General features: G+C 34.0%; 3 protein-coding genes and 1 pseudogene across 4 annotated transcripts; 2 read left to right on the top strand and 2 right to left on the bottom strand.

Annotated features, from left to right (window-relative positions):
* The first annotated feature begins 9,554 nt into the window (after nt 1-9,554).
* Nucleotides 9,555-11,172, top strand: LOC110696344. Its single transcript, XM_021873635.1, has 4 exons — nt 9,555-9,692; nt 9,780-10,390; nt 10,855-11,023; nt 11,113-11,172. Exons 1-4 carry the CDS (start codon nt 9,555-9,557, stop codon nt 11,170-11,172), a joined length of 978 nt encoding a protein of 325 aa, XP_021729327.1.
* A 9,560-nt stretch (nt 11,173-20,732) lies between these two features.
* On the top strand, nt 20,733-26,576 carry LOC110696287 (basic leucine zipper 9-like). 2 transcript variants are annotated; one of them, XM_021873571.1, is made up of 6 exons: nt 20,733-21,169; nt 24,609-24,735; nt 24,901-25,045; nt 25,335-25,410; nt 25,771-25,896; nt 26,068-26,576. In XM_021873571.1, exons 1-6 carry the CDS (start codon nt 20,885-20,887, stop codon nt 26,374-26,376), a joined length of 1,068 nt encoding a protein of 355 aa, XP_021729263.1. In that variant the 5' UTR covers nt 20,733-20,884; the 3' UTR covers nt 26,377-26,576. The 2 variants fall into 2 exon arrangements, with proteins under 2 accessions (XP_021729263.1, XP_021729264.1); XM_021873572.1 differs by having other exon boundaries at nt 20,737-21,169; nt 24,612-24,735.
* Nucleotides 26,577-28,604: 2,028 nt separating this feature from the next.
* Nucleotides 28,605-29,601, bottom strand: LOC110696326 (calmodulin-like protein 2). The gene has a single exon (XM_021873621.1). The coding sequence runs from the start codon at nt 29,483-29,485 to the stop codon at nt 28,937-28,939; it is 549 nt and encodes a 182-aa protein (XP_021729313.1). The 5' UTR covers nt 29,486-29,601; the 3' UTR covers nt 28,605-28,936.
* A 6,156-nt stretch (nt 29,602-35,757) lies between these two features.
* Nucleotides 35,758-49,644, bottom strand: LOC110696288 (annotated as a pseudogene).
* Nucleotides 49,645-59,222: the final 9,578 nt, after the last annotated feature.

The following is a 59,222-nucleotide window of genomic DNA, read 5'->3' on the forward strand; positions in this document are numbered from 1 at the left end:
TGACATTTTTGGTCCATCTCATAAAGCACAATGTAATCTAGTATTCTTTTTGATAAGCTTTTTAATGATAAAGCCAAATAATAAGCTAAATATATTGCAATATGAGTAGACTCTTAGTGCTAAGCTTTCATGCTTTCAAGCCATTATATTTTGACTAACGTGACATGCTATGATGTCACATGACTTTTATTACTATTATTACCATTGTTGTTGTTGTTGTTCACCTATACATTGTATGTAATAATACTTGTAGATTACTAGATTGTATTCGTACAAATACATTAAATAATTATATTTTTTCGTCTCACATTAGAAATTCTCCTTGTGAGGAGAACTTTCTCTTTATTTCTTCTTATCTTGTTTAAAATAAAAATAGAAAAAAATACATTTTTCGTATATATATACTAAGACTTCATACACAATACACATACGCTAAAAAGGTTAATATATACAATCTAAATAGCTACTTTGAGGTCTAAGATTTCGTCTATACACATACACGATGCAAGAACCGACATAATGAACCTAAAATCTCCATTTCCATACACTTCAACACTTGTCATAATGGCATATGTAAGGTTTTGTATAGTATTGCACCTTAAGTTGAATAAAAGCTAAGCTAGCCAATTAAAATTAGGCAAAGTTCATTACAATAACACTAATTATATAGCTTGGGTGCACTAAGCACCACCACCTTTGACTAGTAGTTAAAACGAGAAGAGTAACTTTTGCAATGGTTTGTCAAACAAAATTGAGTCTATTTAACTTGAGTAGGGTTTGGATAAAGAACGGTTAAGGTTAGTCAAACAAGCTCGATTGAGTCACTTTAACTTGGTCTATCTAGGTCTCACAATTACAACATATATATACTCTGATCTCTTGGTATTTTTTAAGTGCATCACTTTTAAAAAATGATCATTTTTATTTAAGTGTCACATTACGATATTTAAAAAAAAACTCACTCATTTTATATTTTATCTCGCTCTCTTTCTTTTGACTCGCCATTATTTCATACCTATGGTCCCCCATTTAAATTTCTCCTACTTACTTTTCAAATTTTGTACTCCTAACCAACCCGTTTATATATTATATCATCCTTTTGCCTAAAACTATGTGCACATCTCAGTAGGACACTTAAAATAATAGAGGAAGTACCTCTTTAAGTGACTCGACACCCTTCATTGTGAGTAACCTCAGCCTTTTCTCATAGGATGAAACTATAGTGGACATACAATGAAATTTAAACTTTTTTTTGTGGGGAGCATGCTCAGATTAAAAAAAAAATTCCAAAACAATGGAATGATCATCCATTACACTACTTAGCTAATATTGGGATTACACCAAGATAATCCTTTAGAAACAAACACTAACCAACAAGCCAAGGCCAACTCCCAAATCAAACAAATTCCAAAAATTGCCCAAAGAACTTGAAGAACTACTCTGAAGGTATACATATACTTACACAAGTATACATTTTTTCACAACAAGAACACTTTTACCTTATTAATTTTTATGGTACCATAGTATCAATGACATGCTTGCATTGCAACTGTATCATACTGTTTAGTTTAGTCCAGTTATGAAATTCTTCAGTTCGCGAGTACACTAATTTGTTTACTTATTTATCTCTTCTTTTTTTGGAGCGCACTTTGTATGTTTAGAGGCACATCTCAATCAAAAGTTTAATCTAATGGTTAAAGTTTAAGATCGGTTATATATCTACTCTATCACGCTTCCTCACATGAGAGGAGCCCTTTGGAATTGAAATGTGGAAGCAGCATGAGCCTCCTCATACCCAACACGAATTATTCCACTTGAAAAGAGAGGTGGATGAAATTTATTTGAACATGTGACCTTCTTATCACATTGTCTCTTAATACCATATTAGAAAATCATCTCAATTAAAAGTTTAATCTTATGGTTAAAGCCCAGGATTGGTTATATACTTTAAGATTGTACTTACACTTAATTATCAAAGTAAATTAGAGATTATAGCATAAACATACATGTACCGATCGAGTTTACCAAATGAGTGGGAACTAAGGGACTGTTCTGATTTGCTGAATTGAGTTTAACTGAACTTAACTTATTGAAGCTGAACTAAACTGAACTTATTGGAGCTGAACTGTATTGAACTGAATTGAAAATAAGCTGAAGAGAACAAGTCCTAAGGTGATTTTTAATTTCAAGGATAATTCAATAGCTTAATTAGTGGATTATTATCTTTTATTTGAGTTAAATAAGGATGGGATGATAATAATGGTGTTTCCACTATCTAATTTAACACATACTTGAATTATTAGTTGAAAATAATTTGCTGCCTGAATAATACATGATTACCTCTTTGATAAGGATGGATGAAATAGCAACTTGTTCATCAAAACACAAGAAAACACCTACACATTTGTTGCGTGGTATAAGATTTTTTATACAACAGCTACACAATGTTATGATATCTCTTTTATAGTCTAGAAATCTAGAACCGTTGGAAAATTACAAACGGTGTAGGAGAAGTATTCAAAGTAGGCTTAAAAGAATTTGCAATTCTTTATTTATTATTCAATTGCTCTATGAAAATTAATAAATAAATAAAATAAAATATCAAATTACATAACTATAATATGGTGTTTAAGTGTTGTATTAGTAAGTTTTGGCCTACTGGGCCATCATTAATTTAAAGAAAAAGATAGCAACATTCTAACTTAGTCCAGCCCACTAAAGATTATTATAATACCTTCTAGAAGAGTCCAACCTCCAAACAATATGGACCATACTATATCTGCCACGAAATTTATTTTGAAGTTGTAGAGTGAAAACAACTTCTTCAACTAACAACGCAAGTCAATCGGATAGCCCACGCAACTTCAATTTCACAAAATATACCTAAAAACTTGTAATCCTAATGATTCTTGTCAACATTATTGCCCTGCTTCTCTAATTCTCTACACCAGAATTGTATGGCAGTGGAGGAATAGCCTCTTAGCCTTATGAAGTGATTATCTCTCTCTTGTTCAATTAATGTGGGACACTTACATGTGTTATTTGATAGGATATATTTTAACATTACTTAATATCATTTGAAATTATAATGTAACAACCAATAGCTTAAATGGTTAGAGCTTCTCTCTCAATTTCAGGAGATTCAGGAGTCGATTCATCATTCACATTTGTAGTATTGTCTAAGAAAAAAAGCAACTGATATTCAGTGAATATATAACAAATTGAAGAATCCAAATAAACCTCCCACGATAATTTTATTCTTATACTAGACATAATTCTAGAGACATGCATGGTCAAAGTTTTAAAAACATTTGGCCACATAAATTGCGAGTATCACTTGAAGCATGTCTGATTTACTGAAAACAATTGAACTTCACTGAACTGAATTAAACTGAACTGAATAGAGATGAAATGGATTGTGTATGAGAGAAAAAATATTAGAAACTGAAGTAAACTGAACAAAAATTAAGTTGAACAGAACAAGCCCTTGGTACCATGTATAATTTATTAAAGATCATGTTTATAAGTTTTGATCCTATGGTTGTCGATTGTGGATGGGTGAATGATGCAAGATTATTTGTTATTAAAATTCTACTTCGTAAATTCCATTGTATTTAGTACATGCTTCCTATAAGGTAAAATTGGAAAATAAAAAAAATAAAAAACCTCTAGCAAGGTTTGAACTTTGAACACTGGATCCCTTGAATAGAAACTCAAAGCCCTCACTAGTAGTCACCACTACACAGTCTCATTTGATAAGATGTAATATACCACTTAATTATGGTTTTAAGCTAAGAGTTTTTTTTTTTGAAGTGCGGGAACAGCTGTCCCCCCTTATTCCCTGCTGGCTCCGCCACTACTCCCTTCTCCTCTGCCGCAACCACACCCACTGGCCATTGACCCACCTGTCAACCACCCTTTTCTTGAAACCCATCCCGGAATAACCCCTCACCACCTATTTATACCCATCCCTACCACCACCGCCTCACCACGTTAACAAAAACACTCACCTAAAATCCACCCACCCACCATCCGTTCTCCACTGTTGCATCCTACACCTGAAAATCGGGCAGGGAAACAGAGGTGGGGAAAATGGAGGGGTGGGGGTGGCTGGGAAAGGTTAATTTTTTTTATTTTTTTTTATTTAAGTATATGAAAAGATTAAAAAATAATCACTTTTGGTTCATGGAGGTGATCTCACTTAAGAGAATAAGGGTCTGTTCTCATTGACTGAACTCAGCTGAAGTGAAGTGAACTAAACTGAATTGAACTGATCTGAACTGAACTGAATTGAGCTGAGCTGAACTGAACTGAAATGAAATGAATATTTTATAAGAGAAGGAAATTAGGAGCTGAATTGAACTGAATTGAGCTGAACTGAACTGAGCTGAACTGAACTGAACTGAGCTGAACTGAACTGAACTGAATTTCAACGTAAGAGAATAGGCCCTAAGGCTTTGATTGACTAAAAAATAATAACCTGTTAAACGAGTTTTAGGTAAAAAAAAAAAAGTACTACCTCCGTTAATTATTAGTTGTAACTTTGAGGTATTATTTGTGAGATATAAAATATCCCAAAATTGCAACTAATATTTAACGAATGTAGTATAATGTTTGTTTGAGAAATAGGAGTAAAAGGTTGGTTCGTTCTTAAATTACGCAAAGATTACATGTTGAATAGGTCACGCAAATGTGGAATTATTGTTTAAAACTTTTCATTAATATAGTTTACCTCATAATAAAATACTCCCTCCATCCCCTTTTGTTTGTAACTTTTGAAGGAAAATCACGGGAATCAAGGTGGAAAATGTGAAGTAATGAAAGTATATATGGAAAATGAAATTCTCAACCAATAAAGTAATAAAAGTGCTTAAGAAAGAGACATTTTCAATTTAAAAAGTAATTAAAGTACATGAAAAAGACAAATTGAGATTCAAGAGTGTAAAACATTAAATTAGTCAAAATGGCAATTGTTAGGGTAAAATAGAAAGAGGACTTAATAAGGACAAAAAAAATAAGAGTATAAAAGTCTTTTTATGTATCTTAATAATTATGAAAATATGAAATATGACAAACATTTAGTCGCACTCAAAATGGCAAAAGCGGCAAACAAAAGGGGACGAAGGGAGTAAAACTTTGTACTTGGTATTAATTTTTTTAAAGTAGGATTAGATGTGGCTACAATTTTATGTGATACTTCCAATACATTTGGGAAGAGCCTTATCCCATATAATTTCTCCATTTTTTGAAAGTTAGACTTGCTTTACATTTTGATCTATTTAAAAAATTTATTTAACGAAACTTTGGCACAATGTATGTAGGGAGAAACATTTAAAAAAATCGGGTCTACAATAAAATATTGTACATCTGTTTCAAAGTTACCTTAAAATGCTCAAAATTTACCCTATAATGAATGAAAGTTACCCAACTATAATAAAAATTATTTAAGTTGTAAGGATAAAAGTTACCCTAAATTCAACAAAAAAATCTTGATGTACAGAAAAAATACTGTATATCAAATGTATACCAAAGTTTTTATTATCTAATAAATTTATTTAATAGGCTATAAGCCTATAATAATATTTCAATTACTCTTTTCTTGGTAGCTAAGTTCTTGATTTGAGAGTTGACATGTGGGCAATGCTCTACAAATTGAATTGTGCATTAATGACTAAGTGCTTGTTCTCTTCAGCTTATTTTCAGTTCAGTAAAGTTATTAATTTCCTTCTCTCATAAAATATTCAGTTCAGTTCAATTCAGCTCCAATAAGTTCAGTTCAGCTTAGCTCAGTTCAGTCTATCAGAACATGCCTTAAACCACTAATGGTCTACTCACTTCACCTTTTAAAAAAATAGTAAAAATAATTTCAATTTAGTAAAATTAATTTAGTTTAGCAAAAATAATTTCAATACAATAAAAATTATTCCAATTTAGTAAAAATTATTAGTCTTAAAGAAGATATATAATAGATAATCAATTAAAAAAATCAATTCGGTAAAAATATTTTCATTTTAGTAAAAATAATTTCAAATTTAATAAACTTCCTCCGTTCTAGTAAAATTGCTTGTTTTTCCCCCGACAGGTTGGGACAAAAAGTGGGATTGTTTTGGAATAATGGAAAAGTGAGATTGTTAGGGGAAGATAGAGCAAAGATGGGATTATTACTTTTCATTTTTACATTTTATATGATTAAACTTGAAATTTTGTTAAATATATTATTATTTTGACCAAAAAAAAGAACAAGGAGTGCGTTATACAGAGCATACCACCTTAATTTCATAATGTTCATAATATATTATATATGTACAGATAAAGTATGGTGTTAAAATATTGGGGGAAATAGTTCTCTGTATTTTTCCATTGTATTTTCCCATCTTTCATATTCGATCATCACATTACAATATATATAGACAATAGCTAGGAATATCTAACCCTAATATTCCTAATTATCTTAACTTCCTAAATCTATCATAATATATGACATATATCTTTTCACAATAATATCTCATATGATATTATTCTCATAATATCATATCACAATATATTCCTATCTCAATACCCTCCCTCAAGTCGGAGGTGTATATTTCGATACGTTCGACTTGGACAATAAAATAAAATTTGCATCATATCATCAAGCCGCAATATGTAATCATCCGCCTTCGAATAATCACAAAAACAATCCTCTTGAACTTGAACATGATCATACCACGTTTTTCGATCATCTTCATTAAAATCATCAAATTTCACTGATAAAGATGGTTACAAAAAATCAATTCCTCATAAAAAAAATAAAAAATTTAATTGTGAACTCTCACAATTAATTCTCACACTATTATTATACATTAATTATAAAAATAACGTATACTTATAAAAAAAAATTATGAACTCTCACAATCTCACTATATTGGACGCAATAATGAATAATGCGTGCAATTAATCACTCATCTTACACGAATTCTCACGTTTAAGATTATTTTATTCTCTCACTTGATGAGAACGCCATTCTTTTCGAACCCATCAATCAATACAACAAGAACGTATTTCTTTTCGAACCCGTCATATTTTTTTCTTCTCCTCTCACACAATCTCCCGTGTTTAAGGTTTTTCCTCTTTTTCACACGAATTCTCGTGATTAAGGGTTTTTTCATTCTCTCCTCTTACACGAACTCTCGTGTTTAAGGTTCTCTCATTCTCCCACATGAACTCTCGTGTTTTCATCCCAGGATCTCCCTAGGCTCTTGATACCATGTTAAAATATTGGGGGAAAAAGTTCTCTGTATTTTTTCAATGTATTTTCCCATCTTTCATATTCGATCACATTACAATATATATAGACAATAGCTAGGAATATCTAACCCTAATATTCCTAATTATCTTAACTTCCTAAATCTATTATAATATATGACATATATCTTTTCACAATAATATCTCATATGATATTATTCTCATAATATCATATCACAATATATTCCTATCTCAATATATGGTTTTATCGGTTTAAATGATCTTAGCATATGCACTCTCTCTCACATTATCTTTCATCTTATATACTCCTATCAATATTTGCACTTCTTCGCCTTACACCCACACCCCTTTTCACAACTCCTCTCCCCTTTGTATTAATTCTTGTGCAAACAATAGATGTTATGAAAATTTGTAAATTACCACCCAAAAAGGGGAACTGTTTTGAAATTACCACCCGTTAAAAATTTTATTTTAAATTACCACCCTTTAAATTAAAGAAATATTCATATTACCACCTTTTTAAAAAAATTCGTTGGAATTTCCGTTTGAGGGCCCCACTCAACGGCTAGTAACGGCTACTTTGACTCTTTTTACTGTCTCCCTCCCCGATTTTTTTGTGTTTATAAAGTTTCAAACTTCAATTCACAATTTGTTCCCCAATTTCAACTAAATTTTCTCAAATTTTTCCTGTTAGTGTTTGAAGAATTTATCCTCACAAGTGCACACACTCAATTCACAACCAAGGTATGAATCCACTTGTTCTTAATTTAGTGGTTTTTGCCAAAAATTCTTGGGGTAAATGGTTATATTTAGGAATTAGGATTCTTGGGGCAATTGAATTGGGCGTTTTTATAATTAGGGTTCTTGGGGCAATTGAATTGGGCGTTTTTTACAATTAGGGTTATTGGGGTAATCGAATTGAGTGTTTTTTACAATTAGGGTTCTGGGGGCAATTGAATCAGGCGTTTCTCTTAAATTTGAGTTGATTCGAGTTGATGGTGTCCAATTTTGTTGATTAATTGTTTATTATGTGTTGTTTTTTCATGTTCGAGGTCAAACATGTTGGTAGTGTTGTTCTTGCCAATGAATGTTTTGAATGGTTGATAGTTGGATCAAGTTGTAAGCTAGTTCCTTTTTTATTTTTGGATTATGTCTTGCAAAAATGGAGGAGAATAAATTGGTTAGGTCGAGGGGAAGGAAGAAAGAGGGAAAAGACTGATTATTGGAGTTCTTTTCTGAGTTTAATACGTCAGTGAGAGGGGGTTAGGTCGAGGGAAGAAAGAAAAAAATAGAAGGGAAGTTAATTAGGTGGGGGCCTCAAACGGAAATTCCATCGGATTTTCTAAAAAGGTGATAATCTGAATATTTTTTAAATTTAAGGGGTGGTAATTTAAAATAAATTTTTTAGCGGGTTGTAATTTCAAAACAGGTCCCCTTTTTGGGTGGTAATTTACAATTTTTCCCAGATGTTATGAACATCATAAAACAAATTAAGATATCATTTTTTTTATTCAAAAAAATAATAGTTTATACGAAATGTTTTATGTTCTTGAAAATATTATTGTTTCATTATTCCGAATTTCATCACGCTGTTAGGCCTCCTTTACTTCACTTTATTTTTGCTGAACTGAAATTATTTTTAAACAAAATTTTATTTGCCGAACTTAAATTATTTTTACTGAATTAAAATTATTTTTGCTGAACTAAAATTATTTTTTTACTGATTTTCTATTATAATTCTTCTTTAAGATAACTGAATTTTACTGAATTGAACTTATTTTTACTAAATTGAAATTATTCATACTGAACTGAAATTTATTTTACTGAACTGAACTTATTTTTACTGTACTAAATTTATTTTTACTTAATATTAATTTTTTTAAGGTGAAGTGAAACAGGGCCTTACAAGTCAAATTTAGATTTCCTTGTGAAACCAATAAGTTATAATATTGATCTTAAGTCCTTGATAGGACCCTTTTTTTTTTGTTCTTCGCTCATCCTTTCTTCATTGGGAAGGTTAATTTTATCTTGACATAAGAATATTTTCCTTACATTGTAATAACATTATAAAAAAACCAAAAACAGAGCCTCCTCAAACTACCCCTGCCGCCGGCGGCCAGAGCACCAGTGCTCAACCAAGGTCGTCGGCGAGCATTTCTTGACGACCTCAGCGACTATTTAGGTGTGGTTCCTCCTAGCTAACCCAAACATGCATTCTAATTTTTTTGAAGAAAATTTAGGGTTAGGGTTTCGGATTTCGATTTTGGGGGAACTTTTTCGATCTTCTACCTTTCCAGATCGAAGGACCAATGATTGGCTGTAATACCACTGTTGTTCGGGGTGGTGTAGGTGCAGCTAAAGGCGCATGTAATGGGGTTCTGCGGCTCTGCCAAGGTGTTCTTTATAATGGTCTCTCTGATATATCTTGTTTGGTTATGGAGAAGCTTGTTTTCTCTGTGTTTATCAGTTTGAACTTTAGTTTCTAGTTGTTTGGTATTTAAAGCTTGTTTTAGTTTTAAGTTTTTATGGATAAGTTTGAAGAACTTAGGGGGATTTTTTGTATTGCTCATGTTGAAGAAGATGATATATCTTCACATAAACTAGAGCTTTTAGTTGGAAAGTTGGAGAATCCTTATGGTATTCTGGATTTTGTTAGGGGTTTAAAAGATGAAGGTAATGCCTTCTATAAACAGTGCAATATGGGATTAGCGCTTACTAAATACTCTCTTGCACTCAAGCTATTATCTTTTGTCACGGTGGGTAATGATGAAGATAAATCATTTTTTTTTAGCCTAGCTGTGTCTCTTAATCTGAACTTGGGTGCTTGTTATGTCAAAGAGGAAAACTTTGACAAGGTGGGTCAGTTGTATTCTGCAGTTTTGTGTTATGATACTTCTAATGTGAAAGCTTATTTTAGAAGGGCGATGGCAGCTTTAGGGCTCAATAAACCCGAATTAGCTTTCATGGATCTTGCACAAGCAATTAGGATTGATCCCACCAACAGAGAGTTTCAACAAAAACTCAATGAGGTGATATCTTTATTGGGTTGGTCTTCGGATTTTGTTAATGAGGCACTTGCAGTTACAAGAGAGGATAAAATGTTTAGAGATTATGCTAAAATTGGGAAAGAAGAAGAAAAGAGGAAGTTAGGGAAAAAAGGGGAAAAGAAAGGAAAGAGATGGTAGTGGAGATGGTTGTGTTCGTAGGTGTATTGGTGTAAAAGATGTCACCAAAAAGAAAAAGGATGTTGGTGGAAAATCTTAGAATTCGGAGGAGGGTAAAGTTAACCCTATCGATCAAGATCGAAGGCCCTACATTATTGATAACAATTCTGATCTGAAGTCAACTTCAGAAACAAAAAACTCAAATCTTACAGGGTCAAGTTATCGGTTTTGTAACCGAAAACGTATTGATTCCTATTTGCATCTCACTCCAACAATGTATGGAGCGATTTCTAAAGGACGGACACTACACTACTATTGCTCTTCTAAGAAGGATTTTATTAGCATCCGAGTACTCGACCTCCAAAGAAGATGGATTGTGTTGAAACTCAAGAAGTTTATACACCAATAGAGATTAGTCACTCCCCCCTGTGAAAGGGCATGATAGGTGTCAAGCAACCCCAAATTTGGCACAAGATGATTCGACCATAGGTATGGTTGATCAAGTATCATCGTGTGAAAGTACGTCAGTTTCCCTTCCAGTTGCTCCAGTCTACTCCCCGTTGAAGTCTGTTGCAAGCCTCAACAACCCCTCTTCTCAGAATTTGAAGTTATTGGTTTCTATTTGTCGTTCCAGAGCTAGAAGGAAAAGTCAATCTCTAAGAAGTTTAACTTCTTCTATCTTTACTAACCCTTTGTTTTTCAGGAAGAGTGGCTCAAAAAGGAAAGCGTCTTATCCCATCGAACTCCTATGGCTTCCGAATAGAAAGTTGTTATATGGTTCTACCCCTAATGTTCTAGTGTGTACTTTAGTTTATGATTAATTTAGGGTTTTGCTGTTGTAAAAAAAAATAAAATAAAAAATAAAATAAAATAACATTATAAATATGTAAGTATGTAACCTTTTATATTTTTCTATACTATTTTACCCTTTATATGCCCCACTTAAAGATCCCATTATAATAACTTCACTCGGCCATCTATTATAATCGTTTATATAAACCCTAAATGACCCCATCCATTGTATTTCAATCTCAGTCACCTAATCTAACTCCATTCATTCATTTTTCTCTATCACTTGCTACATTGAAGAACACACTAAGGGAATATTCTGATTTACTGATTTTTTCTGAACTGAAATGATTAAAGCTGAACTGAATTGAATTGTTTATGAGAGAACGAAGGAAATTAGGAACTGAGCTGAGCTGAACTGAACTGATTGGAGCTGAACTGAACTGAATGAAATTAAGGTGAAGAGAACATGCCCTGATAGATGTTGGTTTGAGAAGGTTAACAGTTGAGTCTATCAACATGATTTTAACATTAGAAATAGGGAATGATATAGATGATGCCACTCCCTTTATGTCTAAAAGATGTTCTTGTTTGCAATCTTGCTACAACCTTTTTTGTTTTTAAAAGTAATATTGTTTTTTTCCTATTATTCACATAATATTTTTTACTTAATACACAAAGGCCTTGTTTGACAATTTGTTGTTGGTTGTCGGATGGTTTGATTGACTGGTTTGACTGGCTGTTTGTATTGACTTTTTTGTTGGTTGTTTGAATTTTTATTAGTCTAAAAACATGTTTGGTAAAATTAGCTATTGGATGTTATTAGTAACTTAAGTAGCCAAAAGATACTCCAAGTAGCTTTTTTATTTTGGCTGAAATGCCAGATTTTCAGCTGGCTGAAAAAGCCATTTACCAAACAAGCCCAAAATAAAAAATTATATGTTATTGTATAACATGTTGAATTAGTCAAAATACATACTTTTTATTTCATAATTAATATTAACTTTTTCTATAATATATTAATATAATGTTGGATTAGTCACAACAAAATAGTTACAAATAATCTTACAATCCTAAAAAAGTTCATAAATCATAAAACCTTTGAATAACCTTTTTCTTAGCGGCTAAGCTCATCATTTGCAATTTTGCATGTGGTTTTAGGTTTTGACATTTCAATCAAGAATCAACATGCCTTTTGATTAATTATTAGTCAAAAGGATCATGCAAGCTCTGAAGCTCATATTAAGTTTGCATTATACTGTAGTATTAAAGTATCAATTGAAAAAGTATAAAGTTTGACGAATGTTAACTAATCATCATTACAGAAAAAAATAATGGTTTATTTAACAATGAGAAAGAAAAGTTATAAGCTAGCTAACATTATAGAATAATTATACTATCAACTAAGGGATCGGGAAGAATCAAAGAATACGTTCAATGACACGAGCTTTTTGGCTCAAATACACCATTGCTTTTAACAAATACCTCTAAAGTTCGAAAAACTATTGGAAAGTGTAAGGTCGCAGTGGGATATTTCTACAGCGGTCGTTTGAAATATGACTATATATCTTATTATTTTAATGATAAACAATATGAGCAAGTCATTTTTTCACACTATAAATTAGACACAATTAGTATATAATTTCTACAATGCAAATATAATTTTAAAAAATTTTAATTTACCATAACATAAATATTTTCCAAGAAACTATATATTAACTGTAAAAATTACATAAATAAAACTAAAAATTTGATAAATTAAAAAAATGTTGATAATAATATTTTATAGCAAAAATAGAGTAATATAATTAATTACTTGGATAAAAATAAGTTAAGTATGAACTATATAATCATTAAAATACTATAATAGTCATATTTCAAACGACCAGTATAGAATTTTCAGGCCGCAGTGTGTCACTAGGAGCAAGTTAAAGATGATATTGTATGTTTTCCCTCTGTGTTTAAATAAATGAAATGTTTTGACTTTTTACATTATTCATTTAATCCACTTTGATTATCCCTCACTCTCATGTTTGTGATATATATACATACGAAGAAATATAGTCATATGGGTACTTGTTGGAATCGTCTAAATAAATAGTTTATTAATATTTAATTATTATAATATTTAATTATTAATAAAAATATATTTTCAGTCAAAGTTTTGCATTGACATACGCGTACAACAAAAACGTTTCATTTATTATAAAGGAAAAATTGCTCCCATTAATCTGAACTTTGCCTCGTCCGCCGAAAATAATCCCAACTTTCGTTTATTATCTATTGCACCGAACTTTGGGGGGGTATTAATTTTCGTTGCACCCAACAGGTCATCTAACCTGATGTAGCAAGTTACCTAGATACGTGTCAGCGTATGATTGGCTTAATTTTTTTTATAAATAAAAAAAAAACAAAAAACAAAAAAATAAAAAAAAAACCCACAAACCACCCAAGCCCAGCGGCTGCCACCACACCCCCACCCCCACCACGCCGGAAAATCACCCCCACCCTCGAAAAACCCCTCCCCTGCTGCCGGAAACTGCCGCCCAGCCTTCCCCCTACCTCGAAACCCACCCTTTCCCTTCCCCCACCCCCGAAAACCATTCCCCCACCCCCAAAAACCCCTCCCTCACTCCCGAAAACCGCCGCACAACCCTCCCCCTTCCCTCAAAACTCCCCCTTTCCCTTTCCCCACCCCCGAAAACCCCTCCCCCACCCCTATTTCCTCCGTCACTCCCCTCTCCCCGCCGTTTTCCGACCCGAATCCCCTTCCCCTTCCCCTTCGTTTTCGCTGTTTCCCCCTCCCCGTCGTTTCCGCCCCCTTCCCCTTCGTTTCCGAACCAAAATCCGGCCTCCCTTCCTATATCCTCCCCCACTGCCATTAACGGTGGCTGCCGTTAAGGGTGGCTGGGTTTTTTTTTTTTTTTTTAAATTTTGTTTTTTAAAAAAAAAATTTATTTGACCATTCATGTAGTGACACGTGTCCAAAAAAATGTAACACACAAATGTTGACCGGATTAACCGGTTGCAGGTAAATTGGGTGCAACGAAAAAATATTGACCGGATTAACCGGTTGCAGGTAAATTGGGTGCAACGGAAATTAATACCCCTCAAAGTTCGGTGCAATAGATAATAAACGAAAGTTGGGATTATTTTCGGCGGATGAGGCAAAGTTCAGATTAACGGGAGCAATTTTTCCTATTATAAACACATAGGAGTAGGTATATAAATAAGATCATACACGATCATGCAAAGTGGTATGAAACTTGCATTATACAAAGTATTAAAGAACCAACTTTTAAATATATGAATATAAATTTTTAGAAAAATAGGAGACCAACTTTGATTTAGAAAAATTGGCTCCAAGCTTGAAGTGATTAAAGTTTTCTCCCTATTTAAAGAAGTATCAGGTGGCTTCTTTTTCCAAACTAAAAAAGCAGAGAAAAAAGCATTAGAACTCAAAAAGAAAAGGAAATGAAAGAAAGCAAAAAGGAAGAGGTCCTTTTTTTTTTCTTCTTCTTTTTTTTTCTTCTCTTTTCTTCTCTTTCGGTCATATTTGTCCTCTTCCTGCTTTATTTTTTCCTTTGGTTTATTTTATGATTAATTGTGGAGATAAAATAAACATAATTTTTTTTGTTACTATTTACTCCCTTCGTCCCCTATTAATAGTCACTTATGCTATTTTTCGGCACCTAAAAAGTTAGTTACATTTGCTTTTTTCAAGTACTATTAATAATATTTTCTTACCAAAATTTTCTAACATTTGCAAAAATATTTGTGCAAATTTAACTTTCCAATATAAATTTTACTTTCCCATGTACTTTAATTACTTTCTCTCTCTACTTTTTTACATACCCAATGTAAATTTACTTTTTCTATGTAATTTCTTTAATTCTCCTTAATTCCAGTTATTTTTCTTTAAAAATGACTATCAACCGGGGACGCAGGGAGTATATACTTTAATTAGTTTTTTTTTTTTTTTCTAACATATTCGTTTCCTGTAAAATTGTGTTAAATATTTATAAAGTTTCATAATACAATTTTTTCGTATACAACTTTACTACTCCATGTGTTCACTTTAAATTGTTATGTTATGAATTTTACGGTCTCCAATGCAAATCTTTAATCACAAATATTCAATAAAATGTGTAAAAATTCTAAGCAAAAAATTATATATTTTGAAAATATATTTCAAGTCAAATCTAACAATATCTCATAATGTGATATGATATTGGATATAACAATGAATTTTTATACTTTGTAGTTGACTAGTCGTAAAATTTTAATAACGCGTCTTGAGTGCGGCTGACTACACCATGAGACCATTGGTAAAATAACAAATTAATTTCTATAATATTGATCGAATTGATTAACCCATATAATATTGATTGAGTGACCCCTACGCTATAACACTGACAAAGTAAATCATGTAACACTAACGAAAATCCCCTAGAATAGTCGGCCACACTGTGTAGCCAAACATATATAAATAAAAGTCAAAATGTAAAGAATACTTTCTCCGTGTTTAATTAAATGAAACGCTTGACTATTACGAAATTTTAGAAAGGTTAGTTGAATTTATTAAAATACACTATAAGAGCTTTCCCAATGGTGATAAAATTCATTACATGAAGAAATATTTTGGGGAAAATTTTATCCCAATGGTAATATACACACATCTTTATATACATGAGGGAGTAATGGTTGTGGTGGGGTGGTGGTGTGCCTAGTTCCAATTTGGCTACCTTTTTACCATTTACCCTTTCAACCCCATAATAAGTATGGAGTGCATTATTTCACATTGTCTTTTACTATCACCTTTTATCTTACCAATTAAAGTTTGGTTTAGTGGTAAGACTTGTATCTCCTGACCTTAAAAATGTGGAATCAAAATCTATTAGAGACACTTTGGGGTAGAGATTCCCTTACCCTTCATCCCACTCTCAAGTGCCTAACCCGCTTATCCGAGTCGAGAGGACATGTGCAAGATTCCAGTCCAGTTGGGTCTTTTCGTTCCTTACCAACCATTTTTTTTATTAAAAAACTTTTGTCTTACTCAGCTCAAATCAACCTTTACTTCAATCTATATTTCACATTATTAACGTAATTTATTTTACGTCCACTCAAAATTATATCATCCTACTTTAACATTGAATTCTTGACTAAGGCTCGGGAATATGTTTTATACTCTATCATTCATAATCTAAACTCACTTATTTCATATTGAATTCGTGTCAAATTATCGTATGGTGTCAGCTTTTAACATCTCTATGTGCAACTGTAGTATGACGCGTATATATAAAGGACAACCTAAAAAAAATTCGAGGCAAAGTTAGAACTTAAAAAGGAATGGAAGAAATAAAAAATAATATTATAATGAGTTGATTCTTTTAGGAGTAAAACAATGACATTTGAGGAGACCATGGAAGTGCTACCTATGTGGTCGGTGGTACGTCTAAATCAAACATCTTTTGTTGATAGTGCTCCATCATGTGGAACAACCCCTACTCTTCTTTTTATTTACTTTATTGCCTTTTTCCTTTTAAGCCAATTATTTATTTTCTTTAATCTTTGTTTACTTAATTCTTCAGAGAGAATTCATTATGAATGGCCTATAATGGCTTAATCAAAATTTAATAATTTATAATGTTACTATATAAATTAATATGAATGGCTTAAGATTTTAATGTTAGTTGTTTTCGTTATTATTTTTTGTAAAGTGGATAAGCGGAGAATGTTTCAATAAGTTATATTGAGATTAGGAACTTTTAATACATAACTAATGAGTAGCCCGGGCGTTGCCCCGAGTTGCTACTTTTGTAATTGTATAATAGGAGTAATTTTTTTTTTTTATGGATTTTGTATTTTAATTTGGCAATAGTCTTTGTGTAGGCGATTTTTTTTTTTTTTGGTAATAAGGAATAAAGAGTCAAGTTGTCAAGGAAATTTAGTTACCGCCTTAAATCATTAATACGGACATTGCCTTTATGCCTACCTGTTTTTTTTTCTTTGAATGAATGTGTGTGTGTTTTTTTTAAATAATTAAATTATTTCTTTTTCATATTTTTAACATGCTTGATATTTGGCTTAGATGGTTGAAAGGTCAATTTTGTTATAAGTGATTCGCGGTTCGAATCTCCTTATCTTCAAATTTTTTATATGATGTCTCATGATGAGATGTTGGGTAGGTGACATGGCGTTACAAAGGTGTTGTGAAGTGACATGGCATCATGAAATGTTTGTGAAGTGACATGGCGTAATGTGGAGGAGTCTACGTAGCACAGTGACATTTTTATGAGCGCCTTTTAATATATTAGTATAGATTTTATTTTAATTTTTGTGAATTGTTTCAATGCATGAGACTATAAGAGTATGTTTGAGTGACTAATGTACATGTGAATGGACAAGTACAGAGTAATTTAATTTAAGACAATACACATTTCACCTCAAAGATAAAGGTCTACGTTCCCTTCTTAATTTAAGACAAAAACTTACATTTAAAGATAGAAATGTATACAGATATATCAATATATGTATGTACAGGTATGCAAATTCATCATTCATAAAAAAAATATAGTGGGTGAGTCTATTTTAGGGCCCGTTCACATTTACTGAACTGAACTGAATCGATTAGAGCTGAACTGGACTGAGCTGAAATGAATATTTTATGAGAGAGGGAAATTAGGAGCTAAACTGAACTTATTAGAGCTTAACTGAACTGAACTGAACTTAAATAAAGTAAATGTGAACAAACCCTTACCGTAACTCGATGTATTCCACCCAACCAATACATAAAATTTTAAAAATTGATAAATTATTCAATACATATATTGCGTATGAAATTTTGCGTATGAAATTTTCAAAAACTTGTACCTAAATTCAAAAGTCGAGGCATTAAAAAAACTTATATAAAATGTCTAATAATTTATGTCCTTCTTAATCTGAGTTTTGATTCACATAATATTTTCTTTAATATTGGTGATAAGAGGTCTAATATTCGCGAAAATGATGTTAACTTCTTATTTAATGCCTTGATTTTTGCTTCATACTGATAATTTAGCTTCCACAATGAGCCCTACGCAATTCGTGAAAATACTTGTTTAGCAATTCCAAACATATTAATTGACAATAATTCATCAATTTTACATGTATATGTATCTTTAACGTGAACTTTATTCTATTGTTTATTTGGCGATCAATTGTATGACCTTTTTTCCCAATTATTGATAATGTACAATAATCAAACATAATTTTGAACTCCTATTAAAAATAAAAACATAACTAATTTTTGTTTGACATCGTTTTTTGTTTTTTTGTTGCCAGCTTTCAAGAAAAATGAACCCTGTTTTTTTTTAATAAGAAGATGTGTTTCTACTTTTCTGTTGTCAACTTTACAAAATGTCATGATTTTAATAAGTTTAACTAATTTTTAATTCATTTTACGGAGTCTGACATATATAATACTATGAAAAACAAAAAACCAAAAAATAGAAAACAAAAAATTACAGCAATGCCTAACGAACCTTAAATTTTTTTATTTAAATAACACTAGTTATGTAGTATAGACACACTTAGGGGACGTTTGGTTCACGCAAGGTAAAAGGAATGGAATGAACAATGGGAATGAAAGAGAATGGAATGAAAAACCATTCCATTTGCTACGTTGTTTGGTTACAAAAAACAAAGAGAATCCAACCACCCTTCTAAACACCACACCACCACCCCAACACAACCATTACAAACACAACAAATTCCATTTATTCACTTTTCGAGCCACCCCATAGCCCAGCCACCCCCTTCGTCGCCCCTCTCTCTCTCTCTCCTCCACCGCCTTCCGCCGCTCCGAAATCCTAAGCTTCCTTCAATCTGAAACCCTTACCTAACCTTCTTGAAATTCTTCTTCCGATTATCGAGGAGAGGTGGGGGAGGGTCGGCGAAGGGCGTGGTGGGGTTGCTCGGCGATGGGCGTGGCTGGAAAAGTGAGAAAGAGAGGGTGGTTGTGTGGTGGGGGAATATTTTCGGGGGTGATGGGGGTTTATCGGGGAGGGGCGGAGGTAGTCTTAGGTGGGCCAGGGATTTGCGGCGGTGGGCGGAAGGGTGGTGGAGGTAAGTTAGAAGGTGGTGGCTGGTGGTGAAGTGGTGGGTAGGAAAAGGGAATGCAAAAGGCTAGGGGGGTGGGGAATCAATTTGGAATAAAAATCAGTAAACTCAAAAATAAAAATGGGGAAAGGAATTGATAAAAATAGACAAACAAACAAGAACAAAGGGAATGATAGATGTTCATTCCTTTCCCTTTGATAATTAACCCCAACTAAACGGCCCCTTAATGGTTTTTTTTGTTAAAATTCTTACTCAAAAAAATATTGGTCATACTATGCTGATCTAATCGTGTTGAAGATTTATGTAATGCCCATTATACAAGTGCACAATTAGATTATAATTGATTTTAATTTGCCCCTTTCTAATTATGAATGGGGTCGACAACTCGACATCACTTTGAGGTTGAGGTCGCTAAAAATCCCCATCAAAAAACACTAGCTACTTGATTAATTGTTTCAAGTTTTATAATTATCTTAGTGTGTCAATTGGTAAATGAATATTATTTATGTCATTTTTTGGCTTTAATTTTGTAATTGATTGAGCACTCTTTGGATAATTTGTTTTATATTTAATCACCATTATAGAAGGAAAAGGAAAAATAACGTAAGGAAAGTTTGTTAGCCAATCATATACCATTTCTAATAATGTAATATTGTACGTAATGCACTAATGTTTAATAGTTTATTCCTGAATGCGTGAGCATTAAGAAATCTTTATTATATGTGATGACCTAATTAAGCATCTACAAGCTAATTAAGCAATTCATTGGTTTCTATGGATTAAATTAAAACTTCATTAACATTTGGTTTCTATGGATTAAATTAGCACGACATGCGCCGAATACGGAATAAGCTAATTAGTGTTAAATGTTTTCGACACATGTATAATTACATGCATGGGTCAATATGACACGACGAAATATTAGTTAACTACATCGAGTGTGTGTTGAGGTTTCACAAATCGTATAATAAGATACAATACGACACAACAAAACACAACACAACACGATTGTCAGCTCTAAATAAAATACAACATCTTAAATATGTTAGTTTAATTTGCTCGCATATAATAACTATATTTCCTTTTTTTTTTTTCCATATATCTTAATTTTATAAGATTTTTATATCAAAATGTAGAGAGTTCAACACACATAATGAGGAACTCCAATAACATAAAGTAATAAAACTACGAGGTGTTGCCTTTTAAAATCTTAAATTGATTGATAATTTGTACTGTACTCGTATTAGGCAATCTCTACTTTGTATGTAGTCCTAAAACAAAGATTAAAAGAGGCTGCTCCATGCCAGGATCATGTGAGCCCCACAAACTTCATTCTAAACTCCTTTTTTTTCCAAACTTACGTGTTAACTTTGTTTTCTACTACTAATACTCTATACCTTTTATTTTATTTATTTTTCCTTTTTTTTTTTTTCTCGCAATCACCCTGCGAGTTCGGGCCTATATCAATACTTCTACCACCTTACCTCTTTCCCCTTTTCCCTCTCTCTCTACTCAAACCCCCTTACAAAAAATTCTCTATCTTCTCTCTCTAACTCATTCTTCTTCCTTAAGTTAATAATAACATCATGAACCACAAAAATCAAACCCTATTCACTGGTAATAATAATCCCATGAAGCGCAGCCCATCTGAGGCTGCGCTTCATGCCCTAGTCAACAATGATCCAACAAACATCGATATCGATCATCATCACCACCATAACAACCATCCCATGTTCTATGATCATCATCATCATGCCGCGGCTGAATTTGTTGATCCAACGGCCGCAGTTGTTCCTCCTCCTCATCATCCTCATCATCATCATAATCTTGGTGATGATTTTGGATTTAAGACTAATAATATTAACCATCAGGTTTATTTTCTTTCTCTCTCTAAAATCCCTAACTATATATATTTTTTTAATTGTATGTTGGTTTTATCTAACGTTTATTTGTTGGAAAAATATGAGATATTTATATTGTAAAAAAAAGGGTGTAGGGAATATGTGGTAGGTTGGCGGAGTACTCAATCATTTGCTACTCTACTACTACTTCTAGTCCCGAGTGCTGTGTACTGTACTTTCTGCTGCACTTCTTACTTGCACGTGCGTTTCACGTGTTTCTTTATTTTTATTGTCTTTTGTTGCCTTTGTGTTGTGTTCCACCTATTAATATTATTTTAATTACCGGCTTTTTTATTTTTTTTCCTTTTCTTTTTTTTTTCTTTTTACATGATTATTTTATTGTAATTTTGAGTAAAATATGTAGGAAATTACAACGGTAAAATTGTAAGATATTTTCTATCATGTAAATTATAAGGTACTTGATCAATTATTGAACGTTAAATCTTGGATAGTCTTGTACGAGTATCATACAAGTATCTATTATGATATTATGTCACATGTAGCATGTCATATGTTTTATTTTGTTATTAAATTTTAGATTCATTTATAAAAAAAATTAATTATAAACTTATTAATTTATGGATTTCATGAAATTAACCTGTAAAGCTATAATTTGTGATTAAAATTCTAATTGACGTTTGTCAAGAAAGTTTTATGAAAGAAGACCAAACAAATCTACTTAAATTTTGTAGTGAAATACGTTGACACAATAAAAGTAGTTATAAATATATAGCGCTCAAAGTTTTAACTTTGATTTTGTATCCATTTGAAAGGAGAAAATATAATACTTATATTTAAAAGAAAAATCAATTACTTCATATTATTTTATCCATGATATGGCTGTATGATTTAGTACGATCGAAACTATTTGAACAACGTGCAACTAACAATAATTTGCAGGAATCACTTTGATGAACGTGTAAATCTTGGAAATTTGTATATAATAACTCAAAAATCTTCTCAGTATTAAAGTTTAAACTAGAAAACCCTGATCATCAATCTAACTTATTTAACATTAACATTTATGTATGGAAATTATTAAAATCGAGTATTAATCTGCTCTTTGCATCCATAAAAATAAAATAAATAAATACGTAGTATATATTCGGGTCTTAATAAAAAATAAAAATAAAAACCTAAATCCTGATCACTTGCTCAAAAAATAAAGTAGGTTACATTGTACCAAAACATATTTACTGAGCTTGACTTTAAAAAAGTTGATGCAGATTGGTTTGTGAGCAATAAATATAGTAGAGGACCGTGAAAGTGATGAAACACAACTGATATTTTACAAGGGTAATGCTGTATGTACTTTTTTTTAAAAGTATTTTGTAGGGAATTTATCGATAATTTACAAGTAAATCGGTGTTATAAATGTTTATTTATTGTTTTTTTTTTTATTTACTTTTAGCTTTTTATATGCAACCCTTAGGGTTACATATATCTTTTTCCATTTTATAATTTTAATTAAGGAGGTAAATCATGGATTAGTTGCTATGTTTTTTGGGCTGATGATAGCCCCAAATCAAGTGCTTAAATCAAAGTTGTCCAAAGTTAATTAATGACTAGGAAGATAATATAGCATGATCCATGATAGATACATAAAGAAATTATTTTGACGTCCTATTTATTTTATTTTTCTATTAATATGTACTCTAATAATGAAAGGAGTACTTCAATTGTAGTTTTGTTTTTCGTATCTCACAGAAGGGAGTGTCAAAATCAGTTTTAATTTCAACACATAAGGGGTTTTAATTTGTTGTATTATGTACTCGTCATGAATACAATATATATATTGTTCCTCATCGTACTTGTATAATTAATTTGTATATCCATTTTTTCGATCAGAGTGAATAATGTTCTGATTTTTTCATAAATTGCTGAGATTTGCACATCTTACAGATTATGAAAGTATTTCATGTTCCTATATGATATCCTTTCATTATTGGTCACATTCATAATCATATATGTATCCCTCACTATTCATATTTTTGCATCTCCATCAATTCCATCACTCCGGTTAAGAAATTTTTTAGTAGATTTTTTTTGGTATTAAGAAAGGTATCCCTCTGTATCTAATTACAAAGTTTTAATTAAACTTATTAGATTTTAAAAAAAGTATTACTATTTGATAGGATTTTTTTCAAAGATTGATAGAGTGATACGTATAAAAAAAAAAATTTATCGGACATATGTTTTTTTTTTCCTCAACTCGAAATTAATAAAGAACAATCTTTATTTCTTCTACCTTTCAAAAAGTCTTTATTTTCCGGCTAAGAAGCATGCAAATATACTGAAACTTTCAAAGTGAGCTTCGAGCTCATATTAGTCATAGACTCATAGCCGAGAGTTTCATAAAGAACGGGGAAATCAAATCAAAACTACTCCCTTCGTCCTTTTAATAACACTAATAAATCTTTAATTGAGTGAGCCTTTAAAGTTGTTCTTAAAAATTGGAAAATGACTTCACATAATTTGTTCTTTATTTATTCAACTTTTGGATGTAAATTATAGTAAGCTTAGCTATGAAGAAATTGACAAATAATTAAAGGGAAAAAAAAGGGAGATTCTTTAGGTGAAAATGACGTAAAGACTAAAGAGTACTTTAAAGTAGGGTTTCTAAAAAGATACTCCTAGATTACTAATTATGATGAGTTGTGATTCGAATTCCAAATTATTTTAATCGGGCCCCACCCGATAAAATAAAGGTTCATGCTAATAATTTACGTAGAGAATACTTCCAACTTCTATTTAAAGAGACTTTCTATTGGATTATTATAAGTATGTAATTAGTGGTAAGAGCTTTTTGGTTCTTTTCTATCTCTTTCTTTCCTCTTTCCTTCTATTAAAAAAAAAAAATTAATAATTGGAATTTCATATTCTAGGAGATTTTTTGATCTACCAGGTATAATTCTATTTCAAATTGAATTTAATTTTTAAGATCAAACTATTATCAAATACATATACCATAATATGTTCATTTGAAATTAGTTGGTAGATTGTACGGATTTTTCATATAATTTATAATATTGTAATACGGTATAGATGTACCTTTACTTGTTATAGGTTTGTTGTTTAATCTCTTCTAATTATCACTTATATTTTATAAATACCGATATTTTAAAAATGAGTCAACTTTTTTCAAACATCTTGAAGTAGTACATAATGCCATAAATGCTAGGGTATTATGCATAGCTGATTAGTTACAATATTTTGACATGAACTAGTCCATGTTATTGCCCTTATTGGTAATATATCGTTACATTATTTTTTCATGGACATGTTATAATATTGTGCATCTTTTCTTATGCCTAATATATAGTTACAATTTTATTTATTTTTTTATGAAAACTTGTTTACATTATTTTGACATGTACAGATGTACTTATATTAATATGAACAAATGAAGCAGGACATTATCAATAGCTTTGCAACTGGAGGAGGATTTGATCAACAAACAATTTCATGGTATCAGAATTTCACCCCGCAACAACCCTGTCTCTCTGCGACGATTGATTCGCAATCATCCATCTGTGGTATGATCATATTTATGAGAATGAATTGAAGAGTGTAGTATAATACTTGTATATAACATGTTACAATATTGTTGCATGTGATGGTGTAACAATAATAATGTGTACTGAATATAATGTAAAATGGTTGAACATTACTAATTAATATTCCATTCAATGTGCGTGCAGCTGGAAGTCCAACCTCAATTCTTATTAAGCCGAAAACAGGAGATAATCAAGGAAGTGGTTCATCAGAAGAAGATGAAGAAGAGACAGAGGCCGGTCAATGTGAACAGAGTGGCGATGATGGTATTGATGTAAAACGCCAACGAAGGTATATAAGTATTATTTTTGCATTAGTACATATGTTTGTTAAGAACAATTGATAAGAGTATAAAACATATTACTGGGCCTATTTGTAGTGGATCGGAATTTCAATGTATGATCTCTAGGGTCATGAGGTATGAATGCTGTGAAATATGTACAGCAACCAACCTTAGTACTATAATTTGATTATATGCAAGTAGAATGACCACATAAAATGTGCAATAACATAATACATTAAATGTTTTCACGATGAAAAAAATAGCAGATTAGCTAATATTGTGTGTGATATATTTTAGGATGGTTTCGAATAGGGAGTCTGCTCGTCGTTCCAGAAGAAGAAAACAAGCACATCAGCAGGAGTTGGAAGTTCAGGTGACATATGCATTACCATTCTAGTAAAATTTTACTGAGTATTACGAACTGAACGAATACAGAGTTTTTCAGTTGAAATCTGTCATTAGTAGCTAATTGAAATTGTCCAACTGAACTTACTGATGTGTGATGTCGGTCCAAGGTTTTTAGTTAATTGACTGAGTTAATTCTGTTTTGGCATTAATTATCTTTATTTCATCTAGTATTAATGTTAATCAATCTTTAGTTCTGCTTAATAGACTGACCTTGTGACTGTCTACTGTAATTTGCACTGATCTTTGAATAAAAATCTAGCTATTATCTCTGTGTGTTTAATGTGAATATGAGTTCGGAATTTAACAATTGTTCTGTTTTATACAGGTTGAGCAACTTGGTGTAGAGAACACTACACTCTTCAAGCAGCTGAACGAGGCAGCTCAGCAGCTCAGAGAAGCCACCACAAACAACCGCGTGCTCAAGTCAGATGTGGAAGCTCTGAGAGCCAAGGTAAAGAGACATATTATTAAGCTCCTTATTAGCTTGAAATACTAACTACTACCCCCGTTAACTTTTAGTTGCAACTTTGGGGAGATGTAAAATATTCCAAAGTTCCAACTAAATTAGTACAAATTAGTACTGCAAATTATTATGAATGACAACATATGATCGAAAATTCAGGTGAAATTAGCAGAGGACAGGGTTACTCGAGGCACTCTGAATCAGCTTCTTCAGAGTACTAATTTGGGATCAAATTCACTTCAAATGTCAGGCAGCACCCAAAACATGTCTTGTGTGACGAATGTCACCCCAACAATCATGGTGCAAGGACAAGACTCGTCGTTTGATGGGGCGTTTTCGTGGCAGAATTCCAATGATCATTTGTTGCCTGGAAGTGCTAGTAGTGGCCTAATGAGTGACAGTACAGTTAGCTGTGGCGGTACTAGCTGTGTGACAGGAATTTCGAGTGTATTATGTAAGTACTCCTAGATGGTTTTTGTGTTCTAGGAAGGTGATAGAAAGAGGGAAGTATCAAGGGTTGAATAATAACAATAATAAGTCTTGTAAGTTATTAAAGCTAGAGTTCGTTGTATGTGTATGTTACTGCTGCTGTTGTTGTAAGCTACCTATTCTATGTAATTTTGTGTACGAGAGTCAATATATTAATGGTTCACTTGGCTGGTTTAATATATCTGAATTAGTCAAAATAAAAATGGGAAAAAAAATAAGGGGATCAAAACTTCTAGGCTAATTTATAATCACCTAAAAATGTGCTGAGTATACAGTATACAGTATCTGCATTTGAAAATCTGAGAATTGATACTTTCATTATTCATGATAAGTTGGATACTTATAACTTGTCAGTTGTATGATAGATTTACACTAGATTACTACATAATAGTATGATCATTGAAGATGTATGAAAGCCAACAGGCATATGTATCAAGAATTTGCACAATTCAAGCAAGTGAGAAATGTATGTCACATCTATCCGGCCCCAATGGCTTGAACCCCCTATGTTATGTGAGTATGTGACAAAATGCTTGTTCCTGAGACACATTTTCTATAGCTCTTGAAAAGAGTGGAACAATTGACAAAGAATTATGAACATACAAATCGTGTTATGCGTGCATATTTGTAGTTTTGACCTCTCACAGATTACATGCCAATCCAGTCTAAGTTTGCATGCTAAACTCGTTAGGAGTATAAAGATAGGAGAACTGGATGGATAAGGAAATCCTCATCCCAAAGAGTCTCTAATGGGATTCTTTCTTTCCCATAATTTAAATCATAAGGTCAAACCCTTATCCCGAGGTCAAACCTTGCTTGATACAAATTATAGTAACTAAACCTCGAGAGTATATGTTGATAATTCTTGGCCTATTATTTGAAACAGCATAAACATCTAGGACCTGTTCAGTTCAGCTCCAATCAGTTCAGTTCAGCTCAGTTTCTAATTTCCTATTCTCATAAACAATTCATTTCAGCTCTATTAAATTCCGTTATTTCATTTGTTTTCAGTAATTCGGAACAGACCCTTAGTGTTTCGGGTTATTCGTGATCAATCCTCACATAAATATATAGGTTAGTTCGTTTTAATCCAGAATCAACAATTCTTGTCTATTTTGATCTATGCATATACAAAAGGTAGGTGTTTAATTCGTTCGTTGCCAAATACAAGTAATAATTTGATATTGCCAACTCAATATTAGCTAGTAATTAAGAAACTACTCCGTATAACATGTTGTGGTCTTAAATTCCAGTTAATAAATAATTAGTAGTACGGAAGTAGCGTAACATATTACGATATTCCGAAACATGAATCATACATCTGTTGTGCACGAGGAGGAAGAAGGAGAGGACGAGGCTGAAACATGTCACGAAGTCATGAGTTCAACAGCTAAAATGGGATGCCTTCTGGCTGTTAATTAATCTATCATTTGTCAGAACTCATTGCTACAAAGAGTACAAACTACAACGGATCTTTTTATTTCTTATTCTTATTACTTTCTTTTAGATGCATCACTTTTGAATTCATGGACTCTTAAGTAGTTTTTTTTAGTACATACAGATATAATATGAGATAGATAGAGAGAATTCATTAACTAAAATAAAAAGTGATGCATTTAAAAAAAAATGAAAGACATATTACTATATTTATACTTCGTATTATTGTAAAATGCTTATTAGTTATTACCGAGTAACATTCACTTGTTGGATCATCAAACAATGACTGACGACTCACTTGTAGTCTTAAGATTCTTTCCTCAAATTGGAGAATTGGGGTTTGAATCATTAAGTAAAGGTGCTGGGTAAGAACTGTTTCTAAGTGATTTTTTATTCTTTATTAAGATTTGGGCTGAGTCATTTTCAGAAATTATGGTAAGGGTTATCTCAAATAATTTCCTTTATGTGGCTAAGGTATATCATGATGCTAACGGGATAGCATAACACAAGTGAATTTGGTGTACTTAGAATATTAAGGGTATGTCAAAACCGAAATAAAATGAAAGTGTTGAGAACTTTGTAAAATAAAAGTAAATGAAAAATGTTAAGAACTTTATGAAATAATAGTACATGTTAATAATAATATTAATATGTATAAATTCATACATTTTCTTTTGCTGAATTAATTAAGCCTAAAAAAATTAATTAATTAAGTTTTATTTCAAAAAAAAATAAATTAATTAAGTCTAAAAAGGTTGATGAAGAAGGACAAAAGCTAAGTTTTAATTCATTGCACATCATCCGACCCCTACCTCCGACTATGAAAGTTGGGGTCGTTGAGTATTGAATTCCAAATCTTACAATTAAAAATTGTAAACTCAACCAATAAACAAAGTTATTTTAAATTTGACTAGAATTCATGAGATTTTTTTTTGAAGGAATACATTTCTTCATGTATACCCATTTTTCCAAGTATGTTGTAAATTAACCAAAAAATATATAAAATAAAAGTATGTCAAATAATAAATTGGCTAATTTTGTTGTATATCTTACATAAATTAAGATGAAATAATATTCCATTATAACATTTTTAAAATGAAAATCATCCCATCATCAATTCAAATTCATGGAAATCAACTTTTCCATCAAGATTAAGATCAACCACCTTAATCATCTTCTCAATTTCATTCATATCCCATCCATTATCCAACCCTAAACATGCTAAAACCCTCTTAATCTCTTTTGCATCAATAAAACCATCTTTATCCTCATCAAACACCAAGAAAGCTTGTCTAAGGAGTTGTTGCTTTTCTCTCTTCTCTTCCTCCTCTAGCTCCATTAGGAGCACTTCATTCGCCTCGAGTTGTTCTTCTAGTACATCAAAACTCGATTCTTCTTCTTCCTTGACTAACCCTAGTTGCTTTACCACATTACAAGCCTTCTCTTTGGCTATTCTTCCATCTTTGTCCATGCCAAACACGGTTATTAACGCTTTTGCCCTTGTGTCGTTGGCTTGTGCTACATTCTTCTTGCATGGGGTTGCAAGGGTAGGACTGGAAATCGAATTTCGAGCATTCGAGTGAGGAACTACTCCTAGGGATGGTACTACATTGCTTACAAGCATTTGGTATACCTTACGAATTCCTAACATATTGAAAATAATAGAAAGAAAAGAATAAAATTTGTAAAAAAATAAAAAGAACAAGAATTAAAGAAGGTTTTAGGTTAGAAGAATAGTAGATTTTGTCTTGGTTTTTAGTTTTGGATGTTCACTACATTTATATAGTGGAAATTTTGGTAACACGTACACCATTGGTGTGTTTCCTAACAATTTCTTCCCACTATATGCCCAATTATTGAGGAAAGGTACAATTAGTATTATTAATTATCATTATCTTAATTTTAATTATGTTTACCAAAATATTCTAAGAGCATTAATTTGCCTTGTCGAATGGGATATGAACTGGATTTTAATTAGTGTATATAAAATATGGTTTATTATTGTGTGACTGCAAGAAAAATGGTATATACATCTAGCTTGATACTATAATTAATTAACAAAGAATGTGAAGATGGGTCATGTGATAGTGGAATAATGGATGTATATCTTCACTAATGAAATGGAATATTGGTAATTTAGAGATTAAATTAATCAACTAATTAATAATCAAGGGCATTTGTAAATTGGTGGTACATCATAAGATAATAGAAATGTTGGTATAACAGTTAGTGTGACTTGTAATCGAGTAACTCCTTGCATTGAAATGGTAAGAAAAATTGTATATTAGTTAATTAGTTGATTTGTTTGATTCGTCTCATCAATTATCGTACGTATAAAAAAAACTCAATTGTATTACACCAAATTGAAATATAATTTTTTCATGAAAAAAGTGAATCAATTACGGGGTTGTTAATACTATTCCATACTGTTAGAGGATTAACTCAACCAAAAGCTTAAGCTGATGGTTGAGGCCCAGGAATATGTTTTATACTTTAATTCCACTTTGAAGGAGGGGCAGATGAGATTCGAACCCGTGACCTTTGTGTCACGCCGGCTCTGATACCATGTTAGAGAGCCAACTCAACCAAAAGTTTAAGCTGATAGTTAAGGCCCAAGAATATGTTTTATACTCTATCACATACGTACCTCCATAGTACATAGCTTAGGCATATAGTTCGTACATCGCTATTAATTTGCATCATATGCTCCACTTTGTATGAATTGTACAGAGTATTACCTAACAATTTATTAGTTAAAACTCTTCCTTCCTACCTTACCCCACACTTTTGTACTTGTGCACTTTAGTGCCTATTCTAAAACTACGGTAATTAACGTCACTTCTTTTGTATTGTCTATCTTAGACTAAATCCTTTATTTTAGGGCCTTTTCTCATTAACTGAAATGAGCTGAACTGAACTAAACTTATTAGAGTTGAACTGAATTGAAATGAATATTTTATGAGAAAATGAAATTAAAAGCTGAACTGAACTGAAATGAATATTTTATGAGGAAATAAAATTAAAAGCTGAACTGAACTTATTAGAGCTGAACTGAATTGGACAGAACTGAACTGAAAATAATATGATGAGAACATGCCCTTATACTCCTTAACTGAATTTGGATCATACAATACAACTTAGCTCGAAGTGAACATGGTTAATAATTTGTATAGAATATTATATCAAGAAGAACTAATTAACACTAAATATGACTCAAATCGATCCAATACCTAACAAATCTACTCATCATCAAATATGATTCACTCTAAATTGATCAAAACCAAATTAATCTGGATCAAATGCCCCGTTCGCCACCTTTACCCTTCCGACAAGACCAATACATTGAGCAAAACATGTTAAACTATACCCTAATCCATGAGACTCGAACCAACACACGGACATTGAATATATTGAAAAGATCATTTGTTAACTTTCATTCCTTTTTTTTTTTGGGTTGTTTGTATGAAAGTCATAAATCATCTTCATTCAATATATTGTCACTGAAATTGAAACAAAAATTATCCCTAGTCCGACAATAACGTTGAATTGATGCACACAAATTAAAGGCAAATATACGTTGAACAGAAACATATAAATCTACATTGTATGATTTCTTGTCACCTACGTATTTAATTAATTTCACATAGAAAGTGGAGATCCGACTACATGTTGCCTTTACTAAATAAGTGCAAAAACAACTAAGCAAACTCAGAAAATCCACAAAATAAATAAATAAATAATTTTAATTTTCTGATGGACCTTCATTTTCAGTGTCAGTGTGTTTAGTGACAACCCATTTTATATTCCATGCACCTCAAGGTCCAACCTATTACCTTCCATGAAGGAGGTATTAAAACGACTATGATATTCATCCTTGTTATTGAATATAAGGATTTTTATGTATTTTAATTTTATATTGATATTCCGTATTAGGCTCTGATCTCTTCACCTTAAAAAAATAATATTAAGGAAAAATAATTTCAATTTAGTAAAATAATTTCAGTTCAATAAATTATTTTCAGTTCAGTAAAAATAAGTTCAGTTCAGGAAAATTCAGTTTTCTTAAAGAAGAATTATAATAGAAAATCAGTAAAAATAATTTCGATTCAGCAAAAATAATTTCAGTTCAGTAAAATTAATTTAAGTTCAGTAAAAAATAATTTAAGTTCAGCAAATATAATTTTGTTTCAATAAAAATAATTTCAGTTCAGCAAAAATAAGGTGAAGTGAACGGGACCTTACTTCACCTAATTTTTACTGAACTAAAATTATTTTTACTGGACTTAAATTATTTTTACCGATTCTCTACTGTATTTCTTTTTTAACGTTACTAATATTTACTGAAATGAACTTATTTTTACTGAATATTATTTTTATAAGGTGAAGTGAACAGGGCCTATAGATTTTTAAAAAATATGTATATAAAACACAGTGTGTATCGAGCGTTGTTATTAACTAATGTTTAATAATTCTTATATATAGTTAATCAAATTGGCGAAAATAATAGTCGAAAACGTTTTATAAGTCCTTAGGGATATATATGAATATATCTATAGGGAGCTTGATTTTTCATAATTACGTAAATTAAAATCTATTTTTAAATGTGTTTAATGCTTATACATAGCTGTTCCTGCAAGGATTCGACAACCCGATCCAAAAGTCCAAAGCACGAGTACGCAACCCGTTAAGCTCCTATCGGCCAGAAGAAAACCTACACAAAGAGAAAGGATTAGCTAACCCTGGGGTATTCCAGGGATAACCGCTCCGATGACAAAGTCAGTTTGTGATGAAGAAAGAGAATTTAGAGAGAGAAAGAGAGAAAGAGAGAGAGAGAGTGTCATTCATTCCCTTCATTAATGGCTCCTAACCTACTATTTATAATAAATACCAAGACAGGTGGCTACAAAGCATGCAAAGCCTTTCTTGCCAAGTGTCAACCTGTTGTTGCCACGTGCCGAATACCGACAGGCCGATATGCCTGCTTTATCAAACATATCTGCCCATTTATCAGCTCTTCTAGGTTCAGGTCCATATTGGTAAAAGATGTCTGCCCATTTTACATATCTTCCCATACAATAGCATTTAGGCTACATGTAGCAAATCCGTATCTTTTAGTATATAAAGATCATGGATAGTAGTTTGGTTTAAATTACTAGAATATATGTTATTAAAAATAAAGATCTAAAAAACCATGGCACCATCTCTTGGCATGTACTAATAAAAAGGCCACCATACCAAATGCGCAAGATACAAGCTAGCTGCCAAGACGCGTTTTCTACCTAAACTTGTTTCCTCTACCCTTTTTCCTTTTTGTACGTTACAGCTCATTAATCATTGATTTATTATAATTAATATTTTACTACGGAGTAATTATTATTTATTGTCGGATTATATTAATGAATTATGAGATGCCTAATGTAAGGTTAGTATCGTCCTTTGGGAATTCATGAAGAGTGGACTTGGAACTTGTCATTCCTACAACAATATTTGGTAAATAAGTATGTAGAGGTGGCCTTCTTAATTATATAAATTTTGGAAAAATAAGTTATGAGCGTGGAAAATTACATTGACCATGATTTTCACTCATTTTACCCTTTTCACTAAACATGATTAAAAAAAAAAGTTAAGGTTATAGGAGGTTTCAACGTAAAATATAGTTTGCTAAATTTTGAGGCGGAATAATCCTAAAATTACAATCAAATCACCCCTATATTATTAGGTTTTATGGCTCTCTCTAAACTCAATAAAATATGAACTAGTCTCTATTTATTAAGTTGAATTCAAATTAGGGTTAGTTTATTTAAGTCTTGTCAAAGTAAAAAGTAGACTCCATGATCAAAATTCAAAAGTCTTTGAATATGAACTTGCTAATGGCTACACGAAACAATAGAATAATTAATTACAAAGTATGCGGTAAACTTTATACCAACTAGATCAAATTTTTAATCATGAAGTAGTATATATATATATATATATATATATATATATATATATATATATATATAATATATATATATATATATAATATATATATATATATTATATATATATATATATATATATATATATATATATATATATATATATTTATATATATATATATATATATAGGAAGGCTCATGTAATATAAGAACCAATCTCAGCCGTTTATTAGTTTTGATCTAACCATCTAAAATTATCCTTTAATAATGGCATTTCTATAATTTTGAGAAATTCGTATTTGGAACATAGAAAAAAAAAAGTTGAACATAGAAAAAAATTTAGATTATAGTTAAAATTTTAAAACATAAGCAGAAAAAATTTAGAACATAAGCAGAAAAATTTAGAACGTAAACAAATAAAAAAAAAGTTAGAACATAAGAAAAATAATTTAGAACATAAGTTGAAAAGGTAATTTATAGCAAGGTAAAAAATTAATAACATAAGATCGAAAAAGTAATTTAGAACATAGGAAAAAATTTAGAACATAAGCTGAAAAAATAATTTAGAATATAAGTAGAAAAAATTTAGAATATAGGAAAAACTTCAGAACATAAGCTGAAAAAATGATTCAAAACATAGGAAAAAATTTAGAATATAAGCTGGAAAAAAAATAATTTTAAACATATGAACAAATTTAGAACATAATCTAAAAAACAATTTAGAACATTGGAAAAAATTTGGAACATAAGTAGAAAAATTTTAGAATATAGAAAAAATTGTAAAACATAAGTAGAAAAAAATTTAGAATATAGGAAAAAGTTTATAACATAAGGTATTCTTACATAAGAAAGGATTCTTAAATAAGGAGGGGTTCTTACCGGATCCCTCCCCTATATATAATTAGATCTACTCCATATATTTATAATGTATTTTATTTTATTTTTTTGTTTTGTTATTATTATTATGTTGCATTGGTTAGAAGTCTTGTGTTCAAGGATTGAAACCCTTGAGGGTCAACTTGATCAAAGTTACAAACTAGGCTGGCTGCCTGACTCGTTAGAAGTAGGTGGCGGGGAAGGTAAGCAGTCGGCTCCACCTCTAAAGTGTCTCTGGTGAGAGATAATAATTAAACCAATAATCGGTATATAGAAGTTAGGAAAATCTTCTCTCAAAACCATCTTTGTATTTTATATGGTAAATAGTCTAACCACCAAAGATATTTGCAAATCTTAATATATGCTAATGTTTTTTGTGGGTATATAGTTGGTATGGTGGGAGTTGATGCGGGTGCTGAAGTAGGTGTTTGCGGAGGGTGGACAGCCTAAAATTATACTGTTAAATATTTTCAGTTTGACTCATTTCCAAAGTTGACTGAAATTACTTTTTTTTTTTTTTTTTAGTATCAATTTGAAAAGGCTTTGTGTATATGATGAACAATTTTACTTAAATCACTTTGTAGGTGGAACTTGAAAATTGTGAACTAAGTTTATAAACGATTTAAGACCAAAGAGCTAGACTACACAAAATTGAGTACTTGAATGACATTTTATTTTCCCAGAACTTCGAAGTCCTGCTAATTGCTTATAACAAAAAACTTGTCCAATAACGTTTGCCTAGGAGACCTATTAACAATGGCAAATTACAATGATCTCTCAGCTCTGGACCTGAGAGCATGTCGTCGTACCATACTCCAGGAATCATCCACCCCGGTGGCTTGTTTACTATACCCTAGTGGCCTCGTGCAACTTTACATTCGAGTAATAGATGTGTAATGCATGATCCTATAAATTACATGGTTCACTGGCACACAATTAATTCACAGATTTCATACTCTATACATATCCACCTCTGGGAATCTATTGCATAAACTCTCATACGCCAAAAGAGCTCACGTCTCATGCACTGGAAGTTCTCGTGAGCCTTGCGGTAAGCAAGGCATAGGCTATCATAGACATGTACAGACCTCAACCTGCAGAGAATTTCTTTTATGCACAACACTACTCATTCTTGTGACAATTCCCATTGAACACCACTGACAAACCTAAGATAAGAATTAGAACTCATCGAGCTACACTAGCTCGGGTTCTTTAGCTGACCGTTTACAGGCTTTTTTAAATCTTTGTATTGAATTAATACAGGTAGTTATCGAGAATCTTACAATATGCTTTCAGCATGTATTTGTATACAATTGCTACGGGTATAGCCTTCAGTTTCTGACACTTTCGTATCTTATAAATATACAACAATACAGAGATATCATAACAGAAGACCATACAAAATTTTGATAATGAACATAAGGGATGATAATTGAAGAGAAAATAATTATCAATTAATCAAGGGCCTTCCAACATCTGAATTACTTTTACTATCGCCAAGACCTTTCAATTCCTTGGGTAAAGGGAGGTTCAACTCTGAACAAACCAGCTGAATAATCTCTCCGGTGACACCACCAAATGACATTTTATTTAGGGTAATGGCTATTGAGAATCTGTTTTTTATGTCACAGAAACCAGTTGACCCACCCATTCCCGAGTGACCAAAACCAATAATGGATCCATCAGCGGAGTTTATCCGCTTAAATCCTAACCCAAAATCTCCATTAGGCAAAGCAAAATTCTCATATTCTCCTATACCCATGAAGGCATCATGAATGCTGGGGTTACTGAAAAGTTTCGCAGTTGTCATATCATGATCATAGCCATTCACATCACTACCCAGTATGTTTTGATCAACATGACCACCATTGCCATTACTATTGCCATTGCTATTGCTATTGCTATTGCTATTGCTACTGCTGCTAGCCTCATCACTTGGAACCCTATCATAACTAGGATCCTTGACAGCCTTCGCACCTTTTTCATAATTGAATTTTTCGGACATCATGGTTCTGCATAGAGAAACCAGATTTAGGCGCTTCTTACTAGTGTTGTTTTCTTTCTTTCGAAGTTTTTCAGATGAAAACTTTGGAATATGAACGTGGCTGCCAAGGGGTGGTGAGGAAGAGGGAAGCTTAGGAACCGTTCCACAATCGGCCAATGAGGCATAATATCGCGCAAGAGCGCGAGCAGAGCAGTGCCCGTTAGCAGCAGGTATGATAGCACGGCGGACAAAAAGAGAATTGAAGAGGGGTGGGAGTGCAGTGGCAACCTGAGCAATCTGACTTGGTTGGAAAGAGGAGGGCAGGTCAGTACGAGCTTCCACGGCAGAGAGTTTCTTGAGATCATCAGTGTCCAATGTTAGTGCTGCTAGTCGATCTTCGACTCCTGAATTAAAAAATATGTGAAACAGAAGAAATGAAAATACAAAGAACCAAAGGGAAGGAGGGAAAAAAATAGCATTAATGGATTGATTCTCTTTTTCTCATTCATAAATCAAATACATTCAATCTAATTTCAGTTTTAATTAGAAACTATGCCCAGAAAAAACTTTAAAAGAAGCACAAGAATGCTAAATCACCTGGGGGAATCCCAATATACAGCTCGCCCTCAATACTTAGTGGACGAATGAATGCTTCTTCAAGAATCTCTTGGAATTTCTTCCCTGATGCACGCTGTAAAATGCAAAAACACAATGTAAAATAATAGCAGGTATATCAAAAATGATTAATTCTGAGTGTAGAATCCAAAATGGAGTCACCAGTCAGGCAGAGAGAATAGCTAACTTGGGAGTCAGGATCACTGATACCCCATTAAAATAAAATAAAAAAAACTTGATCCAATATAAACAGAATCAAGGCAATATCGCAAATTAGAACAAGAATATGGACTATTCAGATCAGGTAGATCTGGCTCATATTAAGTTCGGGTGATGAGTCAGATTACATTAAATTAGGTTTAGTTCAGTTTAATTTGGGTGGAAACCTATTCAGCCCCATAGATAAATTACTTGTATTTACAAAATCCATCAATGATAATCGTATCAACTTTCAGATTCAACGTGTAGAAAAATGTACAGATAAAGATAAAATGAATTTTGAGATGGAGCCAATTGTTTATATCTAATGCCAGCGTGCCAAAAAAAAAAAAAAAAAAAAAAAAAAAAAAAAAAAAAAAAAAAAAGGCATAGTAGCATATGAGAAGTATTGTAGTAAAAGACAAGATTAAAACCTCAGAAATTCCACCACAGAGCCAACCAAATGAGAGATAATGGTACAGCTGTAGCTGACCAGGTTCACTCTCAGGAGTAGACTGAGAAATTTGTTGCAAGCAATCATTCCAATCAGATACTGATAAAGGATTATCTTTCATGATGTTGGCCAATGCATTGTGAAGACCAGATGTATGATTAAGAACGTGATGAACCTGCAGAGACAAGGCATGTAATGTAACACAATAGAAGGCAGCAGAAAGGAAACAAACTAAAGCAAAGATCGATGTCTGTGTGCATGTAAGAATAATACCTTTATCACATCCTTATTATTTGATGCAAATTCAGGCCATATAGAGGCAATATTTTCATCATATCTTAGTTTTCTGCAGGATAAGAAGCAAAAAGAATTATCCAACAGAAAATTTCAGACTTTTATATCCTCCCCACTGCAAACCAACATAATCATATTCCTAGATTTTTAAAGGTGTACATTCTGCTTTGTACTTGAAGACCCTCTTTATAAAGTACATCTTGATTACACTTAGTAGCTTCACAGTCTATGAAAAACACAAAGCTTAGTTGCTTCCAGGGATCTGATACAAATGTCTAGCTGCAGGAATGCAGGATACTATTTTTTTAAGAAAAAAGGAAGACAGACAGATATTAAAATTTACACACGACTAGGTTAATTCCCGTGTCATGCACAGTAATTTTCAATAACCATTATTAAACTATCATTATTATAATTGATTTTATAAACATAAAAAACTAATAATATAATTGACAAATTTTGATCAAATTACTGAATTACAAAAGATATGTTAAATATAAAATGATGTAAAAAATAATCAAAATTACGTTGAGAAAGTTTTTTTTATAGCTATATAAAAATTTATGTTAAAGATATATCAAAATTTTTTTTATTTTTTGTAATTATATTGTATAATATTAGGGAATTATTTTTGTATAAATTTTATTTCTTTAATATAATTTCAAAAAAAAAAAAAACACTAAGGACACACCTGGAGATGACACGTGTCATTACTGGTGTGTCTTTTAGTATATAGTTATTGATAGCACCACTTGCCAACAGGTTATAGCTTCAGAAGCTCAAAGCCAGAGAAGCAAAATTAGCACAATTGCACGACATTAGTAAATCATACCCGTTATCGACTAACCAATGTAGCAGTCCTGCAGTGATACCCTTTGTCACTGAAAAGACAGGAAACAATGAATCAAGCTGAACTGGACGGGGATCATACTTTCCAAGTGCTCCAGCAGCAGTGTCAATGATGACTTCCCCATCTTTGTAGGCACAGACCTAATTGACATTGCAGAAAACTTGTCATGATAAGTACATGCTGTCATAAGAACCCTTCAAATGCCTTAAATTGTTGTGACCAGTTTGCTGTAATTGGCAGTGGTTGTAAACAAAAAATTCTCATTTCAACATCAGCAACAAATATTTTTTAAAGCAGAATTATACTCCTTCCATCCCCATTTAGTTGTCATATTTAGGGAATGAGAATATAATAAGGGAACATTGCTATGCTTCCCACCTTCTAGATGATTATTTTTTACCAATAAAAATTGAGTTTAGTGGCACATCAAATGCTTTTGTGGTTTATTATAGGAAACTTGACAGCTATTTTGAAAAACCACATACTAGAAATGTTGACTACTATAATGAGAGGGAAAACTTTCATCTGCAATTCTGCATAGGCTAAATTCCAATAAAAAATCTCTGTGGTTCGGTGGTTCCACAAGTAATACTCAGTGTTTCAAGTCCTAGGTAATGAGTCTTCATTAAAAAGCTTCTGCTTTTCCTCATGGAATTTTATATACACTCACACCCACTTCTTTGGATGAAAATGAGTAATAATAAAAATAAAGAATAAGTGTTTTCTAAAGAAGATCCATTACCTGGACATTCACAAGGGACATTCCGTGTAAAACTATAAATGTACTTTGCCATTCCCTAATTCATTACTTTAAAGAGTTAAAACAGTTGAGCCATATAACAATATAGCAAGATGGAACTAAGAAACTTATATCAAAACAAAAGGGATGCTTCAATTATGATAATTTTGTATCCAAGACTCTAAGAACACGCAAACTTAAAAGCATCCTCAAAGATTCAAGGAAAAATTTTCACAAATATAATAAGAAAGCAAGAAGCACCTAAATTTGACACAACTGATAAAGTGATAATTAATGTGCTTTAAACTGATAAGTACATTACGAGTTAGTGGCTTGATAATAAGCTAGTTAGTTAGAGGAAGAGCTCAATAAATAGCTACAATTAGAAAGAGGGGGAGTCAAGTTATATTTTTGTGGAAAGTAATTAGTATTATGCACCCTAGGAGAGGCCCATTCCTCTCGAAAGATTGGCTATGCTGTAATTGGTGATTCACCTTGGTTAGCATTGATACAATCATATCTTGCTTGTTCTTTCCTAGTCTACCTTCCTCTCTTTATCACTCCTTTCTGTCCTTCACCTCTCTGTTTTGGTCACTAATATGTGCTAGTCCATAGCATAATGCTATTTTCACTGTAAGACACTAGTACATGCCCAAAGAATGGAAGACATGTCACTACAACACTACATGTCTACAACTAATATAATAAGTTGAGCTAGTTCAAGCAACTTCTCGGCTAAATCTAGAGATCTAATATAGCTCTAAATCACTAGCGATAAGATCCAATACCATTTAAGAGTTGAAAATAGGCACTTGATAGATTGTGTGTGAACAATTTGTATATTAAGAATGGAAATAGAAGATTATGACACTAGCAAGTAGCAACCTCTCTTTTTCAGAACCACCACCCAGAACATATAATGGACGCATGCAAACATGTATATCAAATGTCAACAGACCTGTAACTATCTTGTTCAAATTCCATTGAACTTTTGAATAATGAACTTTTGAATAAAAAAACAGCAATTAAACAGTTCAACTAAAAGCTCTAGCTTAGGACAGTAAAATTTAATGTTGTGAAGGCTGAGTAGATATTTCAATAAATAAAAAATAGAGACACTCCAACCTTCAAATTTCTAAATCCTAAAAGACGCCCTTCCCAACCCATTAGGATTTAATGAGAAAAAGATGAAAGGAGAAGACAAACAAAATACAGATGAAAGATGTGAAAAAGCAGAATAAAACAACTAGTAATTTACTAAGTAAAGATACATATATCTTATTTACTTGTGAGCATGCTTCATCTGGTAAGCAAAGTGAAAAATACATTAAAAAAAACACAAAAAACTTAAGACAAGTCATCTTTTAGATTCAGTACTATAAGGAACATGAAAAGAGTCATGACTCAAAAAAAAAACTTGTACAAGTATAATATACATATATAACATACCTGAATACCAAGTATCTTTCCAGCATTTCCCAGATCAATCAAGAGCTTCCGCAGCTTGCCTTCCACATCTGAATGCACAGGAGTATCACAGAGCCATTGCGTATTTGTTGCAGGCCCCATATTAATGATTCTGACAGGTAATCAATCTACGTCAGACAAGGCATGAGTTGAATTTAAAACATCCACATTTGATAGAAAATTAACACACCCGCCCAAAACAGACTCAGCAAATGGTCTCATGATATCAAAGTAGACTATGCGGACTTCCATTGTAGCAGAAAGACCTAATTCAAAGTCAGACGTTTAATTAATATCAAGCCATGTATAATAACCTCAAAAGTCAAGACATTGTTAAAGGAAGGTGAATTAAAAAAAGATTATCTAAAAAAGCATTAACGCCCTAACCTCTCAAAAGATTTAGCACCCGTGCAAAAATCACTATATCCCCAGGAAAGGCATCAACCTAAAAGCAACCATTACAATGTTTACAAACATATATTACAGGACAAAAAGAGTAGCAATCGTAGCATCATTCATTGAAACCAAGTGTACTTACAGGACTAAATCGTTTAGCTTCTTTGTCATCAAGCTTCATTTTTTCTTGTAAGGCCTTCATTTTTTTTGCTCTTTCTTCTGAGAAATTCTTTAACGTTTCCTGGACAGAGAACAATGAAATTAGTATAGATTAGTTTAAAAATCAACGGTGACCTTGAAACCAAACTGGGCACTCACAGCAGCTTCACTTGCGGGAGTTGAGTTACGAAAGAATATTGTTGTCACTTCCATTGCCTGCTCAGGTAAGTCCATGCAGTGGCGGAGCCACATTAGAACAAGGGGGGACAGTTGTCCCCCCATTTTCGGAAAAAAAGTTTTTTTTAAAAAAAAAAAAAAAAATCAAGAAAATACAGTAAAAGGCTATAAATAACATATACTTACAGTAGATATCACAATATTGAATATGGTTTGGTGGTTGAGTCCTTAGTAAGGCTGTGTTTTGGTCCTAGGTTCGATTCCCTACTCTACTGTTTTTCAGCTTTTTTGTTTTTTTTTTCCCCTACTTCTTGTTTTTTTTATTACATACTCTAATTTTCAACAACCTTTTTAATTTGATTTTTTATTTCCTATTTCTTGTTTTAGGATTTTTAATGTTATTTCTTATTTCCTACTTCTTGTTTTTAATTATCACTTTAACTAAGTGTGCTTAAACTCAATTTTTTTTTTACATTTCTAATAAATAGATTACTATTAATTAATTGTTTGTAACTGTGTTTTAACGAAATACATATTAATAATATGATTGATTTGAAAAAGTTGAGTTTATTTTTTCGAATGTAACTCAAACCCTGGCCCTTCATATCTACCATCAATTTGTTTTAACGATAATTATTTGACTTTTTATTTATCAATTATGTGATTACATAACAGGATTTACAAATATAAATTTATTCATTTTTGTTGGATAATTTTCTTAATATACAATAAAACTTTTTTACCCCTCTTTTTCCATATAGAAATAATTGGCATATGTGATTTCAAATAAATATTAAACAATTTAGGTTATCAATTTTTTTCTTGAGATTTTTGCCGAAACTTTAACCTCCAAAATTTGTCCCCCCGAATTATAAATCCTGGCTCCGCCACTGAGTCCATGCGCAACTTAAGTCCCATCTCTGAAAATGCAGACAAAAGGGCCACATGATCCCCCTGCCGTTGAAACAAATATTTCGTAAGTCAATCAATATGATCAAATAGAAGTTCTCATATGTATATTACCTTTGAGAACTCAGTAAAGCACATGAGGAAAAAAAAAAAGAATACTAATTCAAAAAAGTAACTATGAAATCAGATTAAATGAAACAGCTGCTACACTAGAAACAAAAAATAACATAGATATTAAGGTTGTAGGCAATCAGGAAGAGCAGAGTGATTGCAGGAATCTGTTGAACTGCAAATCATTTCTACAAAGTATAGAGCTTTTAGGCAGTCCTAAAATTTTAATAAAATTTTGTTTATACCTGATACTACATTAGTAACATTACAGATCTTCAAATAATATTACATTCTGGTCTGCTGAAATACTTACTGGAAAAGTTCTTTCCAGTGTGGATGTCACAGGGTTCACCCATAGAAAAAAGTTCTTTGTCATACGTTAAGGCACTGTTGAACATGTCATTCATTCATTTCCTCCCTATTGACCGCAAAAGTGTTTTGTCAGGCTTACCAAAGAAGCATAACATACGTCAATCCCATTTACACAGACCAAGGTCCAGACTTAAAATACAAACTATTAGGATCTATAATCTTTGTATAATATAAGGAAGAAAGCATTCTTCAAAAAGCACCAATCATTAGTCAACATAGTACTCATTTAAATCAAATGACCTCTGGATTGCAAACAGATTTGGCCTCCTATTGAAGCCTGAAGCTTAGTACCCCACAAACTTTATTGCTAAAAGCACGCTTTACCATCATTTGATTTACATAAGGAAAATCCCCTAAAAAAACACAAAGAGCTCCAACTAACCTCCGCAGCTGCTAGGAGCATTTTTGCAAGAGCTTGTTTTGTGGTTTCAGGAAGTGATTTAGTGAGGCCAAAGTCGAGCAAAATTGGACGATGTGGATACTCTTTACTCACAAGAAAGTTTCCTAGTTTAACATAAAAACAAAACATTTAATTAGAAAGATATAAATGGATTTTACTAGTAATACAAGCTGTGAGCATATATAGTGGCAAAGAATATTACAGGGCAATGACAAGCAGCAAGGATGGACAGTAACAGAGATATCTCACATACCAGGATGAGGATCGCCATTGAAAAATCCATCAACATAGATTTGGTGAGCATATGCACGTGTAATTTCTTCCACAAGTTTTTTTTCTATCAACACCCAATGCTTGCAGAGCTTCAACATCACTTAGACGAACCCCGTCCATATACTCCAAAATTATCACTTTCTCAGTTGACTGTCAGTGGTAAAAATGCAGAAATCAAACAGGGAAAGAGTCATTGTTTTAGTGAACTCTTTAAGGAGAAAACACGGTAAGGCCTGAATATGATCGTAAATAAATTTCTCAGATAAGTCTTGGAGGTATCTCACTTAAGATCCTATTGGATCTAAAGCTGAGTTGATGTGCTCATTCTTATATTTTGTAGTTCATTTTTGGAGACAAATATATTTTCAGGATGAGTTCTCTTGTTTTTACCAAATTTGAAGGAAATAAAACCTACACTCTGGCATATTATCCTCTGTCACGGCTAAATATTTCAGCGTCTAATATACTATTCAATTAAGATCTTTCAAGAGAGTAATACCTGTATAACTTCTGGAATCAAAACTTCAATGCTATTGGTGCCCCTAGAATCCTTGTTTGTTTTGTCACAGCCAAGATTACTGGCCACCTTTCTAGTATTCTCTACAAATGTGAAGAAACTTAGTGAAAAACATGCCTAGAATTAAAAGAAAACTAACTTAAGCAACAAAACTGATGATTGAAGAAAAGTTGTAGCACTAATTTAGTGAAAAACATGCCTAGAATCAAAATGAAATAAAAACTGATGATTGAAGAAAAGTTGTAGCACTTAATAATAATTAATAGCTACAAGAAAATAAGTACCAGCCTCAATGTTAAGATCAAGTTCTTTTGGTGCTTCTCTGCACCATTCATCTATCATGGGGTTGAAATTGTAAACAGGTTCAGCCCATGCTATCCACTCAACAATTGCCTTCGCATTCTTCAAGTCCTATAAAAGAACAAATATTACACCAAAGTCAGTGATAGTTTACAGGTTGTGGCTCTTTTATTTTGATTATGTTTTAGTTTTTCTTTCTAACGCAAAAGTCAGATAGGAAGGAAAAGGCAGTAAGAACCTCTAATATAACTTGCTTGATACCCTCATGCTGAACTTTGACTACCACTTCCTGTCCATTTTGCAGTGTAGCACGATGAACCTGTGCTATCTGCACAAAAAACAAAAACTAAGTCACAAATAATTTTAACATGCTAAAAGCATTGAGCATGCTCCTTCATTTAAACATAGAGACAAAATATATAAAGGATGTTTTCGTATATATATAATAAACTAAAGTTAATTTTAAAAAATTCCATAACTGTCACAGGCCATCCTATTATAGATCAGGATACAACCTTGGCATAGTCTAACGAGATTTTCATAAAGAGTAAATAAACACAATACATGTCAAACACTGCTTGATGAAGTTCAAGATATGGTAACACAAGACATAAAAGAATGTCACCTGAGTATCTCTTCACATTCAAATAATCATACTAAACAGTGAAACCATTTCCCATCCTTGACAAGCCCTCCCCATAGGAAATATATAAATAAAGAAAAAACAAAAAAACAACTACCAATAATGAAGTATATTTGATTTGATAGGAAACCAAGTTAATTGTTTAGCCGAGTTCATTTTTTAATCATTGGGAAAAAGGGGGGGGGGGGGGGGGGGAGGAAACGGTGGGTCCTGATGCATGTACAAGCAACACTCTGAGATATAACAACTTATTCTATATTTCTATCTTCAGAGTTAGGCTGGCATACAAAAAAAACAACCAGACCAGTAATAATATAAATCTTACTGATGCTGTAGCCAGAGGTACTTCTACGAACTTCAAAAACAACTCCTCCACAGGTTTTCCCATCTCCTTCTCAATGGTATGACAGACCTGTTTGGGAAGAAAAAAAAAATACATTTTAAGAAAATAATTAAAAGAAAAAGGAGAAGTCAATCCAATGGTACATGTATATCTTTGAAACATCTTGTACATGATTAATTTGCTATTTCACAGATGAAAACAACAACACTTACGCAATATATAGTTGATATTGCCCCCGTGTCCAGAAATGTTTCATGTTTTGAAGTATTAGATTTAATATCAAAATTGACAAAGGTAAACAATATATATGTGATTCTTTGAAAGTGATTGGCTCTAGTGTAACTGTTTGTTCAAATTGGTAAAGCATGATCAAATCAGATTGTAGCTGACGGCTTGACTTATTAACTTCATCTTTGAATCTTTTCAATACATTTTACCCCTGGTTTGTTTCATAAAGCACTTTAAGCAGAAAGAAAACATATATTATAGTAGGTTGTAAAAAATGAGAGGCTTGAGAGAAAACAGAACTATCAGAAAACACACACACACACACACACAAATTAAAAAGTTCAAAGTAAAGTCCTAAGGTCAATACTCGATTGATATTGGATACATAAGCTTCAAGCTAAAGACATTAATATATTGATTAGCTGCTCAAAATGTGATATACCTTAAAGTCATATATCACTCCATTTCCAAAACGAGTAAGTCATTAAACAGGCCCCAAATCCATTCCCATTCAGTGATAACAATTCTTAAACTTTTCACTTGGTGGAGTTCTTTAGTTATTTCCAATAAATACTCACAAAAGAAGCAGCAATATATGATTAACCAAAACTATACAAAATGACAGATTATATTAAAAGAAAAAAATCTTCTGGACTTCCATGTGAAGAAGTGATGGTTACTTCACATCCTAAGTAGTTTTTAATTAAGAGTGCAAAAACAGTGTTAAAAGACCTCTCAAAGGCTGAACCTAGCATATCATGAACTTATACATCAAAAGCAGTATCAGCCAGCCCCACACATAATAATACTTGGACTCCAGTCATGGAGAATAGAATGACCAAGCTTAGACAAATAACCTGCAACACAATTAGCCCCACGGAAGTTGTCAGAGCTATACATAATTTAAAAATCTTGAAGGAGGTAGTTGATATCTTGAATGAGCATATGGATGTTCCATGGGACTGAGTAATAACCAAGGAGGATAGGATTGGGAATTAATTGTCGTCTTCATTACAAAGGTATAGATATGTGAAATAGAGATTTAGGAAAGAGACTGGATCATACTGGAAAAAGTACCCTATTATCCAGGCCACATATATTGAATATAAAGGCTAAGGACTAAGAAGAGAAAGGCAGATAATTATGCAAAGAGCAACTGACGATTAACCTGGATTCTCTAAAAGTTAAAAACGAGCATCATCCACAAGAATTTGAAGATGTACATATTGGACCTCTCAAAGATGAACTTCCAAAGGTAGTCTTTGATACACATTACAAACTGAGCAATAATTGATGATAACTCACTCTCTTTCTATCTTTCTACAGGTATTTGTCGCTCAAGCAAATTCCTAAAACAATCTCAAGCTAGCCATGTCTACCCATAACTAAAACCCAACAGGAAATCCAATATACTTAAGCTAACAGCTACTCGTTGAATCTGGAAATTAACATATGACATGCAAGGATCGCATGCAACAGCTACTCATATATAAAGTACATCCAATAACCCAAAGCCACTAATACTTTCACCTATTCAGGTTAATTTGCAAAAGCAGTTGAAAAATAACCTCGTCTAAGGGTCGAGGAGGAAGGGAATCCTGTAGCTGTTGGAGATTCCGTATATAGGCCTCAGGAAGAACATCAGCTCGTGTGGACAAATATTGCCCAAGTTTTACCCACAAACCCTCCATTTGTATCATGAAGTTGAGAATACGCCTAGCATTGCGCTCATGAGCCTTTTTCCATACAGCAGCCTTTTTAGTTTTGTTTTTAATCCATTTACTTCTCTTCTGTAAAGCCTGTGAGCACATAATTCCTTAATAAAGCTTTCAGCACATTATTTGAAATAAATAATAAGAGGAAAAGGAAATGAAATCAGGAATATATGTTGAAAGGCTTACCTTATAGTCCAGGTAGATTATTAAGGCCAAGGTAAAAACTTTGATACGCCTCTTATAAATGTTCCCCCACCCCATCAGACGAGCAAGATACTTCTTGATCTTCTCAATAAGAAAAAGGAAAAGTTAATATGCAAAACTACACTTGAAAGGAAAATAATACAATTAGCCAAAACATATCGACAAACACAACAAAGAAAAGGTAGACATATACACATGAGAATACATTGAACAATTTCTGGTGTGATAATACTCAAACATACATGTGACAGATATATAGATTCACACACAAGGATGCATAAAACTTCTGGTTGTGAGCATCTAAAACAAACAACTCATCAGAATACTCCCGCAGTCCCGCCATATATCCTTAATCAAGTTACATTGAACAAGGATCCTTTGGTTTTTATCCTTCACACACTTTTACCATACAAAGGTTCTTGGTCTATCACTTGTCTCCTCCTAGCTTACTATATATCATTTTTCACCATCCCTAGAATCTAGTTTATCGTAAACATTCATATAAGCCCTCAAATCAGCCTCTCGAGTAACTTCTTTTGCCTCACCTTTAGCATCCTTATACTTTGCAATAGTTTCTCCATTTCTGCATTCTCCCAAGGCCAAGAAGCATTGTCATTTGTACTTAATTGCAGCTTTTACATCCTCATTCCACCAAAATGTGTCCTTGTGCACTCCCCAGAACTTGATGTCCAGCATTAATGTCACATCAGAATTATAGGGATTAGAGTGACAGACATATGGACCAACCTAAATGACCGCAAAGCTATAATGTGCAACCTCTCCACTTTCTTGACAAATCAACACTTACAAGTGAAAATTCTACAAATCCGCTTTCGCAGACCCTCTTTTCTTTTTTGTATGCCAATTCCCTAAGGTACAATTCCCTAAGGTACAATCCTCTATCCTAAAATTCTCTATCCTACATATATCCTAACACAAATAGTGATCCATAGAACTAGCACACAAGCTAGGAGAATTCTGTAACGACCTAGCAAATGATCACAACGACTATCCAGCACGAACACACCCGCCGTGCACGGCAACACACACCAATGCCTAAATGAAGACCAAATACATCTCAATTTCACTTCCTTTATCAAACACCCATTTAATAATTTTGCAATTCTCAAAGTAAACACCTTTTTTTCCTCACTCAAAAACTCCAACAACCAACTTAGCATCAACATTGCAAATTTTTACAGTCTTACCAACACTAACTTACTAAAACCCAACTGTCTAGCTCTCAAGTAACATAATTTAACAATCCACAAGTACGCAAATTCGCTTTCAATGCACAAAAATTACTCAAATTCAGCCCAATTCATCACAAAACCATTCATATTACATAATTCAACATTGATAAACTTCATGCATTATTAAAAATAAAAATTGCAAAAAAAACTCAAATGACAATTACTCAATTATGATTAAAATAACATCAAATTTCATAACCAAAAATAGCAAAATTTAAGTGATTGAAATTAATACATGAAATAAAAACGCGATCGCCAAATTGAACAACAACATGATCAAATGAAAGGGTGAAAAACTTACCTAGAAAAAAGGGGGAGAAAATAAATGGAAACAGAGGAGAGAGAAATTGAGGCGAGAAAATAGAGGATTAGTTCTTGCCTTGTATACTACTCGTATGTACTAGTGGTCCGATTTAGTATTTCTTTAGTGTAAAAGATACTTGGGATAAAATAGAAACGTCAAAAACTGACCCGACATATGTAAAAAAAATCTAGTGTCATTTAAATTTTGACTTGTATGATTACAATAATTTAATACTTTTTCTTCCTTTAGCCGTCTTTTATTAATTATTTGTAAGAAAAAACATATTCATGTGAAATCTAGTTAAAATTGTCTTAATTAGTACAATCATAATACACAATGGTTAAAACTCTGCATTAACAAGCGTGATAAATGAAACAGGTTAAGTAAAAAAAATAGAGGAAATATAATTTAACTTTTTAACTCAACTTGATATTACAAAATCCTAATTAACACTTTTAGGTAAAATGAAATATAGACGGAATTCAATCAGAAGTTGTATCGGGGAGGTGGAAGAATTAATAAGTTGTGGACTTGTGGTTGAAGAGTAGGGTAGTAGTACTACGTATTAGGTGAGCAAAGAAGGGAAAGAAAGCCGCATGCGTGGTTGCATAGTTATGAAAATGAAAAAGTGAGGAAACAACGCTACAACAGTCCAAATAGATACGCCTTCCTTCGCCAAGTATTGTGGAATTGTCAATCGTTACGTATACGTGGGGTTGGCTTTGGTTAAGTTTTAACTACTGGCTCATATTCTAAAATCATGTTTCCCTTTGGTCTTTTTTTAAGATGACTTTTATACACACCGGTATACGCTAATATTATTGTTCATCGACTAGTATAACTGCACAAGGGTAACTTTTAGCTAATTTTAGGATAACTTTTTGCCTTTGTTTTTTATTTTTATTTTTGATAATAAAACATAATAAAAATTTTATAAAAATAGGCACCAAGAAAAGTTTTATAATGGTAATCTAATTACATTCAGTCACTAATAATTGATTTTTAGTCATTTAAAATGTGATTTTTTACTAATAAAGCGTAGCTACTTTTATTCATTTCAGGGGTACCTTTTGATCACTTTAGGCTATCTTTATAATTGATGTACAATAATTATTGTACACTCGTTTTTTTAATTATGGGATATTTTTTTATTTTTCAATCTAACTTTTTTTGCTAAACCAGTTAATTAATTGACAGTTTTTTTAGTCAGGATTAGTAGGTCATTTTATCAAAGATGGTTATCCACCAGAGTAATTAGACAAATAATTGTTTACTTCATACCCTAAATATTTAATTTTAAAAAAAATTTACCATCTTTGTTTTAATTTTTTTTGCTCAATACATACGTATTATAAAACGAGGGTTTTTACCATTTCACAAAATAAGGGCCCTTTGCACTACGGCATTACCTATTTAATATTCATATAGACATATAGTAGTAGATTTGTCCAAGGGCATGTTCACATTTACTGAACTGAGCTGAACTGAACAGAAATGATTGGACCTGAACTGAACTGAACGTCTGAACTAATTAAGAGTTGAACTGAATTGAACTGATTGAATCTGAACTGAAATTAAATAAATGTGAACAGGCCCTAAGTTGGATCAAGTCATTGATTGCTACTTTTTTTTTTTTTTTTTTTTTTTGACGGCAAGCAAAGCAAGCTAGATTAATTCAAGGACAAAATGTCCATCAAAACATATGGGGAAATCTCACAAGGACAATGATTTACCCAAATTTGTTCAAGACCAAAAGGGATAATTCTAGCAAGGTGATGAGCGACAAAATTACCCTCCCTTTTAACATGTGACCAAAACACAACATCGAAACTAGAAGAAAAAGATAGGACATCCTCTAAAATAGAGTCAAGCTCGGTAAGGTGGATTTCAGCCTTTGAGAGACGATTCACAAGTGATAGATTGTCTGATTCGAGAATGACTCTGCTGAAGCCGTATTTGCGTGCAAGTTTAACAGCCATCACCATTGTTTACCTTCAGCCACAATTGGTTCCCAGAAACCAAGAATTCTCCTCGTAGCTGACAGCAACACGGATCCAGACGAGTCTCTGATGACTACACCCAAGCCCACCCAACCCTCCGAATCAAGACTTGCGTCGCAATTCACCTTAACAACATCATGAGGAGGCGGTTTACACACCTTAGGGCTCGAACAGCTTGCAGCCACAGCAATCCCACCATAAATTTTCTCAGAGTAAGCAGCGATGTCTGATGTAAGGGCTTTTGTACGCTCAATGACAGTGCGACAATTAGCTATCACATTGTTAAAAACAACGTCGTTTCTCCTGTTCCAAATTTGCCACAAAAGAATTGCACCCATGTGAATGATGGAGGAGAAGCGCTCCTTCCAATCCACCAGCATATCCGCAAAGGTATTGCCAAAACTCCAGTTTAATTGTTCACATCCCACCTCCAACCAGAGATCTTTGACCATAGAACAGTCAAAAAATACATGTCTCAGCGATTCGCCTTCAAAGTATACTTACCATTTTTTTATGTTTTTTTTTCTTTTCTTATTATTATTAATCTATATTTGCTAAAATCCAAAAAAAAAAATAAAAAAAAAAATAAAGGGCATGTGAATTTTATAAGAATATAACTTTGTCAACTTTAAAGTATGGAACAACGGTTTTGTTTTCCTTGTCATAAAATAACATGATTTCCATTCAATAGACAATGATAGCAAAAAATCTTTGGATCACAAGTTCGCAACACATGCATGATTCTCCAAATAAAATACAAATCAAATAGGACAAGAAATAAAATTACTCAAAAAATTTGTACAACACAAGCCACGCTTATTAAAATAAATAAATTAATACAAGAATTGAAATAAATTAATACGGAGTAACATAAAAAAAAAGTTAGGAATCTCAGTCTTCATATGATTGTCTTTAATAAATATTGCTCCCTTCAATTTTGTTAAAGTATTCCATTGAGAAATTTGACACTATTTACTAAACATACTTTGATTAATGTTTTTGAATTATACGTAAGAAAAAATATAATGTTGAGGGTCTTTACATAATAAATATTCAATTATTATAATTTATAATTAATTATAAATTATTATTTAAAGTTTTGTATCAGCAAACGTATAATGTTATTATGGGTACTTAAAAAATACAGAGGGAGTATCCAATTACATAAATGGAACATTTCACTCATTCAACTCATGTGACATAAGCTCCACCACTATCTTACCCTCACTCTTTCTTTGTACAAGTATTATGCTTCATCTGTTTTTTATAGTTGCAACACTTCTCTTTTCACGCTTACCGATGCATGGTTTTAATCGTTAATATCTTTAATTACCAACATCTAAAATTATAAAATTTTGATATTAAATTTTTATAAATCGAGACAAATCTAACAAGATCCCACATGACTATATTGCTACTTAAGTATAAACCGTCAAAAGAAAATACATGAATAGTGTAAAAGTCAAAACTGTTGCAACTATAACAAACGGAGGAACCGAGGACGTATATGATGTGATGCCTTTCACCAACTCTTTCTCCCTTAATCAAAATTTTTATGCTTACTTTTTCACATAATGTAAGGAATAGGAAAATATTGATTTAGAAACATGTGAAAAAATCACACCAAGGATTAAGGTTATGTTCTCATTTGTTAAATTGAGCTGAACTGAATTGAACTAAGCTGAGTTGAGTTGAACTGAATTGTTTATGAAATAAGGAAATTAGAAATTGAATTGAACTTAATTTAAGCTGAAGATTACAGGCCCTAAGTGTTTCGGGGTTTTCTGATGTCCTGCGGGAGAGTTACAATTCCGAGACTGGAACGGGACGCCTGTACCTGCAAAACAACGGAGACTCCTTGTGGTGGGAGCTCCGCCTCCAACGGTCAAGTTAGTACTTGATTAAGGAGTAATTAATGCGGAAATTAAAGTGATTGGGTCTCTCTAGGTGAGAGTGTTTAATGTAAGTAATCTGCTTTGTTAGCGTGATCAGCCTGTTATCTCTGTAATCTCCCCTTAATGAAGATTAAGGGAGGTATTTATAACCTTGGGAAACGTGCCAATCCTAGGTTTAGGTTAACCTAGGGCTGATTGGGCTTCCCTCGGAAGTTGGGCCTAGGTGGCCGGTTATCCCAGGTGTCATGGGAAGGACACGTGTCGTGTCGTAATTGGTCCAAGGTGGACGGATCATTGCTTGACACGTGGCAGGCTCCTATTGGCCCATGTGACGGACACATGGCGGAACCTGATTGGTCCACTTGTCAGATGGTGATTGGTGGGAGCAAAATCCCCTAATCATTTGCTCCTCACAGGTGGCACGTGACTGGTCATGTGTTACCTGTGACAGGTGCCGCACTGTAACAGGCGACGGCCTGCTACAGGTGTCACTCGGCGAAAGGTCGAGAGATTCTCCCGCCCAAATTTTGAATTCTGGAAGTGACCCTTCGCCTTCTCACTTCGCCTATATAAAGGAGTGTTGACTTCAGTCATTTTCACACTTGAGAACTTTGTGAGAGAACATTCGGACCCCTGAACTTGCTCTGACATTTTGGACCCTTTCTGCCTACCGCCTGCTCTGACAAGCCGACTGCACAAGATTTTCAGAACTCCATCAACGTCACTCGTTTAGGTAACCGTCGGTTCTCTTACTCTTAATTTTCTCTTTATTTTATCCTTTTTTTGAAATGGCACCACGGAAGCATACGACACGACCTAGGTTAGTGATCAGCCGGTCACCGGGGACGGCTGAATCTAGGACTAGGAGTGCCGCCTGCCCTTTTCTGGACCCATCTTTTCCCTTTATACAAAGTCCGACTGTATCTGTGTCTATGCAGAACATGATGGCCAGAACAAAAAAGACTGCCAGGATCTCAAACTCAGACGGCTCCTCCCACAGGGTGCCGATTAGTGAAACATCTGACCAGGCGCCAAATGTGGAAATGAAACAAAGCGGCTTGAAATCCGGCTGTTCTGAGGGAGGAATCAAAGTGACCTCTTCCCATTTCACAGTTGACAATTCTTCATTCTCTCCTGCTCCTTTTAAAGGAGAGGAGGCGGGCCCCTCCGGGAGAGGGGAGTAGTCGTCCTCTTCGGACTCGTCAGAGGACGATTCCGAGTCTAGCTCTTCTGGCCATGCTTCTCTGGACACAGAAGAGAAAAACAGTCGTCTGCAAGAGGCGAGGCTTTCTCACGCAGTTGAGAAGGGGGACGATTGGGCGGAGCCATCCGCCTCTTACCGAGAGCAAAATACCCCCTACTACTGCACGGTACCTCGGGGCCGAATCACAGCCATGCAAGAGAAAGTGGAGAGCTTTATCGCAAACCACACAATGGGCCCCGGCTTTTTAGTGTTCGTGCCGGATCCAGAAGACACAGTCGTCTGGCCGGCTGGTACCAGTTATGATAGCGCCTGCTTTGGCTGCTACGAGGCGGCCATCAAGGCTGGGCTGCGCTTCCCATTACATCCGGTTGTTCAGCGGATCTTGGATGGGTATGAGTTGGGGTTATGGCAGTTAGCCCCGAACTCCTGGGTCAACGTACTCGGCTATGTGGCCGGGTGCGAACTGCACAGGGTGGAGCCGAGCTTCGAGGCTTTCGCCCACATGAACTACCTCAGCCGGACCCCTAAGGCAGGCGGTACCAGCTGGTATCAATTGACGAGCCACAGGGGCTACCTCATGACGAGAGGTAAAGCAAACAAATGGAAGGACTGGCGGTGCACCTTCTTCATCATTGAGAGTTCAGACACAAAGCTGAACAAGCGCTTCAACAGGTGGAACAGGAATCCGCCCCTTCTTGCAGGCGGTCGTAGCATGCCGCCTGTTCCCCCCAAGGCTAAGAAAGAGATCCTAGATAAAGGACTCTTTAAAGTAGAGTCGAAGGTGAACTCTACTTCAGGGGTACGAGAGCAAGTACCCCTGCACTGCGTCCCGAGCTTCAAATAGCTCTACGACGAGTACTTTTTGGCCGCCTGTGGCCTCAGCAGTCGGTGCTCAAGAGGTAGTCGGCCTGTCGAATACTCTGCTGTTCCGTGCATTTTGTTATAACTTTTATTAACTTTGTTGTTTGTTTTTGCAGCGGACGCCATGAGCAAAATTACCGCCTCCAAGACTGCGGCGGCCATGTTGCGGGCCTCCATCATGCAACAAGCTTCAACCGACTCCCCCAACAAGGGGGCACCCTTGGTGGGCTTCGAACCTTTCACCCTCTTTTTGGAGTTGTGTTTATGCATGTACTGACTTTTTTCTTCTTTTTTAGACGGGCGCTCCAAGAGCTTCTTCTTCCCAACAGCCGGACCCCAAGGTCCGGAGGACGACTGTTGCGAGCTCTCCTGGTTCTGCCATGAAACATGCGGCGGCTGAGAAACAGCCGGCCACTTCTTCTAAAACTCCAGCTGGGCCGCCTAGAAGTATGAAGTTGTCCTTGTAAATTTTAGACTTGCTCCCTTTTTTACTAGGTCTAATCCGTTTGTTTATGCTTGATGCAGTCGGCCCTCAGGAGCTTGACTTGGTAGAGGTGGTCAAGTCTATGATCAAGGTCGTTCCTCCAGCTGAAAGGGAGGCGGTCAGGGGTGTCGGCACCCTTGACCTAGACGGGATTGCAGGGGTCCTTGCTGAGGTATACTTAGCATATTTTTGAGTATTTGAATTCCAGGACGCCTGTTTTCTTTTTGTTTGGAAACTGACGCCTGTTCCCCTTTTTACTTAGGCCCTGCTCCGAGTGAACGGCCTTCGCAAGCCGCTTGACCGGAAGAACAAAGAGGTAAAGGCTGCAAAAGCTATGGCCGCCTCTAACTGTGATAAGGCAATGTTTCAAATTGCCCAAAATGAAGTTCTGACCATTGATATTCTTTATTATCAGGCGCAGGCTACCGCCGCTATCCGGGCTCAGTTAGAGGCGGCCCAGAAGAGGAATGGCGAGCTGGAGGCGACCATCAAAAACCTCAAGGCCGAGCTGAGACCTCTTCGCCACAAGATGTCCTTATACGAAGCCTTGGAGAAATCCTTGGCCAACGTAAAGGAACGCCTGGTGACCCAGGAGAAGAGTCTTACTCAGGAGCTCTCGGAAAAGGCCGAGCAAGAGAAGAAAGAGCTGGTCCGGGAGATGATGGAAGACTCTGCTCAAATCCAGCGCATGACTTGGGGCCGCCTCTTCCCCAATGCCGACTTTGCCTCATGGGAAAAAACGTACCGCCAGTGTTCTGATACATATAATCAAGAGATCCTGGCGGCTGCTGAGGAAGAGGCGTTGGAGGAAGCGTTGGAGGAGGAGGAGCCGGTAGTGGCGCTTGTGCCGCTTGGGGGTAATGCATCAAAGAAGGATGCAGCTGAAGCCGAGTCCAGCAAGAAGAGTGCTGACCAGGCGGAAACTACTAATATTGAAGATCTGCCCCCTTCTTAAGCTTTATGTCTTCTTTCTACGGCCTGCGTGCCGTTTGTTTTGTATTTACCCGGCCAAGGGGCCGGGGCTCTGAATATTTTGCCGGTCTTTGATGGCCGGCTTCTTTTTAATGAATTTTTTTGTTTTGCTTCAAATTTGTTCAAGTATTGAATATTCTGATCCAATTGTACACTATACCGACTGTTTTACATGGCCGATAGTTGCAGACAGGTACGGATAGTTAGTCACGCCGCCTATGCCCCTGGACGACTGGTTGTCTGTTTCCAGGATAGACGATCAGTCGGCCATTTATCCAATCGGTATTCAAACCATTTTAAAGACTGGATCCCCTTTAGGCAGGCGGTCCTGTCATTTGTAAAATTAACCAAGTAGGAAAGTGGTTTGACCAAGTAAACATGATTGTTACCTAGTCGCCAAGTAACTGAGTAGTAGAGGTATCAAGCGGTGGGTACCGTTTGTTCCCCTTTATTCGCCAATGTTTGTTGGCTTTTAACTCATAGGTTGTTAACCTAGCAGGAGTAGTGGTTGAGAGCCCCTGTTTGCTAAAAAAAGGCGGACGACTCATACCTTTTAGGCTCCATACTAAGTTTGAGAGAGTGACTATGAGTTAACTTTGGTGTTACTCAGTCGCCGTCACTCCTGCTTGAGTAGTAAAGGCACCAGGCGGCGGAGGTCGGCTGAACCTTTTGATTCGCCAATGTTTGTTGGTTATTAACTCAAGAGGTTGTTAACCTAGCAGGAGTAGTGGTTGAGAGCCCCTGTTTGCTAAAAACAGGCGGACGACTCATACCTTTTAGGCTCCATACTAAGTTAGAGAGAGTGACTATGAGTTAACTTTGGAGTTACTCAGTCGCCGTCACTCCTGCTTGAGTAGTAAAGGTACCAGGCGGCGGAGGCCGGCTGATCCTTTTGATTCGCCAATGTTTGTTGGCTATTAACTCAAGAGGTTACCTAGTAGGAATAGGGGTTTGAGTGCCCCTGTTTGCCAAAAAACAGGCGGTCTATTCAAACCTTTTAGGTTCCATACCAAGTTTGAGGGAGTGACTATGAGTTAACGTTGGTGTTACTCAGTCGCCGTCACTCTTGCTTGAGAAGTAGAGGTACCAGGTGGCGGAGGCCGGCTAGACCCCTTGATTCGCCAATGTTTGTTGGCTATTAACTCAAGAGGTACCCCCTGCATTTATCCCAAGTAATACAGGCGGTCATCTGACTCAGATGTCAACTGCTACCACTGGTTTGGTTAGTGATAGAGTTATCCTTGTCTCAAAAACGGCTACGTGGTTTCCCTTGGGGACAGTCGTATAGGTGTCGTGTAATTAGTTTATAGAGCAATGTTCCACCCAAAAGGGAGCTGCTCTCTGCGACGAATTTCATCCGGAGGGATGCCGCCGGACGCCTGCTATGATGTTGGGACAGGTCGTATTAGTTTTGAAGATTGGATCAGTTGGCTTGGCGCCTGGTCTGATCATTCGGCCTGTGGCCTTGGTTAGTTCTTGGTGAACGTAGGTGCTAAGTAAAAGGAGGGTAGCCGCCTGTTAGGCACAGGGTCGGCCAGGCCCTAATCTTTTTTAGCTAAGTATAAGGGTGGCTGTGTATTTGGAACCAGTCGTCTCTCTTCTATGGAGAGTAGCCAACTATATGTCCAGACGGCATGCCCCTATGGTGATAGAGTAAAATATTCAATGTAGAGTAGCCGACTGTAAAGGTACAGGCGGCATGCCCCTCTGAAGATAGAGTGAAATACTCAATGGAGAGTAGCCGACTGTAAAGGTACAGACGGCATGCCCCTCTGAAGATAGAGTAAAATACTCAATGGAGAGTAGCCGACTGTAAAGGTACAGACGGCATGCCCCTCTGAAGATAGAGTAAAATACTCAATGGAGAGTAGCCGACTGTAAAGGTACAGACGGCATGCCCCTCTGAAGATAGAGTGAAATACTCAATGGAGAGTAGCCGACTGTAAAGGTACAGACGGCATGCCCCTCTGAAGATAGAGTGAAATACTCAATGGAGAGTAGCCGACTGTAAAGGTACAGACGGCATGCCCCTCTTAAGTAAGAATAAAAACTATGGAGAGTAGCCGACTGTTTGTTAGTAGGCGTGCCCCTCTTAGTACAAAATTGAATATTAAGTATGCAAACTTTTATTAAGTAGCCCTTGACTATTTACATCATTCAAAAGAAATATGATCATCCGGCAGGGTACCGTTTGTCAGATATACCCTGATTGGATCCATCCAGGTTAAGCTTCTGTCTAGGATGCCTTTCTCTTCTTGTCGCCTGCTTCT

Source organism: Chenopodium quinoa, unplaced genomic scaffold (genome assembly GCF_001683475.1).
Source record: "Chenopodium quinoa cultivar QQ74 unplaced genomic scaffold, ASM168347v1, whole genome shotgun sequence".
Classification (NCBI taxonomy): Eukaryota; Viridiplantae; Streptophyta; class Magnoliopsida; order Caryophyllales; family Amaranthaceae; genus Chenopodium; species Chenopodium quinoa.

Excerpts from the sequence above, each read along its gene's own strand:
- LOC110696344 (XM_021873635.1), top strand. The coding sequence starts at position 9,555 with ATGATTGGCTGTAATACCACTGTTGTTCGGGGTGGTGTAGGTGCAGCT. Across the intron at positions 9,693-9,779 it reads GTTTGGTTATGGAGAAGCTT|TTTGAAGAACTTAGGGGGAT; the intron begins GTTTTCTCTGTG and ends TTTATGGATAAG. Across the intron at positions 10,391-10,854 it reads AAAGAAGAAGAAAAGAGGAA|GTGTCAAGCAACCCCAAATT; the intron begins GTTAGGGAAAAA and ends AGGGCATGATAG.
- LOC110696287 (XM_021873571.1), top strand. The coding sequence starts at position 20,885 with ATGAACCACAAAAATCAAACCCTATTCACTGGTAATAATAATCCCATG. Across the intron at positions 21,170-24,608 it reads CTAATAATATTAACCATCAG|CAGGACATTATCAATAGCTT; the intron begins GTTTATTTTCTT and ends GAACAAATGAAG. Across the intron at positions 25,046-25,334 it reads GATGTAAAACGCCAACGAAG|GATGGTTTCGAATAGGGAGT; the intron begins GTATATAAGTAT and ends GATATATTTTAG.
- LOC110696326 (XM_021873621.1), bottom strand. The coding sequence starts at position 29,485 with ATGTTAGGAATTCGTAAGGTATACCAAATGCTTGTAAGCAATGTAGTA.